Here is a 72,089-nt window from a genome sequence, read left to right as displayed (position 1 = left end):
TTGGTCTTCGGACAATCAAAGTGTGCTAAACACAACCCTCGACATGATCCAACCGTGCGGGGTTTTTATACCTTGGATAAGCCATGGGTGCAAGCAAATTTGATAACAACACGGTTTGCACAAGCCTTTCTCGTGTCTTGATGCAACTTGTTCTTGAGGAAAACAAAGCGGTATTGAAAGCTTTTATTTACCTCCTAGTGTTTACCTGCTAAATGCCTGTGATAATTTGTCGTATCAGCCACAGTGCCTACATTTTTGAGCATCCTTGAACCTTGAACCATGTCCAATCTTGAGTCAAAGCCCTGCTCGAATACCGAAGATCATATGATTGCCGTGCCAATACCTTAATACCGAACACCAATATGATGATACTGTCGATCTTCTGTGAATAGCAATTGAAGCCTTGAAAGCTTCTCCTGCAAAGGACCATGACCTCATCAAGACTGCTTTGAAGTGGTGATTGAAACGTCCCTTGTACAGATGAAGCCATATTATCAATGTTTTAGCCCTCTTTGGGACTCTGAAACCAATCTCCTCAGGGTAATCTTCTTAGTTTGCTTCAAGGTGCACCCTCCATGAGAACTTAAACATGTATAGTGGCACTTTCTGGACCCGATTACAAGTTTTTCTCTCAACAAATAAAGCCGAGACCAAGGCCGTGCCTTCAAATGATCTTGAAATTTTTTACAACAAGTCAGAGCTTTGCCGTGATTGCCTTGGAAAGTTGTCCTCGATATTGTGGGCCTGCTACACTCGGTGCACTCGGCCATGCAACTATGGTTCCTTTGCGGAGACCCTTGCATGTTTATGCATGCCATGACAACCGGCCACGGTTTGCCTGTGTGTGAGAAAGCTCCCCTGCAAGGGGTATGTGGCCCAAAATACATGCAATTGGACGCCTCCATGTGAAAATTTACCCCAAAACGATGGCGGTAGCAGCTCGCAGGTAGCGCAGGGGATAATCCTCTCAAACGAGTGGCTACAGCCCTTGTTGACCTTGCACGAAGAAGTGAAGTTGCATCCCCTTGCCTGTGCAATCCTACTGAGCTCCGTAGTGTCGTGTTTGGTGCCGGTCGAAAACACACTTCTTCCCCGCTTAGGGTTGCTGCCCACGGTCCTGCGGGATTTGATTGTACCTCCCCGACTTGGGACAGCATCAAACGGTGCTTGCTTCCATGCCTGCCTCGTCGGAGAAGAGCCATGCAATCGCATGCAATTCCATGCACAAATTTCGCCATGGCTGCGAGAGAGATTGAGAGGGATGCCTTGCAAAAGAGATAGAGAGAGCGAGCACGAGAGGGAAAGAGAAGACCATGCTTCTTCCCCTCCTCCATGCCTCCTTCTCCACCTGAGCTTTGATACCAGTGTGAGACAAGGGGAACTAGAACCTAAGAGTCTACCTCCCAACCACCCACTATGTGGCATGGCCCCTGGCCCTTTGCCCTAGTTGGACTCCCTTTCCACACTGCCTAGCCCGGCCTTGCCCTTGCAGAGTGCCTGAAAGCAGGAGGACTCTTACATCCTTTGGAGATTCCCAACAGAAAATGGGAAAGCATCTCTATGGACTTTATTTTGGGTTACCAACCACTATACAAGGTCATGACTCGGTATGGGTGGTCGTAGACCGGTTGACTAAACTATGTAAGTTTATTCCAACCAAATCAACGGTTAAGACACCAGAACTAGCCAAGTTATTTGTGGACAATATATACAAATTGTATGGTTTGCCAAGTAACATTGTCAGTGACCGTGATCCCAAGTTTAACAGTCACTTCTGGAGGGCTGTGTTTAAATGATTGGGTACACAATTGAACCTCAATACAGCCGATCATCCAAAAATAGACGGTCAGACTGAACGAGTTAACCAAGTGCTAGAGGATATGCTAAGAGCATACGTCAGCAAAAAACAGTCAGACTGGGAGGAATACTTACCTATTCTTGAGTTTGCCTACAACAATGCTAAGCATGTCACAACTGGATTTAGTCCTTTCATGCTCATGTATGGTTTCAACCTAGGTCACCCATTACGGTGGGGTTGGCAACCAAAAAGCTCCAACAGGTTAAGGATTTTCTCGAACACCACATGGATATGCTGAAACTCGCTTGTCAGAGTGTCCGACAAGCACAGGATCGGTATAAGAAGTATACTGATGAGAAACGTCGGCAAGTTACCTTCGAGGAAGGGGAGGAAGTAGTTTTACCTTGGCCAAAACATTTAGAAAGTCTAAAAACTGGGCCAACACCTAAATTATCTCCCTGATATTGTGGGCCTTTCAAAATACTCAAGCGAGTAGGTGATCGTGCCTACAAATTATTGCTACCTGCACATTCTCGTATTCATCCGGTGTTTCATGTAAGTCGTTTACGTAAGCGGTTACATGGGGACGACAATGTCATTGACCAAGAGATTTTGGTTGATTTCATTGAACCTCCTACCTTACCACATGAACCTAAACATGTTCTCGATTATCATGAGTTGCGTACACGTTATCATGTACGTCAACAAGGCTTAATCAAGTGGAAAGACCGACCTGAGGAAGGTGCCACTTGGGAAAACATTAATGTTCTTAAGAAGAAGTTTCGCACTTTTGTTTTCGAGGACGAAAACTCTTCTTAAGGGGGAAGTAATGTCAGGACACCAGCAAGGCCGAACTAGACAAGGGCAAGGCATTCTCGACCGAGGGCCGAAGCCCCTTGCACACTACAGTGAACGCCATGACTATAACTTTTCTTTTGACGTAAGTGTAGTTATCTTGTTATGAACCAAGAGGATTTGTACACACAATTAATTCCAATCACTAGACAAAATATATATATTATGGTAAGCACAAAACTACAATTCCAAAGAACAATTCGTAGGCTGTTTGGTTGGCAAAGATTGAATGCCATTAACTCATTTATTAACCCTTTCATATTATCTATGATATGTTATAACCATAGCCTTTATGTTTTCATTTTTGTGTTGTTTTGATATTCTCTTTTGTGTTCTTTCTTTGTGTGTGTGAGTACAAGAGAGAAAGAATGAAGCTTCTTTGATTGCACTTCCTTCCAAACCCTATACTTCATGGCATCTATGGTTTAATTCCTTCATATAGTTTTTGGAGTTATCTCACGAACTCTCACGGCCAAAAGTCCAGTGCTTTCCTGGCAAGACCGTAAATTTCTCGACATGTTTTTTGGTGAACCCGACGCGAATCTGTCAGGGTGAGAGTTTTTGGGTAACCATGGGTGATCATGTTGAGCAACAAGGTATGCATTTTGACCCAACAATAATGTAAATGTTTCAAGCATTTGCAATGTTCATGCAACAACAACATGCCACTGAAAGAAGGGAGATTTCAGCAATGAAGGTCATACAAGGAGTCGTCAATAGAATGGATCCGTTTAATGGCAAAGATGTAACCAATTACTTACGCAAGTATGTGAAGAAGATGGAGCTGCATCGCATGTCAGAAGGTGAGATGATTCAAAGCTTTGAGCTAGTTGTTGCTCCAGAAATTAGGGAACATGTTAGGGGAATTAAAGATGGGCATGGAAGAAACTGGGAAGAACTCAAAGTAGCTTTGAAGGAGGAATATTTCATGGAGGACTCTGAGAGAGTAACCGAAAGGACATTCTTAGAATGGGTAGTCAAGCCAAAGCAAGGACTATCAATAATAGAGCTACTTAGGGAATTTGAGCGGCACTATTCACAACTCACCAGGACAGAAAGGGCCACACTAGATGTAAAAAAGACATATATTTTCTTACAAGCTGTAGGTAAAGAGTTTCAAGAAAATTTGGAGCTTCTTCTTGAAGATAAAGATGCTGAGCAAGGACTAAAGACCGACTGGAATGAGGTTGAAGTTGCTGTCTCACTACTTGCTAAACGACAAAGAAGAAGGGACAAGATGATAGTAAACACTACAAGTCCTTCCACCTCAACTTCTGACAAAATGGTAAAACCTACTTTTATCGCTCCTAAGTTTGATGAGTCCATGCTAGATGAGCTTGTGAAGGGAATGCGTGACTTGAAGGTAAAGCTTGCAAAGCTTGAAGAAAAATGCCAATCATCAGGGCCACTTCCTAGTCAAAGACAACAACCCAAAGAAGGTTTGTTAATAGATGTATTTGGTTGGATAATACAAACCATGTAATAAGAGATTGTGATGATTTTAGTGATGCTTTGTCAAAAGATGTTGTCCTTTTTAAGGATGGTAAAATCCACTTAAGAGAGACAGGTCTATCCTTGAGAACTAACTTTGGGAAGGGGGGAATGCAAACCTTAGTTGAAGATATGGAAACTAACCATGCCACATCTTCAGTTGAGGCAGCTACTTATGGAGTAAAAATTGTGATGAAGAGGTGAGAGACCATCATGGTCAAATTTGGCCAAATGTCATGCACTTAGCTAAAAAGGGAAAGCTTACAAAAGAGATTCTACATGAATCAGGTGATTGCATACGTCTAGAAACAGGATGGACTGATCCAGTGGACTCGTTGTCAATGCATGCCTACATTACAAAATGCCAACAAAATGAGGCTATTGTAGAAGAGAAGCGCAGACGTGAGAATGCTAATGAAGGACCATCAAAAAGAGCTTCTAGAAGTGGGGGAAGAAGCGACTCAATGCCTTCTCAAACACCCTCGACACAAAGAGCATCTCCACCTAAAGTACTCATGGAGGAGTCTACAACAGGAAAGAAGAAAGAGCCAACAAAAGGTAAGACAAAAGGCCCAACTTATAAACTACAATCTGATATTGAGGTTGCTACAGATTTAAAGAAAGTCTTGGAGGAAAGGATCTTGAATAGCAAGATTGAGTTTACTCTGGGAGAAATTCTTGGCATTGCAAAGCGTGAATTCCATGAGGAGATCATTTAAATCATCAAGAGGAAGAGGCAAAATCTTGTTGAAGTTTCTCATCCACAGGTTGAAGGGGAAACCTTGAAGACACCAGGGATGTAGTTGCAAAATAAGGAGGATGATGGAGTTGTGGTAGGATGCTACCAATCTAGTGGGAGAGTGAAGCAAGTACATTTCTCAAATGATGATGAAGAAGTTGAAGCTATTCCTAGGAGCTACTATTCACGAAGTCACTGGGCAAGGGCTACTACAGAAACTTTGGTCAAGGTAGGTGATCTTGAAGAGCCATTTGTTGCCTTGATTGACCATAGTTCAGAAATAAACATAATGTCAAAGAGTCTCTACAACAAGTGCAAATGGCTGATGGACACAGATCATGATTGGATGGTAAAAGTGGCAAACAATTCATCCGGTGAATTGTATGCAGCATGTCCAGGTGTGAAGTCCACAATAGGTGATGGAAATATTGCAAAACTTCTTTGTACAGGATACATCTTCATATCATCTCATCCTCGGACAACCCTACATTGTGGGAGTTCGAATGGAAACAAAGGTAATGGATGATGTTTCAACATATGCTATGATACGTAGCAAAGATGGTAAACGAGTTGTCCAATTTCTCACAGTTTGTGTAAACCATGAAAGAAATTGTGACAACCTCAGAGAACATCCTCTATCAAAGGTGAGCAAAGAGTTTCATGATCATAGAGAAATGATGGGTTTTGGTCAAGTACCATTGTAAAGCCGGATTGCAGTGGTACAGAAAGAAAAAGGGTCTCGCCTGATCCAAAAATAGGTGAAACTTTCTCAACGAGCTCCTTGGTAACAAGGAATGGATCAGTATGTTTTACAGAACTTGAAGATTTTAAGAGATGTGAGAGGCAATATGTGCATTATGTACAAATAGGCATGAAAAAGAGTGGGTTGTTAGAGCCTACTGAAAATGTTTTGGGTTTGTGTAAACAAGTTTCTTTTGTAGATGAGCTTGATGCTATAATGGGGTCTAGTTTGCATCTTGAAAATGAAGTTGTGGAAGTTTGCTCTATGAAAACGTGTCATCAAATATCTAATATCTAACCAATCCAAATGATTTTCTCATATTAAACTGATCATTTAATATGGGATAATAAACGGGAACAAGGGTTAGAATATCGACATGTGCTTAAGGATCTATCTCAACACGGGGCCAATTGTAAAGGGGCCCAAATGAGAGATGGTCTGCCAAAGAGCAAGGTTAACTAATGAAGCTTAAAAGACCTTAGGGTTAGCTTCATTAAAGACCTCCAATCGATAGTGCTAAAAGTCCTTTTGACCTTAAGCAAGCTAGGGTTGTGCTTGAGGTGAGAACCTTAGGCAAGCTAGAGCTGTGCTTAAGGTGGGAACCCGATCTAAACTTAGGCAAGCTAGGACTGTGCTTGAGGTGGGAACCCGACCTAAACTTAGGCAAGCTAGGGCTGTGCTTGAGGTGGGAACTCCGACTAAGGTGCTTGTCATGCTTGATGACTAAGGTACTTGAGGTACTTGTCACATTTAATGAAGAAGTTGCTTGAGAAGCTTCCTATGCATGGGGGGTAAGATGCTTGAGTCAAAAAGAGAACCTACTCACTTAATGAGGAAGTTGCTTGAGAAACTTCCTATGCATAAAAATTTCAAAGTTAGGGGAATTCTAAAAGAGTACATGGGACACATGTCAGACTCTCACTAAGCTTAACCACATGGGTGCTTGAATGCTATTGGTTGGGCTAAAGAGGGGTCCAATGAGCTTTTACTTCCACCTAACAAATATCTAGATATTTTCAAGCTCTCTCTCTCTAAGGGGTAAGGAGGACACTTCTCAAAAGATTACCCATATGCTTGACTGCATGTTGGATGTGATTGGCTAAGGGAAGAGGGGTCAATGAGCTTGTAGCAAGTATAATTTTTGCCCAAAAGCAAGAAAGGGGGGTGCTAGGGGGATATACACCATCACACACACTCATTGGAGACACCATTCTCACTTGGTGAAAGTTGAGGAACACCACCTCCTTCTCCAAGCTTGTGAGAGTGAAAGCCTACACCAACACTCTTGGCTATGGAATGCAAATCCAACCAAGAGTCATGCTTCAATGCTTAAGCTTGCCATCTTCTCCATCTCCATTACTATGCTATTATGTATTCTAGCGAGAAGAGTAATGATAAGTGAGGAACTACTTCTTTCTCCTATGGAACGTTTCTTCTTCCTCTTCCCTATCCTCATTCCCCGCTACTCTCTCCACCTTCGAAGGTGTTTGAGGCCTTGGGACTTAGGCTTGGGATAGTTAATGCTTTCTTCAAGTTTATGTTATGTTATGTTTGTGATGCATGAAGCTTTCCATCTTCATTGCATCACCAAGGTCACAAGGAACACAAAGATTGTATTGTACCAAGTCTCTCTTGATGGGAGAAACTATAATACAAATGCCTATTGGAGGGGGGCTGGCTCCATATGAATCCGGTCCTCAACTATTGTCATGTTCTCTAAACTCTCTCTTTTGCAAAAGTATTGTTCATGCCAAGTTAACTAAGTATCATGTTTATGTTGCTACCATCAATTAAGTTCACCCGCTATGCTCACAAAGTAATTTCTTAAAAGTGCTTCACCTACTTTCCTAATTCCGCTACTCTCAAAGTTCATAGGCCATTTCCATTACATTGGTATCAGAGCATTTGGTTTCTCTTTTCTTGCTTAAGAAGAGAGGTCCTTAAGTAGCCTATTAATGGTTGATTTTGATAATTATAGGGTAAGTGGGACTGCAATCTATTATCGGTTTTGTTGAGGCCACTATGTGTGATATGGTGCACACCTCAGGAGCTTTGGACTTAATAATGGAATCTATTTAAGCTTGCCTATGGCTTTACCATTATTGAGCCATAAAAAGTCCAAAAGGAGCTATCCCTCGACAACTTCACTATGTTAGACTCACTCCACTACTCTCTATAATTAACCACTAAGTAAACACGTAGGTTTAATTAGCATGGCTAATAATAATCAAGAGAGGAGAATGAACATTGATAACTATGATTTTGCACATGAAGGTGCCAACGATGATGCTCCCATGTTTGTTAATTATCTTGTCACTAGGTTGCAACAAGCTATGGGCAACCCCACTTTGCAAGCCGAAGTTACTCAACAACTTTGTGCTTATGGGATTTCCTTTCCTCTCCAAGAGGAGAGAGAGCTTACAAGGCCTCTTGAAGAGACCCCCAAAAGAAGACTCTCTCCCATACGAGAGGAGGAATCCAAAGATCAAGAAATCAATGAATCCCTAAATTCCTCCAAAGATGTGGCTCCACGAAGAAGGAGGACTAAACGATCGCCAACTCCTCCCAAGAGGAAACAGTTAACCCATAGTTCTTCTCCTCGTCACTCCAAAAGGGAAGAGAGGAAACCAAGGAAGAAAAGGGCAAGAAAGAGGTCACCCTCTTCTCCTTCTTCTTCACCTTCCTCCTCTACCGATGAAAGCTATGGCTATTCTCCTAGAGAATATAAGAGGGGAGGACATCGCATATCTTACCCTGCATGGCTAAGGTCACAAAAGCTCAAGAAGTTCAAAGAGGGAGGCAAGGAAAGAGTATCTCTTTTCTCACCTATGATGGAACCTTTGGTGCTACTGACAAAGTATTGGCCTTCATCCAACAATTTGATGCGGCCTTTATAGACGAGGGCTTCACGGAGTCCTCCAAGCTATGCCATGTAGCTATGCACTTCCAAACATCGGCTCGTCAATGGTGGGCTAGTCTTTGAGGCAATGGCTAAGCACCAAAGACATGGAAAACTCTACGAGTTTCCATCATGAAGCAATTCCTTGCAAGTGATGCAAAGGACAAAGTGCTCACCGAATGGCGGAGTTTAAGGCTTCTCTCTCACGAGTCTATCCACAAATATGTGGAAAAGTTTTGGGATTTACATCTCAAGGCTACTGTTTTTCAAAAGATAGACTTTGCTAAGAAAAAACAACAATTATGTGCAAGATTACCTAAGGAGATGGCCGAGTATGTCAACTCTCAACGGCCTGACTCTATCAGCGAAGTAATCCACCATACCATGGTTGCTTCACACATCAATTTCCAACAAGGGGTTAGACGGAATGTCGAACCCATGGAAAATAAAGACAAAAGTGATGCAAAGGGAAAAATTAATGCCCAAAATTTTTCCCACGGCCATTCCAACAACAACAACAACAATCGGTCCAAGGAGAAAGGAGTTTACAAAGGTAAAAATAAACTCTCTCCTGAAGAGCTTGAAACTTTTCGCAAGGATCACAAATGTTTTAAGTGTGGGGAGCAAGGACATGGCTATCGTTCTTGCCCCAAAAGAAATGCTCGCAATGAGACTCCTAGAGGTTCCACTATCAAAGCTACAAAAGAGGATACTCATTGCAAAGGATCACCTCTCTCCTATGCTTAGGGAAAGGTAAGGGAGCATGATGCTTTCATCCTGTTTGACCCTGGTTCTGGTCTCAACTTCATATCAATGGAGTTGGCCACCAAGTTGGGCATTCAAGCTTTTGAGATGGGAGATGCTGTAACGGCCGATGCCGCTTTCAAGGGACAACAAGCCTCCGTTACTCCCTTGATTGGGAATTTGCGGCTTCATGTCCAAAGCTATGTCAACAAAGAAGACTTCTTCATCTCTCCTCTCCAACATGAGGAAGTTATCCTAGGGATACCATGGTTCAACCGCATGGCTGCCAACATGAAGTTCCTTGAAAGGAGAATCTACTTCATCTACAGGGGAAAGACTATGTATATAGATGCTAATGAGTCTGGTCGTACTATACCACTTGTAAATCCTCTCGCCCTTGATAAATCAATGAAAAGCTCAGTTTCTGTGTACATGATTTTTGTCAAAGAATCCCAAAAAGATCCTAATGTTTCATCAAAGGTGAATGGTAGGAATCAAGAAGAGTTAGACTTGTCTAACTTTCTAAAAGGATTCCAAGATGTGTTCATTGATGATATCCCTATGGACTTACCTCCAAAACGAGGGGATGATGACCATCGAATTGAACTCCAATCAGGAAGCTCACCGCCTAACAAACCTCCCTATCGAGTTTCACAAGCTCAACAAGAGGAGATCATGAGGCAAGTACAAGAATTGGTAGACAAAGGAATGGCGAGGCCTAGCTCCTCTCCCTTTTGCTCTCCAGTCCTTTTAGAACAAAAGAAAGATGGTACATACCGCATGTGTGTGGACTCTCGCGCACTAAATCATATCACTATCAAAATAAGATTTCCCGTACCCCGGGTAGAAGATCTGTTTGATAAGCTACAAGGCTCTACCTACTTCAATAGGATTGACCTTAAAAGTGGCTACCATCAAATAAGGATAGTGAATGAAGATATCCTATAGACTGCGTTTCGTACAACGTTTGGCCTTTATGAATATCTAGTCATGCCTTTTGGCTTGACTAATGCACCAACTACATTCAATCGATTAATGGAGAAAATTTTTAGACCCTACCGCAAATTCACTTGAGTGTTCTTTGATGATATCATCATCTACTCCAATTCCTTGAGGAACACAAGCAACATCTCCAAGTGATTTTTCAAGCATTAAGGGAGAATAAGGTTTTTCTCAATCAAAAGAAAAGTGAATTTTTCCTTCAAGAGATTCAATACTTAGGTCATATTATCTCTTGAGATGGTATCCATATGGATCCATCAAAGTTGGAGGTAATAAAAGCTTGGTCTAATCCAAGGAATCTACATGGACTAAGAAGCTTTATCGGTATGTGTGCATACTATATACGCTTCATAGCAAAATTCTCTCAAATAGCAGGACCATTAAATGACTTAACAAAGAAAAACGTTAAGTATTCATGGACTGCTAAGGAGAAAAGTGCTTTTGACAAGCTCAAAGAGAAGCTTATCTCCCAACCAGTCCTTATGCTTCCGGATCTCTCAAAGCCATTTGAGGTCCAATGTGATGCTTGTGGTGATTGCCTTGGATCAGTCTTGCTTCAAGAAGGGCATGCCATAGCCTATGAGAGCCAAAGGCTCAACACGGATGAACGGGTCTTAGGCATTTACGAGAAAGAGCTGTTAGCAGTTCTACATGCCCTAGACACATGGAAGCACTATCTATTGGGGACTCCATTCATCTTACGAACAGACCATCAAAGTCTCAAGTACTTCATGATGCAAACAAAGCTTTCCGACAAACAAATGAGGTGGGAAAATTTTCTTTCACAATTTAATTTTCACATTCACATTGCTGGTAAGCACAATCAAGTGGCTGATGCACTTTCAATAGCAACTCACAATGATCTATCTTCTATGATAGATGAGTATGCTACTGACCCTGATTTTAAAGACATAATGTCATCCCTTGCTTTGGGGAAGAAAGAGGAACCATTCACCTTGCAGGATGGTTATCTTCTCCATGGCAATAGGCTACGTGTTACCCACTCCCTTCGTGAGAAAGTCATGTATGAATCCCACGCTCCTCCCTATGCGGGGCATAGAGGCATTCAACCTACTCTTCGAGGAGTAGAGACGTACTTTTATTGGCCTACCATGAAAGTAGACATACAAGAGTATGTTTCAAAATGTGTAGTATGCCAAAAGACCAAGTATGATAGAGGGAAGCAACCCGGATTACTCCAGCCATTGCCAATTCCTAATTCACCGTGGGAGAGTATATCCATGGATTTTATCTTTGGATTACCAAAATCTATCCATGGGAATACGGGAATATGGACAATAGTCGACAGGTTTAGCAAGCAAGCACACTTTATCCCTGTCAAGAAGACTATTAAGGCACACCAAATGGCAACTCTCTTTATATCACAGATTTTCAAACACCATGGATTGCCAACGTCCATCGTGTCAGATAGAAATCCTACAATGACCAGTAATTTCTGAAAAGGTCTCTTTGAAAATCTAGGTACGAGATTGAATTTCTCTTCGGCCTATCACCCACAAACGGATGGCCAAAGTGAGATAGCCAATCTTAAGATTCTTAATCTACTAAAGACCTATGTCACAGAAGTAGATCAACGCTCACAATGGGAAAAGTACTTACCTCTTGTAAAGTATGCGTATAATAATACTATCCATACTTCTACGGGAAAAGCACCTTTTGAAATCATAGAAGGAAGACCTAAAAGTCCCTTGCTACTCAAAGTACATGGGAAGATCTTCGCTGCTGATGAGTATAGCCGTGACCTGCAAACATCTTTTCAAAAGATTAAGGAGGCTATATCCATCTCCCAACTAAGGCAAAAAGCTGTTGCTGACAAGCATATAAGGGCCTTAACGTTCAAAGAAAATGATTGGGTCTTACTTAAGTTTCCTAAGGCTCGATTGAGGGAAACGTCGGGCAAAAACCCTACGGGCCATCAAAAGTATTATGCTAAACTAGCAAAAAGATACCATGGTCCTTTTCAAATTTTGAAGCCAATCAATGAGGTAGCTTATAAACTCAAGTTACCTAACCATTGGCTCATACACAATGCTTTTCATGTGAGCCTACTCAAGCCCTGCAAAGGAGAACCTCCAAATGAACCAATTATTGAAGACCCTCCCGAAATCGAAGATCAAGACGAGGTACTACAACCCGAAGCTATTCTTCGGCATGAAGACAAGGTACTACGACATGGTAAGATTATCCGACGGTATCTTATTAAGTTCAAAAATTATCCTTTTGAAGATGCTAGATGGATGCAAGGAATCCAACTTAAGGATAGTATGAACCTTGTCAATGCTCACAATGCTACATTAGAGTAACCAAATGTACATGTTTCTTTCAAATGATTAATGTTTTTGTCTTATAAGACTAATTTTCTCTTTATTGTGCACAAATTTAAGTAGTATGCATACTAAGAATCATGTTTGGGATGACGACGTCTCTCAAACACCATGTAGAATTTGTCACTCTACTTGGGAGGATGAAATGGACTAAAGAGCAGACATGCTTGCCGCAGCTATGTCTCCCAAGCACCAAATGGATTAGTCATCCATCTTGGAATGATGTCGTAGGGTAAAAAGGGATCCTTTATCCGCTAAGACAAATTGACTAATGGCTATGACTTTATCTCTTTTACCTCATATCGAGGACGACTATGATTTCAAGAGAGAGGTAATGTCATCAAATATCTAATATCTAACCAACCCAAATGATTTTCTCATATTAAACTGATCATTTAATGTGGGATAATAAACGGGAACAAGGGTTGGAATATAGACATGTGCTTACGGATCTATCTCAACACGGGGCCAATGGTAAAGGGGCCCAAATGAGAGATGGTCTGCCAAAGAGCAAGGTTAACTAATGAAGCTTAAAAGACCTTAGGGTTAGCTTCATTAAAGACCTCCAATGGTTAGTGTTAAAAGTCTTTTTGACCTTAAGCAAGCTAGGGTTGTGCTTGAGGTGAGAACCTTATGCAAGCTAGGGCTGTGCTTGAGGTGGGAACCCGATCTAAACTTAGGCAAGCTAGGGCTGTGCTTGAGGTGGGAACCCGACCTAAACTTAGGCAATCTAGGGATGTGCTTGAGGTGGGAACTCCACCTAAGGTGCTTGTCATGCTTGATGACTAAGGTACTTGAGGTACTTGTCACATTTAATGAAGAAGTTGCTTGAGAAGCTTCCTATGCATGGGGGGTAAGATGCTTGAGTCAAAAAGAGAACCTACTCACTTAATGAGGAAGTTGCTTGAGAAACTTCCTATGCATAAAAATCTCAAAGTTAGGGGAATTCTAAAAGAGCACATGGGACACATGTCAGACTCTCACTAAGCTTAACCACATGGGTGCTTGAATGCTATTGGTTGGGCTAAAGAGGGGTCCAATGAGCTTTTACTTCCACCTAACAAATATCTAGATATTTTCAAGCTCTCTCTCTCTAAGGAGTAAGGAGGACACTTGTCAAAAGACTATCCATATGCTTGACTGCATACTGGATGTGATTGGCTAAGGGAAGAGGGGTCCAATAAGCTTGTAGCAAGTAGAATTTTTGCCCAAAAGCAAGAAAGGGGGGTGCTAGGGGGATATACACCATCATACACACTCATTGGAGACACCATTGTCGCTTGGTGAAAGTTGAGAAAGACCACCTCCTTCTACAAGCTTGTGAGAGTGAAAGCCTACACCAACACTCTTGGCTATGGAATGCAAATCCAACCAAGAGTCATGCTTCAATGCTTAAGCTTGCCATCTTCTCCATCTCCATTACTATGCTATTTTGTATGCTAGCAAGAAGAGTAATGATAAGTGAGGAACTACTTCTTTCTCCTATGAAACGTTTCTTCTTCCTCTTCCCTATCCTCATTCCCCGCTACTCTCTCCACCTTCGAAGGTGTTTGAGGCCTTGGGACTTAGGCTTGGGATAGTTAATGCTTTCTTCAAGTTTATGTTATGTTATGTTTGTGATGCATGAAGCTTTCCATCTTCATTGCATCACCAAGGTCACAAGGAACACAAAGATTGTATTGTACCAAGTCTCTCTTGATGGGAGAAACTATAATACAAATGCCTACTGGAGGGGGGACTGGCTCCATATGAATCCGGTCCTCAACTATTGTCATGTTCTCTAAACTCTCTCTCTTGCAAAAGTATTGTTCATGCCAAGTTAACTAAGTATCATGTTTATGTTGCTACTATCAATTAAGTTCACCCGCTATGCTCACAAAGTAATTTCTTAAAAGTGCTTCACCTACTTTCCTAATTCCGCTACTCTCAAAGTTCATAGGCCATTTCCATTACAAAATGTATCAAGTAATAGAAGCCTTTAAAGAAAACCAAACAATTGGCTCAAAAGTCCATGTTGAAACTAAATACAAGAGTGTAGCAAAGAAGGTGAAACCAGTAGCTTCACCCTTACCACCCAACAATAGGGAAAAGATTGAGCAGGCTTCTTTACAACCAAGTTTGATAAATCCTAAAAAGATTGGGCATACCTTCACAAAGGAGTCTTTCCAAGAGTTGCAGATTGGTCGCGAGGAGTTTCTAACACAGGAGGAGACAAAGTGCTTCAAAGAAATGATTTCAAAGCATGATAAGGCTTTTGCATTTGAGCCACATGAGATAGGATGTGTCGATCCTTCTATTGTAGCTCCTATGGTAATTTTCACAATACGTCATGTGCCTTGGAATCTGCGGCCTATTCCGGTTCCAAAGGTTTATTTGCCAAAGTTAGTAGAGCTGCTGAATGAGAAAATCAAAATGGGAATCTTGGAGCCTTCTTGTGCTCCATACTCAAACAGGTAGTTCACAGTTCCAAAGAAGAATGGTGCTCTATGCTTCATCAAAGATATGCAACCAGTGAACAAGGTGACAATTAGAAATGTAGGTAAAGGTCCAATTGTGGATGAGTTTGCAGAGGCGTTTGCAGGGAGGGCAATCTACTCAATGGGAGATCTCTACTCAGGGTATGATCAATTTCAGCTTGCAATCGAAAGCAGAGACTTGACAACCATGAGGACACCTTTGGGTTTGGTAAGGATGTGTACCTTGCCACAGGGAGCAACCAACTCGGTTGCACATATGATGAATGGGATGAATAAGGTCTTACGTGACTTTATTCCTCAAATCACAATGCCTTTCATTGATGATTTGCCTATCAAAGGATGTGAAGAAAGTGACAAAGATGAAGCTTTGGATCTCAAGGGATGTCGCAGGTTTGTGGTAAATCACATAAATGATTGTGATAAAAAATTTTCTAGGTTTGAAGAAGTGAATCTTACATTGTCATGGAAAAAGTCTATGTTTGGTGTCAATGAAGTACTCATTGTGGGGCACATGTGCGGGCCATATGGTAGGAAACCTTGTCCAACAAAGGTAGATGCCATCCAAAAAATGAAGAAACATGCACTAGCATCACTGAGGTTAGAAGGTTTCTGGGAGCATGTGTCTTCTATGTTATTTGGATTCCACATTATACACATGTAGCTGATCCTCTTTATCAATTGCTTAGAAAGAATCAAAAGTTTAAATGGACATGAGCACATGTAAAATCCATGAAAAAACTAAAGGAGTTGCTCTAGTCAGCACCAACTTTGAGAAAGGTAGACTATGAGTGTCAAAGGCCAGTAATTGTGACAGTAGACACCAGTCCTATAGGGATTGGATGGGCAATAGGGCAAGATGACGAAGGACACAGGTATGTGGTGAGATTTGGAGCAAAGGTACTAAGTGCTCGCCAAAGAAACTATCCATAGATAAAGAGAGAGTTATGGGGTATGATTACAACCTTGAAAAATGGGAAAGAGTACCTAATTGGTGCATGTGTGGTTGTAGAAACAGATTGTCTACCACTTCTTGGGATGATTACAAGTTGCTCAACTCCAGACATTGCTATGTTGCGGTGGATTGCCTACATGAAGTCCTTAAACCCTGAGTTTAAGCACATTGCAGGTAAAGACAATACAGTGGCAGATATGCTATCAAGGGCAAGGTATGAAGATGAGTCACATATGATTGATGAGGGAGATGATGTGGTCACAAAGTTCTATTCCATCTCTCATGTCAAAGGTAACAATGTCTGCATGACTAATCCACTTGAATTGTTCTTGAAAGATCTTTATGAAGGTGATTGGCTTCTTATTGGAAGCTACTTGAGTACTCTAACAAAACAGGATGATTGGTCTGAACATGAATTCAAGAGGATACGCAGGAAAGCATATGGTTACTTTTTGAGGGATGGCTACTTGTGGAAGTATCCTAAATAAAAGGGTGCTACACCACAAAGGGTTATATGTAAAAAAGAGACTCAAGTAAAGCTCATGCAAGAGTTTCACGAGAGTATATGGGCTGGACACAGGGGTGTGTGGGCAACCTTCTCCAAGTTGAAAGAAAAATACTGGTGGAAGGGTATGTACAAAGATGTATCTCAATTTGTAGAGTCATGTGTAACTTGTCAAATGTATTCAAATGTTCGACATCGTGATGGATTGCACCCTACATATCCACTAGCCGTGCACTATAAATGGGTTGTGAATCTAGTCACAATGCCTTTAGGACTCTGGTAGATGAGATACTTGGTTCTTGCACGAGAGGACCTAACTAATCAGGTTGAAGGAAGAGCATTAAGAGCTAAAACCATGGAAGTTGTGTGCAAATTCCTTCTTGATGAGGTGATTTGCCGTTATGGTTGTGTGGGAAAGATCACTGCAGACAGAGGTGAACTGGATGCCGAAGAAGCAAGGGAGTTATTTTCTAGATTAGGAATCAAGCTTTCTCTTACTACAGCTTACAACCCTGAAGGCAATGGAAAGAGTGAAAGAGGGCATCCTCCTATCATCAAAGCTTTGGCCAAGGCTTGCGAAGGAAGAGTTGGTGAGTGGCCAAAATTGTTACCATATGCTTTATGGGCTGATCGTACAACACATAGCTGAGTAATTGGCTACATGTCCGCGGAGCTAATGTATGGTCTAAAGCCAGTGATGCCGATTGAAGATACAATTCCCACATGGAATGTACTACCTTGGCAAGAGGGGCTTAGCAGGGAAGACCTCCTTGCATTACGTATAAGGCAACTAGAGAGAAGACCTCGAGACATTGAGGCTGCAAAAGAACGACTCAAAAATGCAAGGTTGAAAAACAAAGACTACTTTGATAAGCGGCATCGGCTCAGGAGCAAAGCAATTGACAAAGGTGACTGGGTTTTAGTTTATGATAGCAGCCTTGATAACTAGCACACAGTCATGTGTAAGTTCTCAAAAAGATGGTTTGGACCGTATGTTGTAAAGCATGTGCATGAAAATGCTACTTACAGCTTGTCTGAACTAGATGGTACAGAAGTAAAGATTCCCATTGTGAGAAAATGATCAAAATGTTTAAAAGAAGAGGAGACAATGATCCAAAAGATGTTGATGAGGAGGAAAAACAAAATCCAAGTGAAGATGAAGCTTTGGAATCATCTAGTGAAGAAGAAAGCAAGGAAGATATACAAGAGGGTTAATCTTACAAAGAGATAATGTGGCACATACCGGAGGATGTGCAGGTTTAGAGGGGGTGGATGTCGTGCTATGACACATACTTAGTGGGAACGCATGCTACAAAAGTTATATTGTAACTTTTTAGATACATAATTATATTTTCTATATGTACATATGCATATTTAAGTATAATAATAAGCTTTCTATCTCATCCTATTATTTATCTCAAGGGTAATATATTCTTACTTTACTGCCAAAAAGTACTATGGAAAAGCGTCAATAGCTCCGACTCTTTAACTTGGTGCAAAAAGCATTGATTCTTTATTTCTACTATGTCATTATCATCTTACACCCTAGCTAGATCCTATATCTAGGGTAAATTTCAATATATATATTCTATGTATTTTTCATATTTTTCTTATATTTCTTTTAAATAGCTACTAGGAAGGAATCAAATGCTAGTGGGACACTAACTTCTATGATTCTCAAAGATACCCCTATTTTAATGCATTATTGCAAGCATTATTACAAAACTTTGTCAAGGAGCAATGTCATGCTTTCATATGGCATGAGGTGTCCATTGGAATCAAATAAAAGTTTAGGCTAAGGGGACCACAAAAAGACTTTTGCTGCCAAAATTGTACCCTATTTTGATGAATTTTTTACACAAGGTTCCAATCCGAATTGGAAAAAGTATAGATAATGAGCTGAATTTTCTGCGCATATTTTTACTTTTTTTATTTGGAGCCACGGTTGAGGAGATATGATCAAAATACTGGACCCCAGTTTGCCCACATCATGCAGGGACAGCTCATTTCCAACTTTCCAGTTTTTGTTCACACTGTCTCTTCTCTTCTTGTGTAAACCCTTGGGGGTTCCCTTCACCTATAAAAGGGTACCTCTTCTTCCTTGAAAACCATTGAAGCATTCAAGCCATTGATGAGAGGAATTCATGAGGGAGTGAGTAGTAATGCTTAATTGTACTTAGCCATTAACATAAGCTTAAGCCTACGCTTTCTCATAGAGGAAGACTAGCCATTTTTGTAAGCTATCCTTGGAAGATCAACTTCAATCGAAGAAGGTCTTGGATTTGGTGTATCAATCAAAGTTGAATTCTTCCCTCTTCTTCTCTCTCCATCAAAAATGGTGCCGAAGGGTTTGACAAGTAAGATGTGTTCTACATTGATATTTTGTTGATTTCTTTTCCATATCTAATCATATATATATATATATATCTAATCTCATCTCCTTAACCAAACCTATCTCCCTCACTCTTAGAAATTCATTCTCTCTATAAATTCTAGGTTCTCCTTGCTATAGGTACTCTCTCCGCGCAGTATCCTTATTGCCTACGGACAAGAATAGGGCTTGGGAGGGAAACTTCTCATCTCTTCACTTCTCTCATATCTACATTTCTCACATACTATCTTAGATGAATAATTCACATGATGAGAATTTTTATCGCTTCCACTCTGTGTGATCTATTAGAATTAACGTATGGATTAGCCGTAAAATACACTTTCAACAACGTATAGTGTTTCTCTTTGGCTCAGAAAGGCTCAATGAAATACTTCTTTCACCGGATCCCATCATACTACCTCTTATAGACTATAACTTTTCTTTTGACATAAGTGTAGTTATTTTGTTATGAACCAAGAGGATTTGTACACACAATTAATCCCAATCACTAGACAAAATAGATATATCATGGTAAGCACAAAACTACAATTCCAAAGAACAATTCGTAGCGTGTTTGGTCGGAAAAGATTGAACGCCATTAACTCATCTATTAACCCTTTCATATTACCTATGATACGTTATGACCATAGCCTTGATGTTTTCATTTTTGTGTTGTTTTGATATTCTCTTTTGTGTTCTTTCTTTGTGTGTGTGAGTACAAGAGAGAAAGAATGAAGCTTCTTTGATTGCACTTCCTTCCAAACCCTATACTTCATGGCATCTATGGTTTAACTCCTTCATATAGTTTTTGGAGTTCTCCCACGAACTCTCACAGCCAAAAGCCCGGTGCTTTCCTGGCAAGACCGTAAATTTCTCAACAACGTTCACTCGCCATGTCTTAATCGCTCAAGGAGACACACACACACACACACACACACACACACACACACACACACACACACACACACACAAACACACACAGAGGAGGGGAAGCTTGATGCTAAAATTGTTGCCTCATGATCCCCTCTCTCACCCTAGCATTGGTGTAGCTATCGTGCCATCCTCACATGTGTTGGTTACTTTTTCCTGTCCTTAAAGAAACAGCCCAAATGATCCCTCAATCTTGAAAAATGGAGCAACTTCAAACCTGTGAAGCGCATACAACTGAGTCACAATGTTTTCAAATGGTAAAGAAGTGAAGGCGACAATCAATAATGATGGAGATTGCAGTCAACTTGAGAGAAGGTATGAAAGATGAAGAGACCATGATAGAGATGATAAATATAGTAGAGATTGTAGCATCATAACTGCTTTGCCAGGACAATGCAGACATGTGGGGGAAAAGATGATGATGGCGATCATGGTAGACATGATTGACATGAAGATGGAGATCATGATCAAAATGAGAGAAGGTATGAAAGACAAAGAGACCATGATAGAGAGGATGCATATGGAAGAGATTGTAGCCAGAGGGATGGTAATCAAAGGGCTCATAGAGAGGATGATGAAAATGGTAAAAACTTAGACTTGAGCATGAGGGATCAAGACAATAGAAACCTAGCTCTTCAAAAGGGCATAAAGCACATGACTTTGAGCTATTCAATAATCATGGATCATGTTTACTTTGTGGAGCTTGCATGCTTCATGATCAAAGGCTAGGATAACACGCATAGGTGGGGAAGATGTATTTGCTTGATTGAATGTGATTTTTGACACGAGCACAAGGTTGGCTAGGTATGAAGGTTGAGGTAGTGGCTATATTTTGGATGCTATCATAGAAATACAAACGTGCAACAACATTGAGCAGATTTGCAATTAGAACCATTGACAAAGGAAACCAATCCATTATGAGATTCTGGCTTAGGGATTGTTGGGAGCAGCATATCACATATGGCCTTAAAAGCGCCAGTGGATGCCAAAAGGTTTATTTCACTCTCATCCTAGTGTCATTGAAGCATTGGAAACATGATCTTGAATATGCAAAAATTGGGTGCACAACAAGCTACTTATATTGTTTTGTCTTCACCTTTACACAGTTCTACTAGAGAATTTACTTTCATCAACACAAATCATCCAGACCAACGTTCACTCATTTTGAAAAGAAAAGAAACACTCAAACAATTGAATCCAGACAGTAAAGATTTATTCTATGAGAACATTGTTGACAAATATAGCAAGAGACCGACGTACTTGCATAATATGCTTTACGACAATAAAAGCAAAGACATGTATAACAAGTACATATTTAAAGTCACACTAGGGATACCATATATATTTGAAGCCACTGACAAAAAATCCAAAAGTTACCACAAATATATAAAGATTCCAAAAGATCTGAAACAATGTGGAGGCTTACAAAAAACCTTACACTTAAAACCAAACTTAGTCGTAGAACTATGTGCTGGAAACTTGAACATTATAGACGGACTCGTTGTTAGAAGCTAGACACACCCCACGGCAACTAACTACTCGGAAGATTATTATTTTTGTAATTATTCATTCATCGAGAAAAACCTGATTTTTCACCTTGTAAATATTGGGACTTACAGAAGTTTCCAGATTGTATCCCAGTTTTGATAGTTAGATTGAGTAGATGGTTGATCTTGGAACTTTAGGGTTTGAGAATTGTAAGGTATATATACCACTTTTTGACCTTAATGAAAAACCTTTTTGTCATTTTAAAAAACAAGTTTTGAAGTCTGTGAGTGAGCGTACTGTGTATGCAAATCCTAGTATGACTCTTCACGAGGAAGATGAGCGCTCAGAGAGCATCCTAATTGGACGACTAGTGTTTTATCCCTATTTCAAAGCCAACGAAGCCATCATAATCTTCATCAAAGCAGTTGCAGAAGATATACTTTTGCCCTCTTTTATGCTAATTTTTTTTCTTAATCATGGCTTGATTGTTTGGTCATAAATGCATATTAGGTCTAAGATTCCTGTGGGATGTGCATGCCAAAATATGGAGGAGATATAGTGATGTGTAGGAGTCGAGAGCACATGGACCTAAAAGGCATTGCAGGGTCCTTATCCACCCTTGTGGGTGCTCGTGGGACTTACCATGTTGAACTCGGACAATTATGGTGCCACTATTTTTGAATAATTCAAGGTAATGAATTCTTTCCATTGCATTGCAAATCCAAAATACTCGAGGATAAGCACATTACCTAACCCTTCCAACATTGGAGGAGTAGCATATCGTAACCTTTCAACATTGGAAGAGGAAAGAAGTATATGGGACGTCGCTACGATTTATAATAATTAAGTGAAGATGATGCCACCTCTCTATTATACATACGTATGGTTCTTTTTTGTGTGAGCAATGCATGATCATGATCTTCTATATCCGTATGTAAAATTTTTATTGCTAGTGATGACTGTTGATTTCTACTTTTTCATTTTTACTACGTTTGGAGGATTGAGAACTTTTACAGGCGCCAATTTTTGACACAAAATAGAGTTACATTACTTCCCTTCCATTGGTCAAGAATTGGTATCCCTCAAAAGTAATCATGGCACGCTTGCTTACTTCGCTTCTTTTCTACTCAAATATAAATATTCTCAACTGCAATTTGATGCAGCGTGCGTTTCTTAGAGAATGGCGTCCCTCTTGATGCAGGTGAGCGCCCCCTCGCTTTCTTCCACGCACCCCAATACCTACGCATGCGCTTTCTTCCGCACACTTACCCACACACAAACTGCAACGCTCAATGAAGCATGCTATGCTGCTGGTAATTGTTTGTATGCGTGTATAGCAGGAGCGGTTGCTAGGCTTCTCTTTGGGAGCTGCGTTGGGTGGGGGTTTGGCTACTCACCTGCACAGATTGTACTGGAAATCAACCGCTGATGTTGCCCACCAAATTTCTCAGGGGAGAATCCCTCCACCGAACCCTGTCCCGGTGAGCTATCTCCTTTTCTTCTCTCCTGTAAAACGTGCTCTCTGTGCAATGCATGTTGATCTTTGCCTTTTGTTGTCAAGCGAGAGACTGACAGAACCTCAAAGATGTGGGGTTTTTTTACTACCATGTTTTGACAACTTGGAAATCCATAGCAAGTCAAGAGGTGGCCTTGTAGATGTGGGCATTTGTGTAGTTGTCATGATCCTCCATGTAGAGAACAACTGGTTGATTGAAAGATTGATTACAAAGCTATTGCTTTGTCATGGCTTGCTGACTTTTGCTTGATTTACGCGACTTGTGTGTTTAGATATATGGATAGTAGAAAAACCATACAATAGGTAGGTCTTACAACCACTTTGTCCATGCATGCTGCTATGACTTGTGGTCCTTGGTTTGTAGGACGTGAAAGCATGAATGGGTGGTACACTTGTAAGGGTGGGAAGTTGTTTCTCAATAGCTATTTTTCCAAAAGTGGGGACCGGTAAAATTTTTGCAAATCAATCCTTAATTTTGCGTCCATTATAGATTTAGATTCTTTTATCTCATGATATATAACATCTCTTTGGGGAGTCCATAGCAGAACTGCTCAACTTGTTGCTTGAAGGAAGAATTTGGTAGAAAAGTATCCCAAAATCTCTGGCAATAAATATCCAATGTGTCATCATTGGTCATCCTTAGATGATCCCAAGCATTGATCACATCTTGTTTGTATTCTTGAGTGAGCCACGAAGAGGTGAAAACTCTCTTGAATTGCAACCATTTAGTCAGTGCTTCTTTGTTTAATAGTAGGGTAGACCACCATGTGTACTGCAAGTAAAGAGATTGGATTCTCTGTAGAAGAAGAATCGTCCGAGCGCTTTGATATCGCTATAATAGACTTGGACACCCCAAGCAAAAGATACAGTGCAACACATGTGAGAGAAACTGAAATAAATGAACAAAACTGAGAGAGAGACAACACAGCATGACAAAATTCCGGGCGCAGAAGTACTGGCCCCAAAGATTAGTGTCCCCTCTCGGTATTTCTTTATTATTATGCTTCAACAACTACAACGTACAAGGGTCCTCTCTCTCCGCAGTGCTCCCAAGAAAATTTGTCAGAGGAGGAGACCCTGGCACAATTATAAAGGCCCTTGGCTGCCTGGCTCAAAAAGCAGTTACATGAAAAGTTGAGGTTCTAGAAGCATCCTAGGTCCAAAAGCTAGCACCCTCCAAGGGCTATCCGTACGGCATGCTGCGTCAGCTTGTTAGCACAATTTGCGGAGGTATGTATAGCCTGCCACATCATTATCTGTTTACGCAAATTGGGCCCCTTGCTTTTATTCACAAGGGTTTAGGCCCCTCGATCGGGGTACCATAAGTTGGTACAACGTAATAAGTTAGTTCCCTCTAACTTGGGCCAGTCGGATAGGTTCCATAAGTTGGTTAAACTTCTTCAGATTCTCTCCGAGTGTTTTTAGGCCCCTTTCGTCCAGGTTGTCCTTTAGGCTAGACCACGTTATCGCTTTGTGATGTGCTGTCTGGTGGTTGAATACCTGTCGTAGAAGATGGCGAGGTGTTCACTTACCGCGATCAAAAGGATGGGCAAAGGAGGCGATGGGTTAGATAGCGTCGGGGGATAATTTGTTCGGGACGGGAGCCGGGATAGCACCGGGTTGCTGGCTGTGAGAGATCTGAGAGAGAGGAGATTAAAAATAGAGAGAATCGTTGCAACAAACACCCAATTGAACACGGGTTTTATTAAATATGAAAAAATTGTTCAAGAGATGGTTGATCTCAACCCTAGTAATCATCATAAGTAATTCAAGCCATAGTCTTCATCACCCTTGAGATAGAAAAGTGATTGAACCCCTCTATGCTTCATGAATTAGTTACCCCAATAATCTCAAACATTCTCCCTAAAGATAAGAGAGCCAGTGGGATAGAGCAAGGGAAAGGAACCCAACTCAATAACTCAAACTTCTTCCCTTCTCTTCTCCTCTGTCCTCCTTCAGCTTCAAAAGAGCACCCAAAACCCTTATTAACCCTTATTCTTCTAATCATGAGCAACGAATCACATCAAACCCTTCGTCTTTGCTGAAGAGCAAGTGAAAGCACGTTCCTTCGTTGTTGAAGAGACCTCAAGAGCGAGCTTTTAACCGAATTCAAGCTCTCCTCTTCTCCTCTTTGCCGTACAAAAGATTGATAGAGAGTGAGAGCGAGATGGAGTGACTTCTTGCTTCTTCGTTGTCCACTTCCTCCTCCTCCTCCACAAGAGATGAAGTGCTCTCTCTTTTCTCAAGCTTCCTCAACTGCCCTCTTCTCCGCACGCCAAAAGATGGGGAGCATGAGAGTCCCCCTTTTGCTTCTTTTTGAGAGAGAGAGAGAGAGAGAGAGAGAGAGAGAGAGAGAGAGAGAGAGAGAGAGAGAGAGAGAGAGAGAGAGAGAGAGAGAGAGAGAGAGAGAGAGAGAGAGAGAGAGAGAGAGAGAAATGAAATGTTATATTAACGTCTTCAAAAGGCCAAAATGACCTATGAGACCAAAAAGTTACAATTGGTAAATCTAATACCATGTCTGAGTACGGAAATTACAAAGTTACAAAGAACTAACACTAAGACGCTAAGGAGAAAGGAAATAGGGGGGGGGGGGGGGGGGGGGGGGGTTGTGGGTTCAGATAAAATCTCTCCTCGGTCGCTGTCGGATCTCATCGACCTCCTCCATGGTCAGTACTCTAGTTGGGCGTCTTGCATGTCGAGCTAGAGTGATTGTCTCTTCTGTTGCAGCCTTCGTCGGTAGTGGGAGACCCCCCGAGGTCGTGGATGTTTGGATCTGCCAAGCTCTGTGGCTCGATCAAGCAGTGTACCTCTAGTATGAGTAGGCTCTGAGATCTGCTGTAATGACTGCTGCGTTGGCTCTCCTCTGGCTGGTGTAAAGAAATCTGTGATTCGTCTCTGAGACTGTCTTTCCTCTGATGTTCTCAGCAAGCTCTCCCTGAGTTTGCGCAACTCTAGAAGGAACAATTCGAGACACCTCTGATCCTTGTATCTCATGACTCTAGAAAAAGGTCCTAACCCTTCTCTGAACAGGCAGTGGAAGCGGCCGCGTATTTCATTGTATGCCGGGCAGTCACATGTGTAGTGCAGCTCTGTCTCTGGCTCTAAGTTGCATAGATGACATATCCTAGCTCCTGCCGGCACCCCTCGAAATCGGCCAGTCTCGATTTGGAGCTGATGTGAGGATGTGCGTATCTGTCCAATAGCGCATCTTATCCCATAAGATAAGTGTGTGTCCATGTATGCAGGCCTAGTCACAAAGCCATCTTCCGTGAGTTGGAGAAGATGCTCTTTGTAGAAGGCCATCTTCGTGCCTAACTCCTGTGTCGGCTGTATCCATGTGCTCCTGGTATTTAGTTGAATCAGATCCTGACGTATGAGTCTGGTGATCTCTGTCCGTGGGAGAGACAGGGAGGGTGCATCCAGGGAGTATGAAGCGGAGGTAATCTATCCATCTTGAGACCATGCAATTGAAACCATGCTGTCATCTGTCCATACCAACATGCTGTATCGCCTTGTAGAGCTAGTTGTCGATATGACTCCAAGGCAAGCCGAGCGTATCTGTCCCTGGGGAGATCCCATAGACCGTGCATAAAGGAAACTGATCTCGTCAATGCCTCCACCACGAGGGGGGGGGGCGGCGGCTAGCTCGACTCGGATAATCTCATGTGGTACTGAGGCCTTAGCCCGAATCATCTGAGCGATCATAGAGACCAGAGGCCTCTCCATACATCTCCATCCATCTGTGTTGCCGGATCTCCCATGGTGGTCTACTGAGGGTCCCCATACCTGAACTCCATAGAGCATAGCTGGAGTCACTAGAGTGTCAAAAAGCCAAAGCTTTGTTCGCGGTTCCTGAAACTGAACCTGCGAACACATCCTCTCCAGTCCTACCAAAGCTGCATATGCTCTCGTCAGTCTAGTCTCTGATGCTCTCCTTAGTGAAAACACCGGTCCACCGAAGACTACCCCAAAATAAGTATATGCATCTGTGTACTCCACAGTCTCTTGGCCATACATAAATGTGGGTGCCGACCTCCTGACCCACTGTGGTGTGGTGTTGAACACCATAACCTTGGTTTTCCCCAGATTGACAGACAATCTACTGTCACGAGCAAATGTATGTAGAGCATCCAAGTGATGCTGCATCCCCTCTGGAGAGTCAGAAATCAGCACAATATCATCAGCATATAGTAACGGCGGAATCCTCATGTCCCTGCTAGCTGAGTCCCCCCTGTCCCCCTGACGCTCTACATAGTCCGAAAATTCATCCACGTACATCCCAAAAAGAGTCGGGGATAGGGGGCATCCCTGCTTTACTGCAATAGTGGAGAGGACCATGTCCGACATTCCCTCAATGGTGCGTACTCGCCCCATCACTGTCCTGTATAGAGCCAGAATCCCCCAAATCAGCTCTGTAGGCACACCCATGTCCTGTAATCTGCGTATAAGTCTGGCTCTCGGCACTGTGTCGAAAGCTTTGCAGAAATCCACAAAGCTACAATAGATCCTCTTGCCATGGTGTCTACCCTCCTCAATAATAGCTCTGAGTGTCAGAATCTGGTCAAGAGTGGAGAAACCTCTCTTGAAACCTACTTGCCCTGGTGCTCTTATGCCCTCTCGCTCTGCCCATCTACTCAACTCTTGTTCAAGAATGGATGCATAGAGCCTAGCTAATGTGTGACCAACCATGATGGTGCGATAATTCCCGGGAATCATGGGATCTCCTGACTTGAAAATAGACACAATCGTGGACATACTCCAAGTCTCAAGGAAGCCTTCATACATGGCTCGATTAAACATCATAGCCAAGAGCTCTGCGAGCATATCTGTCACGATTGTGACTAGTTACACTCTTCTCGATTCATTACAGATGCAGATGCGAAGTGTGACTAACCCAGGAGGACTCCTGTTCTCGAATGGTCACACCCCTTCGCCCAAAAGACATACCTCTTCGCCAAAAGCCACACTCCTTCGACGACTGGTCACACCCCTTCACCTTACGGATGCGACTCTTCACCCAATGGTTGCAGCTCTTCGCCGAAAGGATGTGTCTTTTCGCCTAAAGTCATGTCTCTTCACAAAGAGACATGCCTCTTCACTGATGACTATTCAATTCCTATAAAAGGAACCCTTGTATCACACTTTCAATCAATATAAAACACAGAGTCTTCTAAGTCTTGTTCTGAGTTCAGTTTCAGTTTCTTAAGTCTTAATGATGAGTTTAAGTACTTAATTAAGAATTAGCGACTAGAATCCTTACAGTGGTATCAGAGCAAATTTTTCCCGGGACCCGAAGGTTGTGAGCCTCTCACCCTCACCGCTTCTCTCCCCCTTCCCGGAGTTGTATGGAAGCAAAAGAAAGATGGCCAGGACCCATGTCAGCATGAGGTAATTTTTTTTCTCAAACACATACAACAAGCTAAGTAGAAGATGGCAGAAAGCGTGGGTGTTGCGGCATACCAGTTGCACTTCTGGAGTAAGAATCTCCAACAGTAGGTGACGCTTCGCGTGGATCTCCCTTGCGCATCAGCCACGAGCCCATGCGTCCAGGCCGACCCTTCACCCGGCAACTTGCTCACGGCAGCCTACACAAGGCAGCGCTGGCTGTTTTTTCGAAGAGGCAGCAGCTTACGCTTTTAAAAGTCAGCAGCGCAGCGTTTCAATAAAAAAAAACAGCGCTGGATTTTTTTAAAGCAAGGCCATCCTTTTACATTAAAAGATTTTGGCCGGCCGCCCAACTTAATTTTAAGTGGGCACCCTTGGGCACCCCTTTGTGGAAAAATTTTAAAAAAATACCAAGAGGCCAGCGGCAGCCAGCGCAATGGCAAAACAGCGCCCTCATGAGCAAAATTCAGCGCACCCTCTTCTGCTAACTTCCCGCGCCACCAATTCTGGCCATCAACAGACGTGCACGCGGGCTTGTTCAGAGTCATGGACGACGATGCCTTCAATTTTCCCGTCAATTTTCTCTCGTACATAGACGAGGTACCCAAAGAAATATTGCCAGAAAATCCTCCTCCAGCTCCCGAAGTGATAATTATACCAGATACCCCCGAAGCAGAACCCGTACCCAAACCGGAACCCGCATTCGAACCGGAAGTCATTCTCATTTCGGATTCCCCGTCTCCAGTTCCAGTTCCAGAGGAAAGACAGGTTCCCGACTTCATCCCGGCACCTGAGCCTGCTCCTGTACCTGCATTACAGCCAGCAGTGTTGCCCCAAAATTACTTGGTTTATGTCACTCATCGGCATGCCTCGCGCTCACAGGGCTGGGTGGTGTGGCATATCATCGTTACATGCGAGCCTCTTCATTTGCCACACTACGAGCACATACTGAGCCGGTACCCCCACTTGGCTTATTCTCTGAAGGAGTGTCGCGTGGATTCAGTAAACGACATCATTTCCCAGCAGCCTTTAGTTCGGGTTCACAACGAGTTACAGCTTCCGGACTACACGCCTTTGACGCCAGACGACACACCTCCTATCGACGAGGTGGAAGATATCGAGGATTCGGATCTTGGACCAGATTTCTTAGAGGAGTGGGACGCAGCATCAGCAGCAGCTTCACCTTTTTACAGCAACCACACCTCTCCAGCTTCTCCGAGATATTCCCTCTGAGCCGTCAGAATGTCAGAGACAGGCAGTGCTGCACCAAACGATCCGATAGCCATACTCAGAGAACAAATGTCCATCCTCCAGGAGGCCCTCTCCACCGGTCTTGCATCGATGACTGTACGTTTGGATGTCCTGTAGGCCTTTTCTTCTTCGAGGATGCAGCCAGCTACCCATTCAGTTTCTTCGGTAGCAGAGTCAGTTCCTGAGCAAGTCGACGCTCCGGAACCAGAGGTAGACAATCCTGAATTGAAATATCTTTTTAAGATAATAAACACAGCACAAAAAAAGAAGATAGATGCAAAGTTGCCCGAGCCATACAACGGTCGCCGCGATAAGCGCGTGCTGGACCATTGGCTTTTCAAAATGGAGGTTTACTTTTCAAATACTGATCTCATTGAAAGCAAGAAAGTTGCTTTGGCTAGCTCTCTACTGAAGGATACTGCATTCCTTTGGTGGCGTCGCCGCATCAAAGATGGAAAAATCACCGCTACTTGGGACAAATTCCGACGCGTTCTTTGCAAGGCTTTTGAGCCTGCAAATGCCGATTTCCACGCCCGGTCTTCTCTCCGCCGCCTGAGCCAAACTGGCTCCTTGGCCGCGTACATCTCAGAGTTTCAGAAATTAACTCTTGAGATAGAGACACTCGGTCCTTCCGACAAACTCCACAGTTTTGTTGACGGACTTGAGCCTTCCCTGCGAGATGATGTCCATAAATTTAACCTTGCCACACTGGATGCTGCAATCGCTTATGTTGAGCGTCTTGGTGACAATTGGCGCCCACTCAGAAGTTTCCTTCCTGGTGATCGAGTTTCCAATTCTGCAAGCTCTTCACAACGTAATTACCAAGGACAAGGTGGTCAGAGTCAGCGTTCTTTCTCAGGAGCTCACTCTTCGAGACAATACTCTGTTGGACAAACTTCTTTCCGACCCCAATCTTCTGGACAAGCAGCCATTTCCATAGCCTCCTCTTCGGCAAATAATCAGAATCGACGAAACAATCGTCCCAATCAAAGAAGGAATGGTCGTCGTGATTTTCGGCCGAATACGTCCTCTGGACATCAATCCTCTTCATCAGCTCCTTCAATCTCCAACTCCAACCGTACAGGATTATGTACAATTTGTCATGGAGATCACAGATGGTATGAATGCCCCAAGAAGCCAAATCCTTCAAATCCTCGCCAGAATTCTCACATGGAGACCACAATTGCAAAACTGTCCACAGCCAACCTCCTGTCCCAGACAAAGGCAAACAAGCAGCACGGTGTGTTCGAGTGTCCAAGGTTGTAAGTGCCTTAATGATGAATACTCGGAATCATGTTACTGCTCCAGTGGATCTTTCGAATCAGGTTCTCAGCCTCCTTGGCTTTGTTGGCAAGCAGCCAATCAATGTTCTTGTGGACAATGGGTGTTCTACTAATTTCGTCAGCACATCTTTGATTACTAAATTGCGCCTTCAAACTCAACCTAGTGAGGCAGCTTACCAAGTAGAACTTGCTGATGGTTCCTTCCTCGAGTGCAACAAAAGGATTGAAAAGCTGGATTTTCAGATACAGGATTACCAAGATCAGCTTGGTTTTTCAGTTATGCCCTTGTCACATTACGACTTGATCCTTGGCCAATCTTGGTTATTTCAGTATGATCCAATAATCAGTTTTAGAGATCACTCAATTCGGCTCTTTCACAAGCAACAGGAAATAGAGCTTCGTGGTCTTTTCAGTGCCAAACCCATTATATTGGTTTCTGCTTTACAAGTCAAACGGCTGGTTCGAAAACGTGATTGTGCTACTGCCTTAATCATGTTAAGAGATGCTAAACCCGGTGCAGAAGAAGCAGAAGTTAAATCCTCCTCAAAAATTGCCTATTTGCAACAACCCTTCTTTCAACCACATTTGGACTTGTTTCCCGACAAGCTACCAACAACTTTGCCTCCTCGGCGTCCCGTGGATCATCCCATTGATTTGATCTCCGGCCAACCTCCACCAATTCGAGCCCCTTATCGAGTTTCATACTCAGAGTCTCAAGAGATACAGCGGCAGCTAGAAGATTTGTTGGATAAAGGTCATATTCGCCCAAGCAAAAGTCCCTTTGGAGCTCCTGTTCTGTTGGTCAAAAAGAAGGATGGGTCTATGCGTCTTTGCATCGACTATCGTGCTTTGAATAAGTTGACGATCAAAAACAAGTTTCCCCTGCCTCGCATTGACGAGTTATTTGATCAGTTATTGGGAGCAAAAATCTACTCCAAAATTGATCTAAAATCAGGGTATCACCAAATTCGCATTCGCATTGGTGATGAGTATAAAATAGCTTTTCGCACAAAGTATGGTCACTATGAATTTCTGGTATTACCATTCGGGTTAACCAATGCCCCGGCCTCTTTCATGACGCTGATGAACGAAATATTCGGACTATACTTGGACAAGTTCGTGATCGTATATTTGGATGACATTTTAGTTTTCAGTCGAACGATGGCTGATCACAAGGAACATTTGAAGCTTGTCTTCCAAGTTTTGCGAACCAATGTGCTATACATCAATAAGAAGAAAAGTGATTTCTTCAAGAATCAAGTGGAATACCTTGGTCACATTATTTCTGCCAGTGGCGTTGCAGTCGATCCCAAGAAAATACAGGTCATAGTGGATTGGCCTTTACCGCTCACCATCTCAGATGTGCGCTCCTTTTTGGGACTTGCAAACTTTTATCATACCAAGGTCCACAAATTCTCCGACATTGCAGCTCCTTTGACTGAGCTTACCAAGCAAGATAAACTTCAATGGACTGAAGAAGCAGAACAGTCGTTCAAAGCCCTTAAACATGCCTTGACGACAACTCCAGTTTTGGCTATTGCAGATCCAACTCAACCTTTTCAGGTCATGACCGATTCGTCAGATCGTGCTTCTGGAGGTGGTGTTATGCAGAATGAGCGTGTCATTGCTTTTGACAGCCGCAAATTTTCAGCCATACAAATGAGATACCCAGTTTATGACAAGGAATTTTTAGCCATTGTTCATGCTACCGCACTTGGAAACATTATCTTCTTGGCGCATATTCCGTGGTGCAGACAGATCATCAATCATTGATATACATTTTTACTCAACCAGTGATGAATCCTCGTCAAGGACGATGGGTTGAGTTCTTGGCAAATTTTCATATGATTATTCAATACGTGCGAGGCCTTGCAAATGCAGTTGCAGATGCCTTAAGCCGTCTTCCTCGAGCCATCAATTTTGCCATTTTCGGTGTGCAGATGGAGATACCTGCTTGTTTCAAGCATGAGTATTTGACAGATCGAGATTTTGGGGATGCATTTCAAGCCCTTAAATCCTCTACTCCGACTCCTGCAGAGATGAATATGTTTGCAGCTTACACCATTGTCAATGAGTTGCTGTATTACATTGATCGCATTTATGTTCCACACAATACACCATTGCGGAAAATTTTGATCCAAGAACATCATGAAGTCCCTTTTGCTGCTCATCCAGGCATCAACAAGACATACAGATTACATATTTTTGGCCACAAATGCAGCAAGATGTTATCAAGTTTGTAAAAGCTTGTCATTCTTGTCAAACAATGAAGGCCTCTCGACAACTTCCTCAAGGGTTACTTCATCCTTTGCCCGTACCTCAAGAAAGATGGGAAAGTGTCAACATGGATTTTATCACTACATTGCCTCGTTCTCAAAAAGGCAATGCATAGATTCTCGTAGTGGTGGATCGGTTTTCAAAGATGGCACACTTTATTCCTTGCAAGAAAGCTGCCTCGGCACCAGACGTTGCGCAATTATTTGTGCAACACATTTTCAGATTACATGGATTACCAAAGTCTATTGTTTCAAACAGAGACCCAAAATTCACAGGGCATTTTTGGACATCCCTTTTCAAATCCCTTGGTACAAATTTGTTATTCAGCTCAGCATACCATCCTCAAACTAATGGGCAGACAGAAAGAGTGAATCAAATTTTGGAAGAAATGCTTCGACATTACATACAAATTCGATTGGGATCATGGGAAGAGTATTTGCCACTTGTAGAGTTCGCGTACAATAACTCTATCCATTCAGTAACTGGCATGACTCCATTCCAAGCAGCTTACGGGCATACTCCTCTTATACCGACAAACTTTGTTCTTCAACACAAAGTAGCTCTAGCAGATCAGTTGGTTCAAGAAATGCAAGATGTACTTATTCAAGTACGTGACAAGTTGCTTCATGTCCAACAAAAGTACCAGAAACAAGCCAATAAGCATCGACGACATGCAGATTTCCAAGAGGGAGATTTGGTTTTATTATATGTAGCACCTCATCGCTACAAAACGGTGAAATCGGTCTTTCCAAAGTTGCGCCCTCGCTTCTATGGACCTTTCAAAATAATCAAGAAGTACTCAGTTGTCAATTACAAGTTGGAACTTCCACTCTCATAGGGAAAACTTCATCCAACTTTCCACATTTCTTGGCTCAAACAATACATACAAGGAGATTCGCCAATTCCGGACTTATCTTCTTATGTGCCAGAAATTGAAGATGAACACATAATTCTTGTTCTAGAAAAGATTCTTGATGTAAGACAAAAAGAAACAAGACGAAAGATCACAACAGAATTTCTTGTCAAGTGGATGGATCTTGATGAGTCACTCAACTTGGCAGACGGATGAAGATATGCAGCAGTACCCAAACCTCCTTCAAGAATTCTTTGAAAAGCGGAAGACTTTCATCTGAACACGGGGTTTTAATGTAAATGGGAGGGAATGTCACGATTGTGACTAGTTACACTCTTCTTGATTTATTACAGATGCAGATGCGAAGTGTGACTAACCCAGAGGACTCCTGTTCTCGAATGGTCACACCCCTTCGCCCAAAAGACATACCTCTTCGCCAAAAGCCACACTCCTTCGACGACTGGTCACACCCCTTCACCTTACGGATGCTACTCTTCACCCAATGGTTGCAGCTCTTCGCTGAAAGGATGTGTCTTTTCGCCTAAAGTCATGTCTCTTCACAAAGAGACATGCCTCTTCACTGATGACTATTCAATTCCTATAAAAGGAACCCTTGTATCACACTTTCAATCAATATAAAACACAGAGTCTTCTAAGTCTTGTTCTGAGTTCAGTTTCAGTTTCTTAAGTCTTAATCATGAGTTTAAGTACATTATTAAGAATTAGCGACTAGAATCCTTACAATATCTCTGGCATGGATAAAATGCTCTGCTACCAGACCATCATGATCATGTGCTCTCCTTGTCTTCATCCTGTCAATAGCTTTCCTTACTCTCTCGGCAGTAAAGAAAGAACATGTCTCCGAGCATGTCTCTAGTGGGTCCGGTAGAGGTGGTTGTCCTGATGCTGTGTAGAGAGATGTGGCATATTCCCCCCATGTCTCAGTGGAGGTGACTGATGGTGGTGGTGAATGTTCGTGGAATAGCCTCCATGCTTCGCCCGAGTCCTGACTTATAAATAACTGATACAGATCTTGCTCTAGCTGGGATAAATAAGCCCTTTTCTTCCGTCGCACTAGGCGGCGAAAGATAATCCGTGACTGTCTGTGTGGTAATACCCATGAGCACTTCCCTTTGTAACTCGATCCTCATCTCTCTACACTCCTCATCATACCAACTGTTCTGGGGCATTTTTCCAGATCGTCTCCGTGTTGGCTGGCTGTGGGGGTATGCTTCCGATGCTGCATCATGGAGCGTCTCTGTCAGTATCTGAGTGAGTCAATCTAGTGGCCGTCCTGGCTCCTGGGTGCATAGCTTCCTGTATATCTCATCCATATACACACAGTCCGTCTTCCTCATGAAGGTATACCGGATGTGTGTAGGGACCTCTCTTAATGGAGCTGTGCTGAACTGAAACGTCAGGGTGAAGGACAAGATAGCATGATTAATTGCTACTCCAACTGGCCTAGTGCCCACCATGAAATCTTGAAAGAATGGAATGAGACCTGGCTGGGCCATAACATAATCCATTGTGCTGGCACCATGTCAGTGTGGAAAGCAAGTAAAATCGCCAGCTGTCAAAAATCTTTGTGGGCCATTTAAAATGGCCAATCTATGTGCGGTTCCCATATCTATCAAGTATCTGCCATATTCCGTGTATTCCTCATCTTGTGATAATTTGGATAGACCCATCTTTGTAACGTCCAGCTCCCTAAGCATTTTCTCGGAAGTATCATAAAATATTGTCTGGTGGTGGGCAGTCCTAGCATTGAAATCCCCTTATATGATAATGTCACCATCCTTAGAAAACTCCCATATGTCATTATCCAAAATAGCAAAGGGGGATTGTCCCCTAGGTGATGCATATACTGACGTACTAGGAGGAAAGTAACAGATAGCAATGTAGAGGTATCTGCCAGTCTCTGCCCTGAGCCTCACCCACATGTACCTAGCATGCTCATCCTTGCACGTTATATATATCAATGGCTGCAACAACTCCCTGAATAGAACTGCCACTCCCCCTGAGCCTCGTCATCGATGCTCCAATCTGATCTCTTGTCTGCAGGCTGTCTCCCATCTATATCCGCTCACCTGTGGCATGGATTGCGCAGGGGCTTGATGCGTCTCAGAGTAGAAGATGACGTCTCTCCCTGTGAAGCTATCCTCAAAGGCCCCTACATCAAGACGAAGTGAACCGTTACAATTCCAGGTTGCCATCTTTAGTGTGGTCCCATAGGTCTCGCACCGTCATGCGGGATGTCGCTCCAATATCACCACCTTTCCATCTCTGTAAGAAGCAATCTTCCCTTGCTGCTCTAATTTCCAGCATTACTTCTTGCATATGAGCAATCTGCGAGAGGGTGAGGTCATCTCCAAGAAAGATGCCAGTCTTCTCTATAGTCGGTCTCTTCTTCAGGAAATCCTTCTTCGCTTCCATGGAGGGGAAGTGGAGAATGAGTGCCCTTTCCTTCGAGGTTTCTACGTTGCTCCCGCTTTTCTTTGTGCCCACTCTCTAGGCCCTCGTATGCGTCTGCTCGTTGACTCCCACCAGAGTGCACGCGCGCGTCGAGTATGTTGATAGTACCTAGGAGGTGGCAGTTGATCATGCTGATGGACTCGCTCAGTTCTTCTTTGCATTTTTGGATGGCATCCTCCATCGGGTCATCTTTGCCATTCTGCTTCCTCATGGTCGGAAGGACGCCACAGGAGAGGGAGAGGGATATAGGAGTGAAAAGGAGTAGCTTTTTTTTTCTCTCTCTCTCTCTCTCTCTCTCTCTCTCTCTCTCTCTCTCTCTCTCTCTACGCGGCTGGGTTTTCTCTCTCTACGTGGCTAAGTCTCTCTCTTTTTTTATATATATATATATATATAACTAACCCTCTTTCTCTCTCTCCGCTCGCAAACCTTCTCTCTCTACGCTTGAAAAACCAAATTTTCTCTCTGCCCTCTTTCTCTCTCTACGCACCATTTTTTCTCTCTTTCTCTCTCTACGCTTTTCTGCTTCTCTCTTAACGCTTGTTTCTTTACTTCCATTCTCTCTCTACGCTCGGACAGCAAGGGGGGGCGGGGGGAAAGCGTGTCAGCAGGGGGGGAGGGAAGAGGCAGGAGCAGGGGTGCAGGGCGGGAGTGGCAGCAGGGGGCAGCAGCGCGGAGCCGGTGCGGCAGACAGCGGGAGCGGGGCGGCGGCAAGGGGTGCAAAGCTGCAGCGCGCAACAGAGCAGCAGGGCAGCGCGAGCAGGTGGAACTGTGGCAGGGGAGTGAGCGTGCAGCAGAGCAGCGGGCGAGCAGGGGACAACGCGAGCAGGGGCAGCGGGTGCGGGTGCAGAGCAGGGGGGGCAGAGAGAGAGAGAGAAAGAAAGAAAGAAGAAAGAAAGATTTTTAACGTCTATGTCAGGCCGAAATCGGCCTATGAGACAAATCAAATGTACATTGTGTGTATGTCATCCGTCTATCGGAGAGAGAGAGAGAGAGAGAGAGAGAGAGAGAGAGAGAGAGAGAGAGAGAGAGAAGAAAAAAACCCCTTACCTCTCCTTCGATGTCCCTCGCTTCCTCAAGCCAACAAACTGCGTGAGAGAGAACCCTATCCCTTTCTTTCTTTTTCTTCTTCTTCTTTATCTTATTCTTTCCTCTTCTTTTCTTTCCTTTTTCTTTTTTCTTTTTCCTTCTTTCTCTTCTTCTCTTCCTTTCCTTCCTTTCCCTCCTCCTGTCGTTTTCCTCCCTTGTAAGGTCTCCCCTTTACCTTTACCTTTTCTTTCTTTCCTAAATATAGAAGTTTTTCTTTAGCTTCAAGGCAAAGGGGGAGGGGCAACTACAGCGCCGTCGTTGCTTGAAGCCACCCTTCCCACCTAAGCATACTAAAGAGTATATACTCTTTTGGGCGCAAGGCCTTCTCCTGGAGTCCAAATGTCGGCTTGAAAAACCCGTAAGGGTTACAATCCCCTCATCTAGATTCCAAACCCCAAGCTCCAAACTTGGCTTGCAACTCAAGCAAAACCTGTGCATCGAACCAAGTTAGCTTGTGTCAGAGTATCAAAATCCCAAAAAAATGCTTATAACTAATCTATCTCAGTGATCCGGGCACAGTAAAGCTCGTTGAGCTTCCCTTCTTTTCACCCACATTAAGCATCCAGAATTTGATCTGAGGGCAACTAAGCACATCTTGTAACTTGTCTCAGAGACTATCAACCGAAACCTTGACAACCTGAACCCAATCACCCGGGCACGCACTTCAAAGTCGGCCCAAGAACTGTAGACTTGACCCCTAGAAAATATTTATGTGCTCATAACTTCCGTGTCCGGACTCCGATCAGCGAACACAGGCTTGGAGAGCTCTTCGAGCACTACATAATCAGCCCATAAACTTGCGCTTTTGGCAACTTCCAATAGTCCCGGCTCACAGGCATCAAAGCCACACTTATTGGCCCCAAAATCCACATTTAACATACATAATTGTATGCTCTTGCTTACATCAATGCCCCATCACTGCACAAATAAGGTATACACTTCAAACATGCATAATTTGCATCCCATAATCGTTTTTTGATCATGGAAGCGGAGCGACACGACAACAGCGCTGACCACCAAAACACTAGTACCAGGGGTAGCCAGGTAGGGACGATCAAGCCCAGGTGGAGGTGACCGATAGTAGATTGGCATCAAAAGCGTGAGCCCCTTTGACGTGTTGCTGATGTGTCTGGTCCTTGAATATGTTGTTGTAGTAGATGGCATGGCATTCACTTTCCGCGACCAAAAGGACAGGTGACGGTTTAGAGGGCTGACCACCAAAACGCTAGAACCAAGCGTAGCCAGGTAGGGATGATCAAGCTCAGGTGGATGTAGCCAATGATAGATTGGCATCAAAAGTGCAAATCCGTTTGACCTGTTGCCGATCCAAATCGCTGAAGGGAAAGCGCAAGCTCTGTGTGCTTGGCTGATCGCCCAAGTCAAAGATCTCCATGTTCATTCTTCAAATGACCCTTGAGTTTCCTTTATAACCCTCTGAGTGGAGGTAGGGCAATTGTCCCTTTTTCTAAAAGACAAAAATTAACAATCAATTCAGCTTTTAACTTAAGAGTCTCCAGAATCCGAGGCATGCAGCAGAGTGCTCCCAAACCGTGAATTCGATGGTGATGGAACTTGGTAATGAAAGCTTACACCACTTAACATCTCTCATTAGCGATTATAAACACTTGACCATCCAAACTTCAAAGTTCACTTTACAACAATTGTCACAAGGCTGTGGCAACCACTAACCTTAGTTGTTGGTTTCTTTCCCTTGATTTTTCTTTAATTTTGGGACCCTCTTTTTGAAGTCACAAATGGCCGAACATTGTGTGGCTAGTGTGAAACGGCGGACGACCGAGAGTTTCACCCGCAGTCGAGAAGGGCAAGTCGCCACGACATGGTCAAGCCAGTCGGCACTAAAATCCGAGTAGTAAAAGGGTGTCTAGGCTCAGTTCAAAGTCGTTTAGGCCCCTCGCGACACTTCCAAGTTGGTGGGTATTAGGAAACTAACTCAAAAGAGGCAGAAAGGACACTTGGCGGCTCCATGCAGAATTGCCAGACTCATCCCAAGAGGGGGCGCCCAATTTGAGAGTAGAGGCTGAATTTTGCTTCATTAAGTGAGCCTACAGTGTGTGTGAGAGTAGTGGGTGGAGGTGATCACAGCTTTAATGGAAAGCTTGCCTTCTCCCTTGTCTCATGTAGTGCGACAACTTGCTCTCGTGCATCTCTCTCCCCCCTTTGCACATATGGTAATGCCCTTCTAGTTGGGCTTCTCAATCGACCATGTACAGTTCTAGTAGTTTTATGCGCGTTTGCCAAGGCAAAGGCCTTCTGAACAGCTAATAGCTAATCCCCCATAGTTACGCATAGTTCCATCGCGAAGGATTGCAAAAATGGAGAGTTTTCTTGCGTGAAAATTCGTCCGATTCAAAGGGGAACTGTCCCATTGCGTGCGGGATCACTTGAGACATGCGTAGGCATGTTCTCTCCGCCCAAAACGATCCAAAACAGAAAATTACAGCCTGCTGTGTTTTTCTGCAGGTTTAGGATTTCGCACCTAAACTATAGGACATCTCTAAGGGAGCCTCAGGAAAGCCTTGGGATGCTTAAACAGGGCTTTGGGCACTTGACAATGACAAATCAGGGAATTACAGCAGGCTGAAATTGACTTGCAGCTCATTGGAAAGCTTCCAAATTGCAAGGGAAAGTGTCCTTGACGTGTACTTTTGATCTTTAGGGGATTTTGCGCCGTTGTTTTGGCGAAATTGGGTCAAAAGCCTGCAATTACAGCCATGGACTGGTTTGCAAAGCTTGGTGAGAGTTAGGTGAAAGTGTTCGGATCGTTAATTTGCAATAAGAATAAAGAAATACCGAAAGGGGCACCAATCTTTGGGGCCTACTGGGTGTCACTGTCTGCTTGGTAATACTCTAGCTCCCAAGCCGTGGTTTGTTTGAAGTGTTAATTCCAATTGCAGGTTTATTTGCGAAGTTTCTTTGTGTCGTAAAGTTCAGGTAAAGTTATCGAGTAAAGATTCGGGTGAAAGCTAAAGTCTGCCGCCCTACGGGCGGTTTCATGGTTCCGTCGCCGGGACAAAATCACTTTTTCCTTAAAGAGTGAGCCTTGGTTGGTTTGTGGCGAAGACAATGAGCATAGGAATTCGGAATTACACTATGGTTGACATGAGAAATGACGCCAGGGAAGAGGGTTCCTCTTCATAGGACAGACAGGTTGTTCTCCAGTGTTCGAGCGTGGTGAGAGTTCTCGGCCACCTCTGTTTGTACCTTTTGTTGATTTGAATGCTCCACAAGGTCAAGGGTTTATGACTAGGCAACTAGACTCGGATGCGTTCAAGACACAGTTGGTTGCTGCTGTGAATGTGTTTTCTCAATTGGTGCAGAATCCTAGGTTTATGGAATTTTTGCAAGCGCCACGAGTGTCATAGCAAACAAGGTAACCGTTTCATGCAATAGAGCTTGTTGAGGCTCAAGCCTAGATCCCTTGTGCGTCCGAGCAGGGCAGGGAGCACTCACATGTTGCGGAGTCACTTGGGGCTGGAATACAAGTTCCTTCAATCCACGAACAAGTGGTTAGGACGCCTATTCCACAAGTTTTATTAGTCCAACTAGCCACTTTTCAGAGTTTGCATGCTGCATTAAATGGACAGGGAAAGAGTTTTCAGGCTATGCAACAAGTTTTTCCACCACCCATGGTACATACTTGGTATTGCAGGGATGGATCAGTGTTTCAGAGCATGGCTGGTTATGCGCCTGGAAACCAACAATATATGCCAGGAACATTGTTTGGGGTTATGCAAGGCATGATGCCAAACCCCATGTATGAAAATATTAGCATGCAGCAAAGGTTTCAATGCAATCAAGGTAAGTTTGGGGTGCCACAAGGAAATTTTGGCATGGCTGGTTTTCTCGACCAGCAACAAAATATGACACTAGTGACTCAGAATGTCAATGGCCAAGGGGCGCTGATGATCCCTACTACAATGCCTACGTTGCAGACAATTCCCTATGATAATTTGGGAGCACTGGAAAAGCCAAAACCATACAAGGAAGGTGGTGCAGTTGTGAAGTTTGATACCTTCAGTGGTTTCGAGGACAAGATGAAGGCTCTTATTTTCCTCCAGCAGTTTGACACAACTTATGCAGGGGGGAATTTTACAGAGGCCTCCAAGGTCAGGAAAGCTGCCACTGTCACAAAGTGATGACATGGCTAGCGACAGCAGAAACCCTAATTTCTGCCAGAAACCCTAAAAGTCTTCAAACCCTAATTTTCCTAATTTTGCAAACCCTAATTTTACAAACCCTAATTTCTAGAAACCCTAAACCTAACTGCTGGCTGAAACCCTAAAATGGCTGGAAACCCTAAAAGCAGGCGGCCATGCCACGTGGCAGCAGTGTGCGGATATTTCCGAAAATCATGGAGGTGGAAAAAGCAGCTAGTGATGCAAATTGGCTGTTTTTTTGGCTACGCAAGGGAATTTGAGAGAGAGAGAATTCGCTTTATTTTTTTTGCTCTCATTGAGAGAGAGAGAGAGAAACTGCTTTTGAACTGAAAGCTTTTGGGGCTCTGCTTTTGGGCATCCCTTGTAATCTTTAAATACGTGGTGAGGGCCTCACTTCTCAGAGCATCTGGAAGCAGAGTCTGAGAGTGAAACCCTAACCGCTCTTTGTACTTTGACATTGATTTAATACATAAAGAAATACCGAAAGGGGCGCCAGTCTTTGGGGCCAATATCACTACCTGGCCAGTGCAAATCTATTGTGATTTGTGAATTGTTTTGAAGTGGTTATTTGGTGCTGTCGCGATTGATTCTTGACTTGGAGTTCCAAGTCTGTTACAGTGGTATCCGAGCACGGCCAATTTCTCTTCTACGGGAATCTGATCCCCAATTTTTTTTTTTTCCGGGGCACCTATGGCTTCACGCAAGGATCAGTTGACTCCCTCTACATCTGGAGATGCGGACAGGGATCACAACGAAGATTCCGGCAGAGAGTATGGCCCGCCTCGGCCTACTCAGGCGGAGCAAAGAGAGATGAAGCGTCGTCAATTGATTAGTGATGCAACAAAGATGATGCTCAGTTTTGCGAAGGATCCAAAATTGGCATGAGCGAGACTTCTTTTCAGGAAGTGCATGCGCAGTGGCAGAAAACCACTACACCACCCCTGAAACCCGCTCTCAAGAAACCTTCTGATCACAAACAGTATTCAGAGAAGGAATTACAAGAGGTGGTTGATGCACGGATTGCTCAGCTTTTTGACGCGCAAAAGAAAGCCAAAAAGCACGGCAAAAAGCAGAAGAAAAGCACTGACTTCCCGGGATATTTGGGTTGTCAGTTGACATTTGACAAGGCAAAGAAACAGAAGAAGCGTGTTCGATTTGAAGGAGTACCCAGTTCTTCTTCTTCTTCTGACAATTCTTCTAGCTCTTCAGATTCGAGCAAAGAAGACAGAAAAGGTAAAAAGCGAAGCAAGAAACAAAGCTTCGGAAAGGGCAAGAAAAAAAAGGCAAAGAAGGCTAAATCTCGCCCAGAGACTGATAGTTCTACTGAGGACTCGTCTACGGACAGCTCAGATTCCGAAGACGGAAACTTTTATGCGAACACGAAGAATTTTCACAAAGCCAACTAGTATGACTTTTTCGAAGATGAAAGCAAGAAAGTCCGAGAGTTTAAGGAAGGTGGCCACTCGATCAAGTTTGATACTTTTTCAGGATACTCAGATGCTCTGAAGGCTGTCTTTTATACAGCAGTTTGACATTGCTTTTGCGGGAGGACGCTACTCAGAGCACTCCAAGATTCGGAGAGCTGCCTCTTACTTTAAGGGGAATGCTCGTACTTGGTGGTCCACGCTTCTTTTAAACAAGACTGCGCTAGTTAAATGGCTGAAATTTAAGAAGCTTTTTATTTCTTCTTGGTTGACGCAAGAATATGAACGAGATATACGAGCTGCTTGGAACCATCTTCAGATGACCAAGAAAGATACAATCAATGCTTACTGTGAAAGATTCTGGAGCTCTTTTCTACCCGCCTCTTCATTCAAGAAAATCTCGTTCAGAGAACAGATTGAGCGGTTCACCTTGGGTCTACCTACAAAGATCCGAGATCACTGCTTGGAGCAGAAGTCAGCTTCTATTCAGGAGTTGATGAGTCATGCGGACCGGGGCTTTGCCATTCACTTTGGCAGTCTGACCTACCCCACAGATGAGGTCATGACACAACGAGCCGAACAGACTTCTGGGAATGAAAGTAGAAAGAAAAAGAGCAACCCAGAGAAAAAGGATGCACGACCCAAGCTTACTCCTCAGGAGCGAGCTCGATTTATCAAGGAGGGGAAGTGCTTTGGATGCAGGGAACATGGACACATCTCCGCGAAGTGCCCTAAAAAGGCACAGAAAGAACAGAATGATAAGGACGACGACAGGCTTGAGAGTTCGAGAGCAGGTGAGGAACGTGGACGAAAAGGCAAGATGAAAACAGGATTGGTTCCAGATTGTGTGGGTACCGATCCCGACACCATGGATGAGAGTACAGAACTTTGCCGAGCTTGCGGCAAAGTAAAAGATCAAGAGGCCCTGATTTTCTTTGATGGAGGAGCCAAGGCCAACTTCATTTCACTGGAATTGGCGGCGCGGCTCGAGATCACTCCCGATCGGATGGGACCACTTGCGGAGGCAATTCTAGCGGCACCCGGCAGGGACATAGCCAGTACACCTGTCATTGGCAAACTTCGGTTGCATTGTCAGGGGTATTTGGGGCATGAGGACTTCTTCATAATGTCTTTGGAGGGTTGTGATGTTCTCTTAGGGATTCCTTGGTACCACAAGAACAACGCCGTGGTCGATTATCGGGCGAGAAAAGCGACTTTGACTACAAAAAAGGGCAGAACAATTGTACTTGATATTAAACTGAAGGGCGAGTCTGTCCCTATTGTATCGGCTTCGGCCATTTCAAAATTAATGAAATCGAGTCTGTTTGTTTACTCGATCTTTTTGAAAGAGTTGAGTGATAAAAATAGGACAAATATGTCTAAACTTGATAAAGAACGCCAAGATTTTCTCCACTCTCACGCCGATTGCTTCTCGGAAGGCCTACCAGGAGAGTTATCACTTGCTCGTTCTGAAGATCATATTATTGATTTGATACTTGGAAGCACACCACTGAACCGGCCACCTTACCGTGTGAGCCAAGCATAGAATGAAGAGATTATGAACCAAGTGAAAGACCTCTTGGAAAAGGGTCTTGTCCAGCCTAGTACTTCACCGTATTGTTCTCCAGTGTTGTTGGTTTTGAAGAAAGACGGATCTTGGAGGATGTGCATCGATTATAGAGCTCTCAACAAAATCACCATCAAGAACAGATTTCCGATTCCTAGGATCGATGATATACTCGACAGGTTACAGGGATCCTCGTGCTTTAGCAAGATTGATCTGAAGAGTGGCTACCGTCAGATCCGAATCGCGCCGGGAGACGTCTATAAGACAGCCTTTCGGACGACTTTTGGGTTATTTGAGTTTTTGGTGATGCCTTTTGGCTTAACCAATGCTCCTGCGACATTTAACCGGATGATGGACAAGATTTTTCGAGAGTACAGGCTATTTGTTGGCACTTTCTTTGATGACATCATTGTTTTCTCCAAGACTGAGGCAAAACACAGAGATCATCTGCTTCAGGTCTTTCAGGCATTACGAGATCACAAGTTAGTGATTAATGCAAAGAAAAGTGAATTTTTCCTACCAGAGATACACTTTTTGGGACACATTATCTCAGCAGCAGGAGTGCAAATGGACCCGACCAAGATAGAGACTATCCGTGATTGGCCCGATTTGAAGAATGTCCATGAAGTTAGAAGCTTTTTGGGACTGTGTTTATACTACAGGCGGTTCATACGAAAGTTTGCAGAGGTTGCTACCTCTTTGCATATCTTGACACAGAAAGGAGTCCCTTTCTCGTGGGGATCAGACATTGAAAGAGAAATTGACTACGGGACCAGTTTTGACTTTGCCGGACTTGCAGAAGTCATTCGAAGTATATTGTGATGCTTGTGGTCATAGTCTGGGTGCGATCTTGATTCAAGAAGGCCATGTCATTGACTTTGCCGGATTTGCAGAAGTCATTCGAAGTATATTGTGATGCTTGTGGTCGTAGTTTGGGTGCGATCTTGATGCAAGAAGGCCATGTCATTGCTTACGAGAGCCGATCGTTCTCTAGGCCGAAGATAACAACACAGATTATGAAAAAGAGCTTTTGGTAGTTATCCATGCTCTTACTCAGTGGCGGCTACCTACTCGGAGCGGATTTTACCGTCTTTACAGACGATCAGAGTTTGCGCTACTTCTTGTCACAGAAGCAGCTTTCGGAAAAGCAGATGCGGTGGGCGAACATCTTGTCACAGTTTCACTTCCAGATTGTCCATGTGCAGGGACAGAAGAATATAGTGGTAGATGCTTTGTCTCGGAAGCCGTTGGTTCTGGCTATTTCCGCGATACAACATAGGAACTTCGAGGATATGGTCGATCAGTATGCCACAGATACAAATTTTGCAGATATTTTCACACGAATACGGGATGGGGAGACAGTAGCAGGATGCTCCAGTCGGGAAGGCTACTTGATGAGAAAAACCATGTTGTGCGTTACACAGCCGTTGAGGGAAAAGGTTATGATTGAATGCCACTGTCCACCTTTTACGGGTCACCGCGGCATTGCTACCACCATGAAGGGGGTAGAGAGATACTTCTTTTGGGGCGAGACTCAAAAAGGATGTGGATTGTTGAAGGTGCTACGAAGGTTCCACCCTTCCTAAGCACGAAAGATAAGATCTTTGAAGCGGATGAATATACGCGAGATTTGGATACGGCTTTTGCCAAGGTTTGCGAGACTTTGCAGAAGTCTCAAGAATGTTAGAAAAAGGCAGCGGACCGCCATCGTCACGACTTGAAATTGAAGGAGGATGATTGGGTGCTCTTACGTTTTGAGAAGGCATGTCTAAGAAAGAAAAAGGGAAAGGAGAGGCTTTTTCCAAAGCTTAGTATGCGATACTACGGACCTTTCCAGATCACTGAAAAGATAAATGATGTCTCCTTCCGATTGAAACTGCCAGATACTTTGAGGATTCACAATGCATTCCATGTGAGTCTCTTGAAACCTTTTAAGGGTGATGTGCTTGATGATGGAGAGCCTGATGAGCAACCCGAAGTGGAAGAAAACGAGAGACCCTTTTTCCTGAACAGATTTTGGTAATAAGGATACGAAGAAAGGTAAAGTCCGAAGGCGGTTCTTGGTTAAGTTCAAGAACTATCCTGCATTGGATGCGAAGTGGATGGAGGAGGAGGACCTAGCAAATACTCTTCAGATTTGAACTTTACCTCGATGCTTTTGGTTTAGCATAGTCTATTCCAAACGGAACCCACAATTCAGCTTGGCCGGAGATCTGGTCAGTGAGATGCACAAGAGGGGAGTCACTCCGCTCCTTTGTCAACAGATGCCTTGATTTAGATACTAGAGTCACTGGTGTCTCTTTGAGCTTCAGGGATACTGAAAGCTGACAGTATTCTGATGAATGACTTTAATGAAATGGAATTCCTGATAATGATACTGATTTGTTCTTGACTTCTTTTGAGTGCAGGAACTGATAGACGAAATGACTGCAGCATTTTTGGTCTGATTGATCTCGAATAGACATGGTTGCAATAGGGGTTAGTCAATCGGACATCGATGAGGTCCTGATTGGACCTAGATGCGATTGCTAGCTACATTGCCGATAAATCATGGTCTAAGACCTGAATGAATGTTGAATGTCCTGTGATGTCCTGTGATATCCTGTGATGTGACTATCGATTTGGTACATGTGCTAGATGTGTGTTCCTAGTACGTAGGTACTAACAGTCAGTGTCTGCTGAGACGGTTTATGGATTTTGTCGGTTTTGCAGGCGTAATCGCAGTCGATTACAATGCTTTCAAGAGGGGGGTATGTCACAAAGTGATGACGTGGCTACGGAGAGTAGAAACCCTAATTTTGCCAGAAACCCTAATTTTGCCAGAAACCCTAATTTTTGGAAACCGTAACCCTAAGTGCTGGCTGAAACCCTAAAATGGCTGGAAACCCTAAAAGCAGGTGGCCATGCCACGTGGCAGCAATGTACGGATACTTTCGGAAATCATGGAGGTAGAAAAAGCAGCTAGCGACGCAAATTGGCTGTTTTTTTGGCTGCGCAAGGGAATTTGAGAGAGAGAATTTGCTTTATTGTTTCTCTCTCATTGAGAGAGAGAGAGAAATTGCTTTTGAACTGAAAGCTTTTGGGGCTCTGCTTTTGGGCATCCCTTGTAATCTTTATATACGCAGTGAGGGCCTCATTTCTCAGAGCATCTGGACGCAGAGTCTGAGAGTGAAACCCTAACTGCTCTTTGTACTTGACATTGATTTAATACATAAAGAAATACCGAAAGGGGCGCCAGTCTTTGGGGCCAATATCTCTAGGCACGAAACTCCGTCGGGCGAGTGCAAATCTATTGTGATCTGTGAATTGTTTTGAAGTGGTTATTTGGTGCTATCGCGATTGATTCTTGACTTGGAGTGTCCAAGTCTATTACAGCCACCTTTTTGAAAGGAAATGCGCGTGCATGGTGGACGACATTGTTGATGCAAGGACTGGCACGTGCCACATGGGTATACGTCAAGCAAATATTTGCTTTTGCGTGGTTGTCAAATGAATTGATGCCAATGTCATGACGGATTGACACCAACTCACTGCAACTACTTGCAAGAGCCTAGGGCAGTATAGTCCTCTGAGCTCATGGCCCGGACCTTTTTTAGGTTATTTGCGGGGTGAGTGACGAGGTAGTCGTTGAGTAGCTTCATACCGCAGACCGTTTGTCTCGGGGGAGTGCTCAGCGGCGCTGTTTGTTGTGTCTTGTAACATGCATATGTAAGCATTTGTGTTGCATTGTGATGTGCCAATTACTGAATATTCCTAATTGGATGAGATTGCGTGGGTATGTAATTTTTTAGTGCATCAAGACACCCGTGGAAGATCAGTACGGTCTGGGTGTGATGGCTAATTTTACTACACCGGAATATCAAGAGTTCCGATTTGGAAGAAAGGAGAAGCTAACTCCTTGATCAAAACAGCTGAAAGGAGAAGCTAACTCCTTGATCGAAAGAGCAGAAAGGAGAAACTAACTCCTTGATCAAAACAGCCGAAAGGAGAAGCTAACTCCTGATCAAAAGAGCAGAAAGGAGAAGCTAACTCCTTAATAAAAAGAGCAAACTGATTGTCCCTCGGAATTTTTTTTTGAGCTAACTTGAGTTGTTTTGCAGATATGCTGTAATCGCGGACGATTACTCTCTTTCAAGAAGGGGAGATGTAACAAACTGTTGACGTGTCAAAGCCTAAAGAATGGAGCCAACTTACAGATGCCGGCCGAGGGGCCTAAACCCTAAGAAGAACAAGTAACAGAAGAAGAAGTCCTACCAACTTATGGGGACCCCGTCCGATGGGGCCCTAAGTGACATAAAGGATTAAATTAAAGCAGGACCCGCACACACACAAAAAATGATGACGTGGCAGGTTGTACGGATTTCCGCATTTTGCGCTGGTTGATGACGTGGCAGGCTGTACGGATTTCCGTAAATTATGTTGGCAGCTTTTGGCATTGCTTTTTGGACCAGAAGCTTTTAAGTTTTGAAGGCTTTTCACTATAACTGCTTTTCAAGCCAAGGGCCTTTAAATATGAGGTTAGGGCTCATTCTCTGGCATGCTTCCTGGAGAAGGTGCAAAGTCTGGAGTAACGGCTTGTACTGTGTTGATGCAATATAAAGAGATACCGAAAGGGGCGCCAAGGTTTGGGGCCAATACTCTCTGGGGTCGAATTCCGCCACTCCTTGTCGCATGTCGTCTCTCTCTTTCAGTTCAGTTGTTATTGAAGTGCTAAAAGTATGTTCAATCTATTCTTTTCTATTGGCACATGGTGCCCACCTTGTGACAGCTTGTGCAAAGCTTGTGCAAAACGGAGCAGATTGAGAAGTATTGTTGTGGGCTGCCTAAAGGGCTTCGAAACTATTGCTCAAAGAACAGTGGCCACCCTTACTAAGCTTATGGAGGTTGCCAACACTGAAAATGCTTTGTTGAAAGGAGAAGACAGTGGATTCCAGGGCAACGTGAAAGGGGGCCAGCCCAATAAAAATTCAGCAAAGAAGCCCAATGCAAAAGCGGCTCTTGAAGCGTAACAGGGGTCAGAAAAGGAAAATAAAGGCAAGGACTCAACCGAAACGTTTGGAGCGCAAGCTAAGAAACAGAAAAGGAAGCCTTTTGTGCGCAATTCATTCGAGGAAAAGAAAGTTCTAATGAATGAGAACAAATGTTTCATATGCAAGCAGCCTGGTCACTTTGCTACAGATTGTCCACAAAGAAGAAGACCAACTGATTCAGATGAGAAAGAGGGCAGGAAAGGCAAGAATCCTAAACCCACGGCAAGTCTAGTGCCAGATGTGGTGGGTGATCGGCCAAGTTTAGATGCTAGTGAATTATGCAGAGCATGGGGTAAAGTGAGAGACCAGACAACATTTATCTTCTTTGATCCAGGTGCTAAAGCAAACTTTATCTCACCAGAGTTGGCCATTAAGCTAGGCATCAAAGCTGAAGAGATGGGGTACACAGCAGAGACAGGGTTGGCATGTCCTGGCCACTTAGAGTGTGTTACGCCTATCATTGGAGAGCTGTGTTTGCATATTCAGTCATATGTAGACAAAGAGGAACTTTATATCATGTCATTGGAAGGGTGTGATGCGCTGTTGGGTATCCCGTGGATGTTCCGTATACATGGAGTGCTAGATGTCTTCAACAAAAAGAAAGGGCCAAAACTCACATCCTTGATGCAAAGCTTAAAGGGGAGTTTGTCCCTATTGTATTTGCTTCGGCTATCACTTCTGTAATTAAGAATATCTTTCTGCGTACTTGATTTTTGCACGTGATGTTTCAGATAATTGTCAGTCAAATTTATCTGTGTTAGATAAAGAAAGGTCAGCATTTTTGCGAGAATTTAGTGACTGTTTTTCTGATTCATTATCGTCTCAGTTGCCGCCGGAGAGGCCTAAGGATCATGCGATAGATTTGGTGCCAGGGCCTCCCTATAGGGTTAGTGCGGCTCAGCAGAAAGAGATTATGGCCCAAATAGAGGAGCTGCTACAGAAAGGGCTGATTCAACCTACTTCTTCACCTTTTTTCTCCCCAATGCTCCTAATGCAGAAGAAGGATGGTTCTTGGCGTATGTGTATTGATTACCGTGCGTTGAATAAGAATACCATCAAGAATAGGTTTCCTATTCCAAGGATTGATGATATTCTTGACCAACTAGAGGGTGCTGCAATTTTCAACAAGATAGACCTTAAGAATGGGTATTATCAGATTTGTATCAGGCTAGAGGATGTGCACAAGACTGCGTTAGGACGACGTTTGGTCTGTATGAGTTCTTAGTGATGCCCTTTGGTTTTACAAATGCTCCTGCTATGTTTAATAGGATGATGGATTGGATCTTCCGCCCACATCAAAATTTTGTTGGCACATTCTTTGATGACATGATAGTCTACTCAAAGAATGAAGAGGAGCATAGGCATCACTTGACCATTGTCTTCGAAGAGGTACGCAGTCACAGGTTGCTTGTTAATCCTAAGAAAAGTGAGTTCTTCTTGGAAGAGATTCATTTCTTGGCCACATAGTGTTAAAGGATGGTGTTCGAATGGATCTTGCTAAGGTTGAAGCAATTAGGACATGGCCAAATTTAAAGACTATGCATGATGCGTGTAGCTTCTTGGGCTTATGCTCTTACTACAGAAGGTTTATCAGGAACTTTGCCGAGATTGCTTCACCCCTTCATGCTCTACAAAAGAAAGAGGTCATGTTCAAGTGGACAGAAAAAGAGATTTCCGCTTTTAATCTCTTAAAGGAAAAGATGACTTCGGATCCAATAATTGTCTTGCCGGATCTCAGGAAGTCATTTATGGTCCAGTGTGATGCGTGTGGCAATAGTATTGGGGCAGTGTTAATGCAAGATGGTCAGGTAGTAGCTTACGAGAGCAGAATCTTGCAAGGGCTAGAAAAGACTGAAAATTTTGAGAAAGAGCTACTGGCCGTGATTCATGCGCTTTCTAGCTGGAAGCACTACCTGTTAGGTGCTGATTTTGTTGTCGAAACGGATCATTAGACCTTGCAATACTTCTTGACACAGTCAAAGTTATCCGAAAAGCATATGCGATGGGCAAACATTCTTTCTATGTTCCACTTTCAAATTCTACATGTGGAAGGCAAGAAGAATGATGTGGCTCATGCGTTTATCCAGAAAGCCACAGATTTCAGCCGTGTCAGTTACTTATCATCATGAGCTTGATGACATGAAGGAACAATATCCTATTGATGAAGATTTCGCAAGGATCTTTGAACAGTTCTTTGATCTTCCAAGAACGCCGACAGGGAATGATGGTATATGGACCATTATTTGCAGGTTCAACAAGCATGCCCATTTTATTCCTGCCAGGAAGAAGATAAAATCTAACCAGATGGCACGATTGTTTATGTACAATGTGTTCAAGTCCCATGGTATGCCACAGTCTATTGCCAGTGATCGTGATACATGTATGACCAACCTACTTTAGAGAGGCTTATTTGAAAACATGGGTATCACTCTCAAGTTTTCCTCCTCATTTCATCCACAAACTGATTTGCAATCAGAAGAGGCTAATTCTACTATCTTAGATCTGCTGAAATGCTATGTGTCAGATAATAAGGGCAAGTGGGAACCGTACCTACCCATGCTTGAGTATGCATACAACACAAGGTAGTTTTCGTACGACGTACAGAACGTCTCGTTCTATACGGCAGATCACGTCTCGTCCCGTTCGTTTTAGTACGTTTTGTACGGTCAGATTTTAAGTGGCCGTTTATAGCCGTTGGTAGCTCTTGACCGTTGACCAAGGGCCGTTGAGGACAACTTTTGGGGCCGTTTTCAAGCGCTTAAGCCACATTGGATTCTATGTGCTAGGGCTCCACTTCTCTCATGCTCATGCTCTCATTGCTCAATGCTCCCATGTTCTAGCTCTCAAGTGAAAAGCTGTAGAGACTAGAGTCTTGCCTCTCCATCTTCTCTCCCTTGCGTCTCTCCCTCTCAAGCTCCCATTCAAGCTCTCATAATTCACGTCTCCATCCCCCCCCCCCCTCCCCTCCCCTCCCTTCCCTCTCTGTATTATTATATTTGTTTTTTTATTTTGAATGTACATAACGTCGTCGTACATCTTTTTTTTTTTAGTTCGTTTAGTACCGCACATCGTCGTACGTGTACAAAACGTACGGGACCGTATGAGACCACTATGATAACAATACAGTGCATTTGTTTGCAGGCAAGGCACCTTTTGAGATTGTTGAGGGTGGCAAAAAGGTTCCTCCTATTTTGCACCCAAAGGACAAAATTTTTGAGGCAGATGGATATGTAGAGAACATGGACGAAATGTATAAGAAGATCAAGCTTGCCTTGGAGAAGACTCAGGCAAAGCAAAAAAGGGTTGCTGATCGTCACCGTCGTGAATTGTTGTTTTCACCAGGTGACTGGGTACTCTTACGGTTTGAAAAGGCAAGGTTAAAGAACATGAAGGGCAAGGAACGGTTGTTTCCGAAGCTCAGCATGCGTCACTATGGGCCTTTTCAAGTATTTGAGAAGATCAGCGATGCTGCTTATAGGTTGAAATTGCTTGATATTTGGAAGATTCATAATGCGTTTCACGTGAGTCTTCTAAGACCCTTCGTGGGAGATGTGCCAGAAGATATGCCAGATGAGGATCAATGAGAAGTTGAGGAACTTGATGAGATCTTGGTACCTGAGCAAGTTTTGGCACATAAGGAAAGACAAGTTTAGGGAAAAGTTGCACGATGGTATTTGGTGAAGTTCAGGAACTATCCACCTATGGATGCAAAGTGGATGGAAGAGTGTGAATTGCTAGAGTCACCAAATGTATTGCAGCTTTATCTTGAGGCCTTTGGGTTACAACCTACGTATGCCCCAACGCAACGTGTTCGAAAGAGAGGTAATAATGGAGCTAGTGGATCAAATGTACATACGGATTCAGTGCAATAGAAGTGGACGCTACTCTACAAATGCTAAAGGTATTATGCTTACTTCTATGATAGATGGAAATGACTGAAGGTTTCATGAAGTCATTTGTATCTATGTTTCATCACCTTTCCTGTGGATACATGTGATAATAAAAGGGTGCTAATCACACTAAATCATCTATGGCATGTATATTGGGCATGCAATCGAGGACGTTTGCGATTTCAAGAGGGGGGTATGTCACGAGGCTGTGGAAATCACTAACCTTAGTTGTTGGTTTCTTTCTCTTGATTTTTCTTCAATTTTTGGGACCCTCTTTTTGAAGTCACAATTGGCCAGACATTGTGGCGGCTAGTGTGAAACGGTTGACGGTCGAGAGTTTCACCCGTAGTTGGGAAGGGCAAGTCGCCACGAGATCGTTTGGCTAGTCGGCACCGAAATCCAAGCAATAAAACGTTGTCTAGGCTCCGTTCAAAGTCGTCTAGGCCCCTCGCGACACTTATAAGTTGGTGGGTACTAGAAAACTAACTCAAAAGAGGCGTAAGGGACACATGGCGGCTCCAAGCAGAATTGCCAAACTCGTCCCAAGAGGGGGCGTCCAATTTGAGAGTAGAGGCTGAATTTTGCTTCATTAAGTGAGCCTACACTGTGTGTGTGTGAGTAGTGGGTGCAGGTGATCACAGCTTTAACGGAAAGCTTTGCCTTCTCCCTTGTCTCATGTAGCGCGATGATTTGCTCTCGTGCATCCCTTTGCACATATGGTAAAGTCCTACTTGTTGGGCTTCTCAAATGACCATGTACAGTTCAGGGGGTTTTATGCATGTTTGCCAAGGCAAGAGCCTTCTGAACAGGTACCGAACTAGCTAATTGCTAATCTCCCACAATTACACACAGTTCCATCGCGAAGGATTGCGAAAACAGAGAGTTTCCTCGCGTGAAAACTCGTCCAATCCAAAGGGGAACTATCCCATTGCGTGCGGGAACACGTGAGATAGGCGTGGGCGTGTTTGCTCCGCCAAAACGATCCAAAACAGAAAATTACAGCCTGCTGTGTTTTTCTATAGGTTTACGGTTTCGCACCTCAATTGTAGGACATTGCCAGGGGACCTACTCTATGTCCCCAACAAGTTCACAAGTCTTGAGTATCACACTCTGCTTGATGTTCAGCTTTTGATCTCATTAGAGCTAGCTTTCCCCATATTTTCAGCCATGAGCTCGTCCTACACTGTTTTTTGTGAGAGTGCGTTGTGCGGAAGCGTGAGAGAGAGAGAGAGAGAGAGAGAGAGAGAGAGAGAGAGAGAGAGAGAGAGAGAGAGAGAGAGAGAGAGAGAGAGAGAGAGAGAGAGAGAGAGAGAGAGAGAGAGGAGACACAAACGCTATGTGTAGGAAAGGGGGCGATCAGTCCCCCCAGTGACTACCAGAGCAAGAGAACCTCAGTACAACAGATGATGGAAGTGGGTATCCCCCTGGCCCTGTAAATAGGTGCCCAAGGGGAGGTAGTTCAAGGCCTGATGAAAATCCCCACGACCCAACAAAAAAATGATATATGGAAATATATGTGGACGTTCGGACAAAAGTGGGAGGCCGGCCCCAAACTCGGGCGGCCGGAATAGGAGAAACCTAGGCTATGGGTGGCCAGCCCGGAGACATACTAGCCGTACAAGTATGCCCTAGACCTGTGAAGCAGCAGAGTGGTGTAAATCTAACACCCCCTCTCAGCACCGGATGCTGAACAAACCACGTGAAGCCGAAGATGTGAGGCAAACGATAAAGATGTTTGCTGCAATGTCCACTGAAGGACAATACTCCGGTGAACTCCGCGAGTGTACCAACAGTGTGGGGTGTCATGACCGCCAAGAAATCTCTAATGGTAAAGTACCGTCACGAGCAGTGTAGCAAACTGCTGTACTCTGCCGACATAGGGTGATTATACTGCGTGAAGGTCCCGAATTGAGTGTGAAAACAACTCCTTGTCGTAAAAGAAGTGCCAATAGACCTGCAAGTGTCCTGCCCAATAGGATCTGTTGTGTCTGTAGTCAAACCGTCTGGAGTGAATGGAGAAGCCTAGGAACTGTCATGCGAATGATTAGAAGCCTGGCAATGCATGAACATGTAACCCAGTGTGGCTAGGTGGCTAAGCTGTGTAAAACGCTAGGAAGGCCAGATGTAGAAATCTGCGCCGTAAACGTGCTCCGAATCAAGGAAAGCTTGACTAAACTGTCCGCAATGTAGAAGCTACCGTAAGCTGTAGCAGTTACCGAGAGACCGCACGGACCACCACCGGATGGTGTCCTGTCAGTAGGTAGGGTAATCCAAGATGAGGGGAAAGCCACACTAAGTAGTCTGTGCTGTGAAGGGCCTTTGAGAAGAGGTGTGGTCAAACCAAGCTGTCTGCATTGTAATCATCCTGTAAAAGTAGGGAAGCCAGACTGAGAAGTCTGCGCTAAGGAAAATCTGGGAATCAGTGGCCAGACCAAGATGTCTGCTCCGACCTGCCTATAACTCCTCCTCCAGTCCTCCGGTGTAAACCAAAGCATAATCCCGCCAACAATGCCACTAGACCTAGCGGGTCGGTGTGGCTCTCAAGATGAATGAGTTGGGAGTGGCCTACTGCCCAGGTCGGGGGAGGAGTCTGCTGTGAGGTTACCGAGGATGAGTATGAGCAACTCTGAAGGTAAAAATCCAAAGGATCAAGAGTGTGAAAGAGCAACTGCACTACCGTCCAAGCCAAGCTCCGGGTGACTCCGGAAGTAGTCGCATGGATGATGCCCGATCTCCCGCATCTCGCAGGTAAACTCTCCAGGAGAGTTCAAAGAACTGAAGTCCCACTTCAGTCTATAGATCCAAGCAATGAACCTGTTCAAGAAGAGATCCAAGATCCTCTCCCTAAGTCCATGAGATGCTCCTGTGTAAGCAAGTGATCGTACGTGTTGAGGTCAAGTGGTAAGTGTGTGTCCACCCAAGATGGTGGTGTCCTCTCTGGGAATGTCGGAATCCCATATGCCATGAGCATGACCATATCTCGTGTGAACACCTCTGATGAGTGCAAAGGTGTGTCCATTGCAAACCACAAGTCACCACCCCCTCTGGAGTGTGCAACCGCCGAATGATGGCTGGAGTGAATGGATCTTCCAAGGATCGTACGCATGTTGATGATCAAGCCGATGTCTAAAAGATACCGTGTACAGCAACAGTCACTGAGAGACCGCACGGACCACCATCGAATAGTATCCTAGCAGGAGGTAACTTCATCCTCTGTAAAAAACACAAGCCAAGAGGCTGCTGGCCACCCAAAATACAACTGCGAGGTGATGAAAACGCTGCTGTCCAGCGATTTTCAGCGTGCTCATACGCTCCCGGCAGGGTCTGGAGCGGTGCAGAGGGTGTAGCGAAGGGTGGTGAATCATTGTCACTACCCCAAATGGGCTGAAAACAGAAAAAACAGCAAGGGGTAATGGCTGAAATCTGTAGATTTGAAGAGGAACTTCGCCGGCAAGGCACCGGATGCCAAGGCGGGTAGGTGGTGGCAAGATCCGGGGTCCAGAAGCTGAGCACTGCCCTCCTGCTGCAAAAACGCAGGTTAATTTGCAGCCCACTTTTGCTGCACTTGTTGGCACCAAAAACCTTCTGTTTGCTGAAAAAACAAAGGCTTGATGGGTACCCTAGGTGCCCAACAACTTGTGGAAGGTGTCAACGACACAAAGTGACCAATAAAACCGCCAAAAATGGGCTGAAAACCCAAAAACGCAGGTCTGGCTGAAAAACACAGATGGTGCAAAGGAGGTTTCCAGCGATGGAAGAGAAGTGAAGCGCTAGCAGCCTGATGAAAAAACGCTGACCTGATCTGCAAAAACGTAGGTGGAGGGGGATCCTCTGCGACGAAAAACACAGATCTCATCGCGCGCCTGGTTGTTTGCAAAACGCTGGCAGATTTTGCATAAAAACGTTGGTTATGCTGATCTTGGGAGGAGAACCTGATGCAGAGATGCGTTCTCCCAGGCCATGGAAGCCTAAGCTGCTGATACCATGTGAGCTGGCGTCTGATATTATGTGAGTGCGCGTGTGCGGAAGCGTGAGAGAGAGAGAGAGAGAGAGAGAGAGAGAGAGAGAGAGAGAGAGAGAGAGAGAGAGAGAGAGAGAGAGAGAGAGAGAGAGAGACAAACGCTATGTGTAGGAAAGGGGGCGATCAGCCCTCCATTGACTACCAGAGCACGAGAACCTCAGTACAACAGATGATGGAAGTGGGTACCCCCCTGGCCCTATAAATAGGTGCCCAAGGGGAGGTAGAGCAAGGCCTGATGAAAATCCCCACGATTCAACAGAAAAATGATATATGGAAATATATGTGGGCGCCTGGATAAAAGTGGGCGGCGGGACCAAGAGAAACCTAGGCTATGGGTGGTCAGCCCGGAGACATACTAGCCGTACAAGTATGCCCTAGACTTGTGAAGCAGCAGAGTGGTGTAAATCTCACATTTTTGAGCATCGAGAGTCGTTATCAGTTGCACACACTACACATGATATGTTTCATCGACCATGCACTCTATGTCTCTGACAAGTTCGCAAGTCTGAGTATTGCACTTTGCTTGAGTGCTCAGCTTTTGATCACATTAGAGCTAGCTTTCCCCATATTTTCAGCCATCGGACATGCTTGAACCCATTACTTAGTGTGATCCACACTATTGCCTCCATCCGGCACAGCTCTCAATTCTCCACGATCTTGGGGCACCGGCAAGGAGTCTCATCGACCATGCACTCTTATGTCCCCGACAAGTTCGTAAGTCTGAGTATCACACTTTGCTTGAGTGCTCAGCTTTTGATCACATTAGAGCTAGCTTTCCCCATATTTTCAGCCATAAGACATGCTTGAGCCCATTCCTTAGTGTGATCTGCACTATTGCCTCCATCCAGCACAACTCTAACCCTATGTGCATGGTGGACAAGCTACTTCAGGTCCAGGATTTAGGTCAACTTAGGAAGTGTTCTGGCACCTTTGTGAGCCTGTGCGGAGGCCGTGCATGTCCAGGCACTTAGAGTAGTTACATATCCTCTGGTTGCACACAGCATGATCATCAGCATGACAGTTAGTACATAAGCATTTTACAATGCACAGAACCCATTTTCCCTACTTTATCCATTATTGATAAGTGACTTTGTTGGGAAAATGGGTAGGGCAATTTTGCCAAGACAATATATAAGAAAACCTAGCGCTAGCACTTTCTGGCAGAAGAGACGGCAGAAGTCCTACAACTTGCAGTGCACCTTCTCAGCAAGACCGGCAGAACTCCTTAGCGTTTTCAGCCATCAAGACATCTGGCGTTTTCACCAACAGTTTCAGCCCAGCGTTTTCGGCAGTAGATCAGCCTTTGCGTTTTTGCTACAGTTCACTGGCGGTTCCATTTTGGAGAGTGCCTAGCGTTTTTGCAACTTGGAGATCAACATTAGCGTTCTGCAGTTTGTCGGCATCAGCATTTCCTGTTTTCAGCACTAGACTCCGCAAGTACAACCCCAAACCTTGCAGATCTCACCTACCCGTAGCAAATCCTCGCCGCACGATTGGATCAGCGAGCGTTTTCAGTTTCAGCCCGCTGTCCGCAGATTTCAGCATCTGCGTTTTCAGCGCATCGTTGTCGCGTCGTCGCCATCGCCGTCCTCACCGACACAGTGTTAGAATTCAGCAGATAGCAGATTTGCAGATTCAAGTCCCTAGCATTTTCAGTTTTCAGCCCTTCTCGTCGTCATCATCATTGTCGTCGACATCGTCGGCAAGTCCATTGCATCTAGACCATTGTACCAGATTTGTGCAATCAATAGCATAGACCTCTCTCGCCTTGCCATAGAGAGGGGGGACCCTTGGAGAAGGGTTTGACAATAGTTTGGTGTCGTATTCTTCTCTCTCTCTCAGTCTCAGCACCTTCATTCACAGTGTCATTCACTTTGTTTGTGATCATTTGCACTCTCTCACTAAAGGAACGGAAGGCTCTCCCTTCCGTAAGTAAAAGGAACCCTTGAGCACAGTTCGGAGCACTCATCTTGAGCAAAGTTCGGAGCATGCATCTTGAGCAAAGTTCAACATTCACTTCCGCTGCACCTTACAAGGAGTCTTATCGACCATGCACTCTATGTCCCCAACAAGTTCTCAAGTCTTAGAGTATCACACTTTGCTTGAGTGCTCAGCTTTTGATCTCATTAGAGCTAGCTTTTCCCATATTTTCAGCCATGAGCTCTCCCTACACAGTTTTTGAGCATTGAGAGTCGACTATCAGTTGCACACACTACACATGATATGTTTCTTTTGGTCCCATAAGGTCATATTTGACCTTCGAGAACGATAATGGAATCTCTCTCTGTGTGTGTGTGTGTGTGTGTGTGTGTGTGTGTGTGTGTGTGATAAGATGTTAAAGCATGAGAAGTGGTCCCATTATTCTAAGCTTGTGCTTCATGTAAGGTGCAGCAGAATGAATGTTGTATTTTCTCAAGATTATCTTTATTTGCTCAAGGTTCCTTTTAGTTCTTAGGGAAGGAGAGAGCCTTCCGTCTTATGGAGAGTGCTATGATCACGAACAAAGTGAGTGGATATTGTGCGTGCAAGTGAATGAGACTGAGAGAAAGAGAGAAGAGAGATACGACACCCGAGAGTTTGTAAAACCCTCCTCCGAAGGCCCCACTCTCGTCGGCGAGAGTGGTCTACTTTGATTTCACAAAGGTGTACAATGCGTATGCAATGGACTGACGCAACTTGGACTATGCCGATGACGACGACGGTGATGACGACGACTTCGGGCTGAAATCTGGGATCTTCTATTGGCTGAATTTCGTGGCTGTTCGGTGGCTGAAAATGACTGTTTTTCTGCTGTCTTTATGGCTGAATGTGACGGGTTTGTCAGGGGTCATACTGATGATAAAAACGCTGATGATGTATCGGGTTCAGGCTGCGTTTTGCTGCTATTGTTGAAGGCTGAAAAAACTCTGACTGTGGCAGTAGTTCCCATGCTGAAAAACGCTGAAATTGGCAGCATTGCTAGCGTTAGTAAAACGCTGCACTTGGCTGAAATCTGTGAGTCAAAACGCTGAATATGTCAAGGGTTTGGCGAGCCAAAAACGCCAAGGATGGGGCTGCTTGTAGGGAGAACAAACGCCAGGAAAGGGGGGACTTTGATGGCGATGGCTGATGCTTGAGAAACGCCAAGGAAGGGTGAGAGGATGGCGATGGTGGAGTGGCCTCACCAAGATGGCTTGGAGAGGGTCTTGTTGAGAGAGGGAGGGAACACCTGTTGCTTGGTAGCCTGCTGTGCTCCTTTCTCATCTGCCCTTTTGTGCTAACTTGGGTTTGCTTATATATTAACTTACCCAATTTGCCCTACTGAGTTCCCAACAAAAGTCACTTAATAAATAAGTGAAAAATGTCAAAATAGGGAAAAATAGGATAAAGTCACTTGAAAAATCCCCAAACTGACTCTGATGGAAATGCTTATGCTTATGCGGTGTGCAACCAGAGGATATGCATCTACACTGAGTGACTGGGCATGCACGGTCTACGAATAGACTCACAACAGTGCCAGATCACTTCTAATCTAAACTGACTGGACTTGAGGGGAACCCTGTTATGGTGTAGCTTGCCCACGGACACATAGGGTTGGGATGTGTCACGTGACATCCCCTCCTTTTCAAAGTGAGGTACTGGTACCGAATTGTATGGCGTCGAGGGAGATCGCGAAGAGACTCTTCGCCGGCCCACTCTGATGTGTGGGTCATGCGGTACTTGAACTTCATAAAGGTCTGCAACACTTGCTTCTTTGGGCCACGCCGAAAGCGACACAAAGTCTTCTGTGGCTCCTTCAATGCTTCAACTTCGTCGAGAGTCATGCTTCTTTCTTCTTCAAAAATCTCCATGGTTGAAAATTCCTGAAACCATGTCCAACACAAAACCATGAACATACCTATTCCATGTAAAGTGACTGGAAAAAATCTTGTCTTCCGTAAAGACTGTGCATGCAATGTAGATGAACCAATAGACGGAGTGACAACCCGTTCATCAAACACATGCAAACAATGTGCTCGAATCTTTCTCTTAAGATCTAGAGCAATCAACTGTGGCAATTCACAACGGAAATGCCCATGCTTGGTGCTCACACTTTCATGTGCTCTTTCGGGTACTGTGTCATGCCAAGGAAGAGACATGGAATGTGACTTCCTTACATATATACCTTTCAGCTTTTCATGAACAATCCGCATACATTCGTGCTCATCCATGAGAGAAACGTGCTCAACATACAATATGTCATGCCTAGGAAAAGGGAGCACATAACGATGTTGACTAAAATACAGGAAACCTTCACGAATGAAACACTCGAATAATGCGTGCATATCAATCATGCGAACACATAATACTTCTTGTGAGGGTTCGGTCTTCCTGAATGATCGAATCGTCCTGTGGGGGTTCTTTGGACCTAGGCTCGAGAGCCAAGATCGATCCTTCGTGATTGATAGAATCTGCAACGAGGTTAGCTTCGCTAGAAAAAGCATTCACTAATACCTCATCCTTGTGAACAATCACATCATCTGTATGCAACTCATCGTGCTTGTGAGAAATCACATCTTGATCATGCAAATCATCATGCTTGTCTTTATCATCCAAACCATCATGCAAATCATTATCATTCAAATCATCATGCTTCTCATAATCATGCAAATTCTATGTGTCGTGCTATGGAGAAAAAGAGATTGAGAGAATCTCCTTATCCCGAATCCTTTCAACCTTGTCCTGCATATTAGCAATGAGAGATGGAGAAGGAGCAATGTCCTCTCCATGAAAGACAGTAGGAGAATCACTTTTGGCATTGAGAGTTGAAGTGTTAGCCTCAAAATCAATGAGAGCGTTAGTCTCACGAAACCATCGAATGTCCAAAATCATATCACATCTTGAGAGAGGAGAAACAACAAATCTTCTAGTGAAGGCAGTCTGTTGAATTGCAAACAACACATCAAGGCACTCCTCCGTGATGAGAGCGTCCATACCGGGACGAAAGCCAGAGACCTCGATAGGAGATCTCGGACTAACTTCGAGGCGGGCTCTCTCAACAAGAGAGGAACTGATCACATCATGCATACTACCTAGGTCAAACAATATGACAAAACGGTGCCCCGACGTACGACCATAACATTTAATGAGAGATTCATCAATGGGAGGGTCCTGAGAAACTTAGGGCACACTCGTGTTATCATTCATTGCATTGACAGATGTAGTGGGTGCTGTGGGTTCTTTAGATTCATTCGATTCAAGCTTAGGACATGTTCTTTTTATGTGACCCTTAATGTGACAATGAAAACAACGACCTTCCTTAGAATACATGCTTTGTTCTTCTGACGTGATGTATCCTCCTACAATTCCTTGTGCTACCTTTTCATCTGGAGTAAGCTTAGCAATTGTATTAGCCTTACCCTTAGATTCATTGGAAGAATTCTTTGATGAGAGACTGTTGGAAGATTGGTTAGAAGAGTTATCATTCTTACCATTCTTACCGTTCTACGGGTTCTGAAAAGTCTGCGAGGTACTTGTGGAAGTCTTGTTCTCCTTAGGCTTTCCCTTGTTGTGCTTCATCTCCTGTGCGAGAGCAATCGCTACCGCCTTGTTGAGATCGATTGGATCGAAGACTTCTACATCGAACTTGATATAGTCGTCTAATCCAAAAAGGAATGCCTCTTTGCGTTCATCATCCGACATGCGTAATTGGGTACCTAGCTGCAAAACACGATTAGAAAAAGACATAACCGGCATACCGTTTTGCTTGAGAGCGCGCCAATCGTCCTTCAATCGTGCGAGGTACTGAGGCGGCATAAACCGCGCCTTGAGCTTGTCTTGGAAATCAGCCCAATCGAAGGAAAGGGGCGTGAATCCGTCGGCTGCCTCTAGGTGCGCGGCTAGCTGTGCCTCTTGCCATGCATGGTACCAATTGATGGCATCACCGGCAAGGTACATAGCTGTCGTCAAAACTTTGCTATTTCCTATCTTCTTAGTTGTCGCAAAACCATCTTACCGTCATACTTACTGAAAGTCAACTTCTCTATGACTAGATGGTTGGAATCTGCATCGTGGCTTGCGCCACTTGATGAACTTCCACGATCTTTGGGTGGTTCGGTCTTCGAGGCTAGCACGTGGGAAATAAATTCTTGAGTGCATAGCTCCCTTTGAGCTTCACGCTCGGCGTCCCTTTCTGCTTTTCGTTCATTTCGTTCATCGCGCTCGCGTTCGAAAGCAAGGCGATTGGTTTCTTGTTGTGCCAACGCAACACGATTCGCTTCCAAAGTGACGGGAGTCGCTTCTTGTTGTGCCAGCATCATGTCCATCATTGACTTGACCATCATCTGCATAGGAGTTAGTACAACTCGTGGCCTAGATGGCGAAGGGGGAGGGTTGGAAAAATCTCCTGGTGGGGAGAATCCTTCGTCGCCTCTCTCATGCTCATCACCTGTATGCGAAGTATCCATTCCGCTTCGGGTGACGACCATGCACTAGGATCTTTGGTTCTTAAGTTCACAAGGAACTTGGTTCTTGAGGGTCTTGGTTCTTGGATTCTTGGGATCTTGAGGTTCTTGAGGTGTTCTTTCGCTTGCAAATCGCGTTGGAGAAGGATCTCTCTTCACCCGAGTTCTACTCTTTTCTGCGGGCGCACCCCTTGGCGGCCTTGCGCTTACACCAAGGTTTCTTTTCCCACCTCACGTCGATTGGCCGGCCGCTAAGTGCACGGTCCGCTCTCAATGAGTGAAAAGAGACACAAGGGGAGGCTGGACAAGCCCTTCTTTCTTGGGATTCCTGTCACTCTTCAACAAAACACGATTAGGAATCGACACGCCCAAGCGAACTTGGGTTCGTGCGACCGCAACAAGCAAAAAAAATTCTTGTGGTTCTTGTGGTTCTTTCCTTGAGTAATGCAGAACACTTCCAAAGCTCTGTACCAATGTAAGTTGCAGCGGAATGAATGTTGTATTTTCTCAAGATTAGTGATCTTTATTTGCTCAAGGTTCCATTTAGTTCTTAGGGAAGGAGAGAGCCTTCCGTCTTATGGAGAGTGCTATGATCACGAACAAAGTGAGTGGATATTGTGCGTGCAAGTGAATGAGACTGAGAGAAAGAGAGAAGAGAGATACGACACCCGAGAGTTTGTAAAACCCTCCTCCGAAGGCCCCACTCTCGTCGGCGAGAGTGGTCTACTTTGATTGCACAAAGGTGTACAATGCGTATGCAATGGACTGACGCAACTTGGACTATGCCGATGACGACGATGGTGATGACGACGACTTCGGGTTGAAATCTGGGATCTTCTATTGGCTGAATTTCGTGGCTGTTCGGTGGCTGAAAATGACTGTTTTTCTGCTGTCTTTATGGCTGAATGTGATGGGTTTGTCAGGGGTCATACTGATGATAAAAACGCTGATGATGTATCGGGTTCAGGCTGCGTTTTGCTGCTATTGTTGAAGGCTGAAAAAACTCTGACTATGGCAGTAGTTCCCATGCTGAAAAACGCTGAAATTGGCAGCATTGCTAGCGTTAGTAAAACGTTGCACTTGGCTGAAATCTGTGAGTCAAAACGCTGAATATGGCAAGGGTTTGGCGAGCCAAAAACGCCAAGGATGGGGCTGCTTGTAGGGGGAACAAACGCCAGGAAAGGGGGGACTTTGATGGCGATGGCTGATGCTTGAGAAACGCCAAGGAAGGGTGAGAGGATGGCGATGGTGGAGTGGCCTCACCAAGATGGCTTGGAGAGGGTCTTGCTGAGAGAGGGAGGGAACACCTGTTGCTTGGTAGCCTGCTGTGCTCCTTTCTCATCTGCCCTTTTGTGCTAACTTGGGTTTGCTTATATATTAACTTACCCAATTTGCCCTACTGAGTTCCCAACAAAAGTCACTTAATAAATAAGTGAAAAATGTCAAAATAGGGAAAAATAGGATAAAGTCACTTGAAAAATCCCCAAACTGACTCTGATGGAAATGCTTATGCTTATGCAGTGTGCAACCAGAGGATATGCATCTACACTGAGTGACTGGGCATGCACGGTCTACGAATAGACTCACAAAAGTGCCAGATCACTTCTAATCTAAACTGACTGGACTTGAGGGGAACCCTGTTATGGTGTAGCTTGCCCACGGACACATAGGGTTGGGATGTGTCACGTGACACTTCAGTTTTGAAAATTGAAATTCCTCACAACAGTTGTTTGAATTTTCGCTTTGTTAGTAAAAGAACGAAGACAAGAAGGGCTAATTGTTCTATCAATCAATTGTAATAGGAATAATTCTTGTAAGACAAGGTGGATAGAGACATTAAATACCATGCATAAAGTACAAAAAGAAACGTTGTAAGTACTGAATCTCAATCCTAAACCATAAAATACATCAAGTACGGAGCAGATAGACAGTGTGCATATATGCATGTAAGCTGAAGATAGATTCTCAGAAACATAATAGCGAAGGCACTCTTCCACAGCATGCGAAAACGAAAGTAGGGAAGCTAGAATTTTCTGGCCATCAAGAATTTCAAAGTCAAAACAACCAATATGCTGGGTATTGGATGACCAACACGTACTCGGACGGAATAGAACATCTCGAACGATAAATTTGCAGAATTTATGCAACCTTGATGTAAAAGTTTGGAACTGTATTATCTATTTTATCAAATGCTGGGTCTGGGATATTAGCTTTAAATAACATACTTGCGGAAACTCTGAGCCAAACACATCCATGGTGGAAGAAAGGGAAAAAATGTATCTTTTGCAATCTTAAAGCTTAAAGGCTAAAATGGCCCCTTGTGCAGTCACATGATTACAGAAGACATTATGCTTACTGATGGTTTAAATGTTCTTATGAATTATTTAGTGTGAGGTCTATCGTGTTTTCTCTCCCTACATCATATCACGTTAATTTATTTGTCATTCTGGTTGTTGCAGGTTCCAGAGCCTCTTCTTTTAAACAAAGCCACACGGGAGGAGCTGGCGCACAAGTGGAATCTTAGCATTGATTATACTCTAGGTGCTGTGGTTGCACATCTAAGCTCAAGAGGCTGGTAGGACAATCAGGGTCGCCTGAATGGGCAAGAACGTGGATTTCTGTAAGAGAATTTTCTTGATCAGCTATGTACTTGCTTAGTGTCGTTTTCAGTGCTGGCTGCACAGGAAAGGAGACCCACCTACTTTGGGCTCCACTCTTTGCTTTTACAATGTTGTAAGTTCTGCTTCTGTGGTATAGTGAGAAAAGACGGAGTATTTTGAAGCTCAACAGACAAGAACAATTGAGGTGAGCAATAGACATGAACAGGGTTGCGCATGCTTTCACTTCACAGTATCGGTTCTTCGGCTATGGTGGTATGTTAAGTAGATTTGTCTGGAGTAAATTTTTTTTTCTCCCCGACATACCAAAGGGCCCGTAGCGGGGGGGGGTGCTTATCCCTTCCAAATATTAGCCATGTTACATGGTCAGGCAAGGGCCGCGTACCATCGGGCAAGAGCCACGCGTAGGCATCACCATGGCCACCTAATTGATGCACCACGTGTTGGGTACGACGGAGAGAACTCATAGCAACCAGCTAGGAACCTCCTCCTCAGGTGACCCACCCCAGGAGGGGAGGATGCACTCGAGTGTCCAAGGGCAAGAGCCCTAGCAACGTGAACATCCAAGTGAGCACAAGGTGTCCCTCTAGAGTGTGACCCAACGGGGATTTGAACCCACAACCTGTAGGTTGAGAGGCCAAAGCCTTACCGTCAGACCAACTCTTTGGGGACCTGGAGTAGATTGAGAGTCAATTTTGCCACACTTGGAGTTGATTGCACTCGCGTGCGGGTCTTTCAAGCTTTTTAATGAATAGCTCGTTTGAAGTGTGTGTGTGTGTGTGTGTGTGTGTCTCCCCACGTGCGTGCTTCTGTCTGCGTCTCAAGCTGCTGAATGGATCTGGAAGCAGATGAGTGTGAGCTGGTTATTTATTTGATGTGAATTAAGACTTCGTGATAGGGTTTGGATGGGTTGTCTTTCAAAATTATGCAATGCTAAACATTTTGTCATTTAGAATACATCTGGATGCGCATCATTTTTCTTGTGGATATTGATGTTTATCAAATAAAGGTCTAAAGCAAGAGTCTTCCTTCGATGACGAGGACTACTAGCATGCCAGTGGGGCTTGAGCCCAAGATCTGAGGTGCAGATTTACTCACTCACGCAAACCACAAAAGCACTAAATGGTTGTTGACTCATAGTTGGAGCTTTTCTTTAGTAAAATTGGGGGCCACAGGACTTGGCTTTCAACTGGGTGTTTTACCCTATATGTATCATGAAAAATCTAGTGTGAAACCAACCACACAAAGGAAAAGTTCTTAACAAGCTTTGAGTCGACTCTTGAACGAGTGTGTAGACCCACTTGTAGAGAAATGCAAAACCATTCAATGAGAAATGACCTTTTTCCTAGATAATGATAAGACTAAACTAAAAATTACAGAACGCCACCTAGGTTATTACTTACCTCGATAGCCACTAGGTTGCGGTCCTGTTTGGCGTTTGATAATGTGGTAGTATTAGTTGAGACTTTTTAATGGAAATTTCCTTTCTTGTACTAGTTGAGTTGGTCGTGCAATTTTCACTCCTTTTTTGGCCAAAGTCTATTTATTGAAGAGGGTGCACTCAAATGTGAACTTCGTCCATGACACACGCGTTCCAATGTCAATAGTGTTCAGGACTCTTAGCAAGTGTTGGCATCTATGGGGGATATATGAGGGTGGCTTTCATGATGAATTAATTGATCATAACTTGATTATATCTTAATCACTTAGTCAAGGCACTCATGGAGTAGGTCAAGATATGCACTAATCTTGGTTAGCTCGTAGAATAATACAATAGCTCACTCTTTGTGCATAGAGATAGGAACACACTCAACAATTTGTCACAAGCAAGGGCCAACTTGTGAGTTATGGTGAAGCAGAGAGGCATCCCAATAATCAAATTCAACAATAGAGCAAAGGGCAGTTAAATTTAGATGAATAAGTTGAACTCGGCGATTAAAATTAGATGAATAAGTTGAACTAGGCCCCAACACACTTTAATATGGGTATGTTGGACAAGAAAATGAAGGATTGTACAGTCACAAGTTTCCCATCCACACTACGATTGTGACTACTCATAAAGTGTTCAAGTTGAGGAGACACAAGAGAAAGAAACCTTGTTCCCATTCACACTACGGTTGTGACTACTCATAATGTGTTCCAAGTTGAGGAGACGCAAGTGAAAGAAACACCTTGTGCAATGGAATAACCAGATCACCACTTTAGTGAGAAGCAAAATTGGAGTTTCCCTTGATTGAGGGATTCTTTCACGTAAAATTGAAGGGAGTGAAGGTTGATAAATTGGGGTTTATTGGCTTTCTCTAGGAGCTATACATGTTTCATTAAATAGGTGAGAGGGACTACAACTCATGGGCTACACAAGAAGTTTTCCTCCCTAGCAATCTATTCCTAGAGTTCTTTGTTAGTGTCACATGACGAGATAATCAAGATTGCATCACGACAATGGCCCTTGGAGGCAATCTTGACAAGAGTGAGGGACAAGCTATAACAACCTCAATTAACCATACATCCCAAAGATATCTTCAAAATATCAATCTCCGTCTCATATGTGAAATGGATATGGGAACGTTGATCATCTTCAACCACATGAAGTTTGTCTTTGCCTTTGGTATCTCTTCCTTGTTTTTGTAGTAGCTCTAGGTTGGTGGATGATTGATTTTTCCCCAATGAGGCCAAGGATCTTTGGTGAACCACTCCTTTCCAAAAATGCCCTAGATTGCCACATTCATGGCATCTTGTGGAAAGCATTTCAACCATAGCTTTAAAGATAATACTCAAAGCTTTCTTATCTCTTTGTTAGAATGGAGCTTGGGTGGCCCTTGTTTGGACAATATTTCCTATGCTATGGTGATTGCAATCTCTTATTGTGATAGCTCATTATGCTAGAACAAAATGTCCTAATCGCAATGAGTTGAGTGCCCAAAACAATATCGAATACCAATTGTAGGAACTTGAAGCTATGGAAAGGGATTGCATTATGGAGAGAGAGAGAGAGAGAGAGAGAGAGAGAGAGAGAGAGAGAGAGAGAGGAATTTAAGAGAGAAGGTTAATGCACAAGCTAGAAGTCACAGTAAGAAAACACACGCAAGGCGCATGCATGCATGCACACACACATATATATGTATGCATCTATGTATGTATATATACATACATATATATGTATATCTAGATATATAGGTATACATTGTATGTGAAGAAAAAACACATGTATCCACACATGCAATGTATATATGTATATTAGTGTGTGTGTCCCTTTGACAGTGGTGCCATCAATCACATTGCATTGCAATAAAATTGTTCAATTGTTTAGGTTGCCTCTACAAAAGCTACCATCATTTTCACTAGTAATTTGTCATACCCTATTTAAGGAGTTGGTAACGTTAGTATTAGTGCTTTCAAACTTATAGATGCATTGTCTACACCCAGGAATAAGAATAATGTTATGTTAGTTTTTGCATTTGGAAAGATTTGCATGGTTGTCAAATATGTGGACAACAAGAGTAATTTTCATGATCTCACTTGCGATTACATTTGGTTCCTTATATTGTAGGTTGTATAAGGTCAATACCTTCATCTAATTTTTGTTGGTATGCATATCCCTACAAATATTTGACAGTGTTTTCATTGCCCACTTAACCTATAAGAGGGAATGCTCTCTCTTATGGTAGAGGGGCGAAAGTATATCTATAAATAGCTCACTATAGTTTTGGCTGAATAATGTACTTTTGCTTTATACACTTTTGTAAAATAGTGTGGGAAAAAACATGTCTTATACATGGAGATGGTGCTATGTATGGTTGACAGTCAAACTTTGCCACATGCATTTTGGAGTTTTGTTGATTGCACTAAATGTACATTGCCTTATATATCTTAGAAAAATAGTATGGGAAAAACAGGTCTTTCGTGAAGATGGTGCTATGTATGGTTGAAAATCAAACTTTGCCACATGGAGTTTGGAGACTACTATACGTTCTACTTATGTGTTGTACAAGTGACCAATAAAACGATTTAGTTTCTCACACCATCTAAGAATTAGCATGGTAGAAAGCTAGCTGTTGCTCATTTGTGCTTTTCAATTTCTTGGCTTATGCCAGTGTTAGAGAAACTTTCCAAAAGGATGACAAGCGTGGAATAGTATCTATTACAACTATGAAAGGAAAGGTTACATGTTTTAGCAACCACAAACAAAATGTATTCTAGTTTACAATGTTGTGGAAGATATCGTGTAACTATTTCTTTCTATACCGAAGAGACATAAAATACGTAATATTTTGTTGCCTATTTTTGGTGGTTAAAAATCATATTTATAACATAATGAGGCACACAATCAACCTATGCAAGTTTCCAATGTCTACACCTTTTCACAACCTTCCTTGAGAGATGTGGAGGTTTATGTTGGATGTACAGATAACTCCATACAAAGCGATTATCAAAGGCCTTCATGCATGATCTATCTATCTATCACCCATTCATAATAACCTTTGAGGCATTCTATAGTAGGCTCTTTGAGAGGTAAAGCGTTCTATCTTGTTTAACTTGTAATGACCTTGCCGAAATACTTTGTATGACTATTCTAGCTTAAAAATCTACCCTTCTTACCAACACAAACTATCCACCAAAATGCCTCTAGTCTTCAAAATATGTCCATATAAGCAACGCTAATACATAAACGAAGGGAAAATGTAAAAAGAAGCCATGCTTTTTTTCTCTAATCTAAAGCTTGAAATTTTTTTTTCTTTTGGAGGTACATTTGTAGTTTGGAAGAATGTCGTTGGGTATTTGATAATGATTTTTTTTTTGTTTTTTTGAAGGTGGTTACTTCAAATGCATGTCACTTGAGAGTGACTTGAGCTTGGATGTGGTTTAATAAAATCCTCATAAAACCCAAATCAACATGCTCCAATCTTTATGGAAATGGAGATCCTTCAAAAAGCTAACTTTGCTATTTACCTTTGAGTTAATTCAAAAATCAATATGGACGTTTTCTACCTCATAAATCTGCCTTTTTCTTCTCTTGTAATTAAATCCATATGCATCTAAATTAGATTTGTTTTTCCTTTCGGACTGACTAAGAATACCACATTCAACATGCCATAACTTAAGCAAGTGTGTAACTGATATATCAAAATGCTTGATCCTACTTTGATTTGCCTCTATAATTATATATAGAATTGGTTCTACATTTCACAGACCCAAGTGCTAAAGCAGTCGTAAACTTCTCAAATACTGGCCAATGAATTTGTATGGGTGCATAGCACTTTGTGTTGAAAAGCCTTATTAGCAACAATTTCAATCTCTCTCACGTTTTTTAAAAAGGCAAGAAAAATATACATTAACTCAATAAAGCGGACTACACCCATGAGGTCAACTCTTAGCCTAAGATCTCTGGTTTAGCAATTTGATTTCAGATTTTTATGCACCTTCCTTTGACTTTCACAAGCCCACATGTTAGTATCAGTAGCTCCCTTTACCTTG

General features: G+C 43.6%; 1 protein-coding gene across 2 annotated transcripts; it reads left to right on the top strand.

Annotated features, from left to right (window-relative positions):
• The first annotated feature begins 22,404 nt into the window (after positions 1-22,404).
• Positions 22,405-66,831, top strand: LOC147430917 (zinc finger, C3HC4 type family protein). Of its 2 annotated transcripts, XM_086494474.1 has the most exons (4): positions 22,405-22,539; positions 22,679-22,819; positions 66,456-66,571; positions 66,681-66,831. In XM_086494474.1, exons 1-4 carry the CDS (start codon positions 22,519-22,521, stop codon positions 66,751-66,753), a joined length of 351 nt encoding a protein of 116 aa, XP_086350600.1. In that variant the 5' UTR covers positions 22,405-22,518; the 3' UTR covers positions 66,754-66,831. The 2 variants fall into 2 exon arrangements, with proteins under 2 accessions (XP_086350600.1, XP_086350599.1); XM_086494473.1 differs by having other exon boundaries at positions 22,439-22,539; positions 22,676-22,819; positions 66,456-66,831.
• Positions 66,832-72,089: the final 5,258 nt, after the last annotated feature.

The sequence above is a fragment of the Adiantum capillus-veneris genome, chromosome 21 (genome assembly GCF_014529385.1).
Source record: "Adiantum capillus-veneris isolate H3 chromosome 21, ASM1452938v2, whole genome shotgun sequence".
Taxonomy (NCBI): domain Eukaryota; kingdom Viridiplantae; phylum Streptophyta; class Polypodiopsida; order Polypodiales; family Pteridaceae; genus Adiantum; species Adiantum capillus-veneris.
This window is presented reverse-complemented; position numbering and strand designations above follow the sequence as displayed.

Bases quoted from the DNA above. Each gene is read 5' to 3' on its own strand.
- LOC147430917 (XM_086494474.1), top strand. From the start codon at position 22,519: ATGGCGTCCCTCTTGATGCAG. The intron at 22,540-22,678 runs GTGAGCGCCCCC...CGTGTATAGCAG, and splicing joins TGGCGTCCCTCTTGATGCAG to GAGCGGTTGCTAGGCTTCTC. The intron at 22,820-66,455 runs GTGAGCTATCTC...TGGTTGTTGCAG, and splicing joins CTCCACCGAACCCTGTCCCG to GTTCCAGAGCCTCTTCTTTT.